Source organism: Ochlerotatus camptorhynchus, unplaced genomic scaffold (genome assembly GCF_037179485.1).
Source record: "Ochlerotatus camptorhynchus isolate MF236.1 unplaced genomic scaffold, CSIRO-AGI_Acam_v1.1 ptg000382l, whole genome shotgun sequence".
Classification (NCBI taxonomy): Eukaryota; Metazoa; Arthropoda; class Insecta; order Diptera; family Culicidae; genus Ochlerotatus; species Ochlerotatus camptorhynchus.
In genome coordinates, this window is record NW_027040869.1 from 387,214 (window position 1) to 459,302 (window position 72,089).

General features: G+C 39.1%; 1 protein-coding gene across 1 annotated transcript; it reads left to right on the forward strand.

Moving 5' to 3' along the window:
- The first annotated feature begins 33,370 nt into the window (after window positions 1-33,370).
- LOC135710421 (uncharacterized) lies at window positions 33,371-36,459 on the forward strand. The gene is made up of 3 exons (XM_065232994.1): window positions 33,371-33,937; window positions 34,096-34,335; window positions 34,522-36,459. Exons 1-3 carry the CDS (start codon window positions 33,371-33,373, stop codon window positions 36,457-36,459), a joined length of 2,745 nt encoding a protein of 914 aa, XP_065089066.1.
- Window positions 36,460-72,089: the final 35,630 nt, after the last annotated feature.

Genomic DNA, 72,089 nt, shown 5'->3' on the forward strand with positions numbered 1-72,089 from the left:
CGTTGATGTGGTCAAATGAAAGATTTATTGAGATAAGAAACAGTATATATTTATTATTTTATTGTACAACTCATATTATTTGAATACATTGAATAATTTGGGTGTATCGTTTGAATTAGAGAATATTTTTACTGCAATTTGGTTGTTTGAAACTGGAATATAGCAATGATATTTTCGAGTTCCAGGAATTGGTTTCACTTTCTTAAAAATTGGATCAAATTCCGTGTCAGCCTTTCATCCGTAGAAACATAACAAAATGACATTTTTGTTTGAAGATCTTCTTTACGACTATTTGCCCAGTCGTACAGTTGTTAAGGGTTCGTTATAGGGTGCTCGTGTTGCCATTCTCTTAAGGGTACCGCCAATCGCATCACAAGAACCTTTGCCGTGTGAAGTTGCAAAAAATGCCATTCAATTTCTACATTATGCTTATCTTTAAATCCACAAAGGCTAGCAAAACTTTTTATGTTTTTGTATTGTGATGCTGCTCCATCTGACATAAAAATACACTTTTGGACTGTTATTTGCAACTTTAAAAATTCTAATAATTTTGAGATAAACAACTGAACTGCTACTGTGTCATGCTTTGAAATTGATTTAGGTGGAGGTTTACAACACTTGAAATTGTTATCCATCGTAAAAAACTACTTGCTTTTTAACTTGAAACGCTAAGAGAGATGAACTGAATGGAACAGGTGAAGATCGTCCCAATATATATATACATATATATACATATGTATGTAGCAGAATAATTACAATGTTGACATTATACCTATCTTCATTAGGTACAATTGATTATAGCAAACTTTTTTAAGTGTGAGTGTAAGAAGCCTCCACGGGGTGCCTTTTTATGTAGTTGTGATATCGCGGGATGAGCTCTTAAGGCACAATATGGTATACGTCAGAGAATTTATCTCAATTACAGGTTTAATAACATATTTCGACAGTGAGCATGCATAAGGGCGTATACGCGATGATCGATTCTCTTCATCGTTTTTCTCTTTGCTCCAGCTAAGCGAAACAATTTTTTAGAATTTGTTCAATGCAGAGTTGTAAGAGGTTGTACTGGCTATCAAAAGCAACAACAAACGTACCGATAAACGTTAAATCTAGCGAGTTAATAACAAAAGAGAAAATCGATGAAGAGAATCGATCATCGCTTGTACGCCCTTATGAATGCTCACTGTCGATTTGTTTACCTGTTTATGTTTTGAGCCTCTGTTATGACATACACAATTCTATCCAGGTATACAACTAATAGAGGACAGAAAAAAGTCACATGAGTTTGTTTGTTGATTATTTGGGTATATTTGAGAGTATTAGTAGTTGAGTAGTACTTATAAACTTGTTTCTTTTCCGCTGCGTCTAAATAGAAACGGGTAAGTCTGACAGCTACCATACTTGAGAATGAATTGTCTGTTTTTTAATATATATTCATGGAAAAACATCTCGTTGCTGGACATCACGACTAACATTTGAAAATGGCCCAAAATGTAGAAAATTATTATAATTATTTTTTTTAAATTGCATTAACTTGAGAACGGCTGGACTTAGGAAAAAAGTTTTTATATGCAATGTTTTTGAAAATTATGCGTAAAATCCAAATAAATTACTATTTTACTAAAAAATATGCAATTTCACTAACTTGTAAAAACCAACAAAAATTTCAAAAATTATAAAAAAAATTTTAAGAAAGTTACCAGTATACACTCTTCACCAAATATTAGGGCATTTTTTCAGTTTTCTTGAAAAAAAAAATTATAAAGATCGAAGGGGGGGTGTTTTGAGATAATCATCGTTTTACGTTTTTTAAATACTAATTTACTAAGTTTTTCTTTCAGTGTATTTTTTTCCGCAAAGATAATTTAACTACCTAAAACTTTTTCTCATATGCCATTTTGATCAGATCAATAGTTTTCATGTTATGATTTTTTGAAAAAAAAAATAATCCATTTTTTATACGCCCTTTTCAAAAGTTACTCTGGAGGAAAAAATCATATTTAAATGAAAAATGCAACCATTAGTAGCAGCGAACACGTGAGAAATGTTTCATTCAAATCGGAAACACTCATGACCAACCGGTTTGCGTTTTGGGCTGGAAATGCTCGATAGCATTATTTAGTATTGACCGTTAATGATTCTCTCGTGCTGAGGTGTACGGATTTCGGTCCCGCACGGTATTCGTTGAAAAATTACAGGAAAACTGTGAAAATGACCGAACTGTTTATCGAACGTTCAGCTGTTGAGATTTCAGTAAAATTTCGCAGATTTCGGTTAAATAATCTTAATGTGTAGGTAAGCCGGTTCTCAATACCCCTAGTTGTTGCGCAGTAATTTTTCCCAACAGGGACTGTTGTCCCTTTTCAATTACGTAAAAAGATGTCTCAGTTTTCGATATTCTGCCATTATCCAAAACTTCCAAAACTGCATCAAAAGCCGTCACAAGCTTTAATGGAATTTTTCCATAGGCCATAAACTGTTTATTACTATCAGATCTTTGATTAGTCACTTTCACGTCTCTTAGTTTAGTCAGGTCGTCTAGGTTAGTGGTGTCGTCTATCAAATTGTGTTTGGAACCAGAGTCAATTAACATGACCACATCTACACCACCTAAGCAGCTCACCCACATTGTTAACAGGCAGATTTTCATGTTTTGTTGGCTCATGTTCATGTTCTGCGACATTGAAAACATTTCGAGGTCGTTTACTGGAGTACGAAAACCTTGGAAATTAACGAAAGGTGATTTTCGCTTTCTAAAAGCAACCTAGATAAATTAATTGTATTTATTATACTTTTCAAGCAGTTACAACCATTTTTTTTCATACCTGACTGGTCATCGGTTTTGAATTCGACCTACAAATTGACTAAAAGTGACCTGTCTTTTGACTTTTTAAACAGATTTTATTTATAGCTGGGCATTGATCTTTATTGTTGTGTAGTCTATAACCACATCGTTTACATCGTCCATTTGATCTTTGTTCACCCCGTGTGGTATCGTAAACTCGGTTCAAGTTACTACTGGAGGGTTTTACCGTCATTGTTGGACAATTTTTATCGTATCGTCCGTGTCAACACTTCCTTCTCCGACAGTTTTTGTCTCAATTCGTCCGATGAAAAGTGAATAATTTTGTCAACAATTGCAAAGTGACGACTTTAAACCTCTGTTTTACCGAATGAGCACTTGTCAGCCCTCTGTTGATCTTTCAAAGTATTTTTGTTATCGGTTCATCCTCTTCAGGCTTCATGGTCCAAAACATAAACCGCTCAAAGCTATCATGCTGCTTTGGGGAGAAATGTTGGGTCAATTTCTCTTTCGCTACCAGATACGGGTTAGCGTTTGGGGGACCCATCTACAGGGTCCCTGGTAACCCATATAAAGCGCTCTGTAACTCTACACAGAAAATTTTTTTGAATTATAACTATAGCGTAAAATCTCCCTTCGTTTAATGTTGAGCTATACTTGGCATAAACAGCGAAATAGTTTACAAGCTTGCATACAAAATTGCTAATTTATTTAATTTATGCGATATTGCGCTTAAATTTACTCGAAATATCGCGTAGATTTATGCCAAATCTAGCGTTAATTTTAGGTCGTAGAAATTTTCATGAATTTTTCGATAGGTGTATGCCTCCCATTGCTACACACGGTGTTTCGTGAAAACCCATTAATGGGTAAAAAATACCCATTTTCAAACCATATGATAAAATATTATAAAATGGGTGAAAAAATAGCCAGTTAAAGAATCAGTTCACGGTTGAATAATGGGTATATTTTTTACCCACTAGTGGGTGGAAAAAAACTTCGAAATTTCATCGTTTCATTTCCGTCCCCGATTCATTGGGAATGCAAACAGTTACTGTTCGCAGCATATTTAGCGAAAATAGACGATCTCCGGAAAATGTTAGAATCCGGAACGGATCAGTCAATACAAATTATCCAATATTTTTTTTCGTTGATTTGTATTCCGTCGATCTTGTTTTCCGTGCTGAGCACCAATGCTACCGACGCCAGGAAGGCAGCTCCCACACCTGGACCCTACCCATCGACCCATCAACTCATGAACCGGGGACCAACGACTTTACTTCCCTTCCGAAGGAAGGCGTGATCAGAGATGTTATGCCTCAGAACATCCCGGCCGCACCGACTGGGATTGAACCTAGGCCTGCTGGGGTGAGAGGTAATCACGCTTACCACTACACCTCCGGTGCCGTTAAATTATCCAATATGGTATTATAATATTCGTGTAGTAAAATTTGAGCGGAACACCTGCATTTATTTTTTCACTCATTTTAAGGTTAACACAATTTAAGAAAATGGGTAAAAAACACCCATCTAATGACAGACCACCCATTTACCCATTAATGAATAAACCATAGTTTACCCATTAAATTAGGAGGGGCACTTTTAGCGGAAATGCGTATATTTATACCCATTAATGGGTGTTCGCAAAACACCGTGTAGGAGCTGTATTTTTTTTTTTTTTTTGACCGTCGGTAATATTGGCCGCAGCCTTAAGGGAAAGTCCATTAATTATCTCACTCATCTCTAATAGAAGCATCTACCACATCACTTACTTCTCTTATCACCACACACTGGGGATAAAACACGCATATGTCTGAAACATAATTAACGCAGAAGAAAATTCATCAAATTAGGGTAACTGACCAATTGTTGCACAGTTAACCATACGCTTTTTGAAGTTTGGGAGTTGAAAACGTTTTCTTACTAGTAAATCCTCAATATAACTTCGATTGCGTTTCATGAAACATATCCATAGCTCATTTGCAATTTATATTCGTTAAAATTTTCTTTATAATAAATCTTTTGAATGTGTCTCAGAGCCCAACTGTTGCTTTTAAATTCAATAATTGGACACTTTGTATCTAATTACCACACACCCAGACACACCATGCTAAATGTATCTTAGAATGCAATTTTTCAACAAGAATTATACTGATAGATGATTGAACGAAACTTTCAGGTATATTGTACTCACGGTAGTTATTTTATTTATTTTATTGAACCCGTCATCCATGGGAGGAAAAATTCCGCACCAGCTGTTTTATTTGATATAGGGGAAATGTATGTAATGTCGGCCTAAGTGTCCCTAATTTGGGCCCAAACATAAATTCAGCAATCGACTAAATTTTCAATAGCAACCAAAAATATACATTAGTACCGTCCCAATGACGCGTTCATCTAGATACAATTGATAAATAGCAGATTTTTAGCGATATGCCCAATGTTAGATCCAGAGGCCAACATTAGAGCCATTTCCCCTATTGCATACCATTAGGCGTTATCCCCATAGGCAATAATGCATAGCCAAGCGTCTAAATACGATTTAAATATTTTTACCAATGCTGCCAACATCCAGAATGAATCTGTTGGCGTTTATCATTATTAAAGGTACCCAGGATACTTTAGCTTGGGACCTCTCTTAGATCAGTTGGTAAAGGTACAGCTACAAAACAAGACCATGCTGGAGGTGGCTGGGCTAGATTCACGGTCCGGTCTACGAATTTTTCGGGTTGGAACATTTCTCGACTCCCCTGGGCATAGAGTATAATTGTACTTGCCAAACAATGATACTAATGCAAAAATGGTACAGGCTTCGAAAGTTCTCAACTAATAACTGTGAAATTGTATCTTAGAACACTAAAAACCAAACCGCATCCTAGAACACCACACAAATAAATTGTTAAGGATATGTAATATATTAATTACTATTATCGGTTTGAAAAAAAAGTTCAATAGTCAGCTTAACAAAAGTTCATGAAGATACTATTCAACCAGTTACAGTTACGAGCATGATGTTAATTAAATTTAATATATAAAAGTATTTTGAACCTGAAGTACGGTCAAATAACATTTTCATTCAAACGATTATGAATATTAAAGCCCATAAACGCATGACAGTCAAATCTTTGCTAAATTTTCTATTCAAATCGAACTGTTATGCGTTTAGTCAAATCAACAAATATCAAACTTTATAAATGGTACGAAGTGGATGACAACTAAAACTGATTTTGTGAACTTAATAGTTATTTGACGACTCTACTATCAATGTTGAGCATGAGCATAAGCATGACTGACCGCCGGCGGATGCTACTCTGTTATTACCAGATCAGCTGTAATTTTGATGGATCTGCTATACATGTTAATTCCAAAGAAGAAATGCATGTAATAAGACATAGCAAATCTATCAAGTAGGGATAAGAGGGGCATGTTGAACAGGGGCAAAATGAGCATCCCGGATTCCAGTACCAAACCTCTAATTGTTCGAATCAAATTAATTGGTTGTTATGTTCAATATCACAATTTCAATTATTGTTTATCAATTAATTTGATTCTAACCATAAAAAATCCAAGGAAAAAGCACAGGAAGTTCACGATTTTTCCCTATTATATAATATTTACAAATTATTTTCATAGGTCAACTAATTAAATCTTAATTTTTTCATGCACAGAAAAAAATTCTAAATTTTAACTATAGCGTAAAATCTCCCTTCGTTTAATAGCTATACTTGACATAAACAGCGAAATCGTTTACAAGCTTTCATACAATATTGCTAATTTATGCGATATTGCGCTTAAATTTACACGAAATATCGCGTAGATTTATGCCAAATCTAGTGTTAATTTTATGTGCGCTATATGTCGTAGAAATTTACATGAATTTTTCGAAAGGTGTGCATTTTCACCTACACAGCAAAAAAATAATTTTGATATCACATCAAAGTGGATGCACTACAATCATGTCGAAAATTTCATGTAATTTTTATGACCACATAAATAAATAAATGCAGTAAAAGCAGCGTAATGTCAGTTCATGCATTGTATTAATGATAATTTTGTCCTTTTTAGCAAGTAATATTACACCATATTTTCGACATGATTGTAGTGCATCCACTTTGACGTGATATCAAAATTATTTTATTGCTGTTTACATGATACTGCACAGCAAAAAAATAATTTTGATATCACGTCAAAGTGGATGCACTATAATCATGTCGAAAATATGGTGTAATATTACTTGCTAAAAAGGACAAAATTATCATTAATACAATGCATGAACTGACATTACGCTGCTTTTACTGCATTTGTTTATTTATGTGGTCATAAAAATTACATGAAATTTTCGACATGATTGTAGTGCATCCACTTTGATGTGATATCAAAATTATTTTTTTGCTGTGTGGTCAAAAGAGCCATTCTATGTTATTTCTACATTTCATTGTTATTTTGAATAAAACATCCTGGAAAATTCCCGAACTGACCGTGACTCTAAGTATGGTTACAACGGAGTTTACAGAATGGTTATTTTGACTACTTTCATGGTAATTTTTTCTCACCTTATGGTTCATTTATTTATTTGTCGTCAATCAGTGTACACCGTTTTACAATTGTTGTCTTGAGTGATATTTTTACAATTTTGTCTTTGTTTATAGTTTTTTATAATATGTCTTAAGAACAAGTTAAAACATTACTTCTAGTTGACGTTATGCAAGGAATTAAAATATTGCTTTAATTTGGTTTTTGTAATTGTAAAGTCAATGTTATCGCAGTGCTTATTATATGTATCCATCATTTGGTTCAAGGGTCCAAATTTGGCATAATTCGTACGATGACGATTTGTAGCAAATATATTTCTATTTCGTAAATGCCTAGATGGTGTATATAAATTTAAGGATAACAATTGTTCTATTGAATCAATGCGATGTGATACGATATCGTTTACGAATGAAATCATAGCAAATTCACGACGCTCTTTTAATACTTGAATATTTATGAGCATACACCGAACTGTGTAAGATGGCAGTGGAAATACAGTCCAACCTAACTTGCGGAGTGCATACAATAGAAACTGCTTTTGAACGGACTCTATTCTTGCTTCGTGTGTGATTGAAAAAGGAGACCAAACTATGCTGCAATATTCTAATATCGACCTTACATAAGCTATGTACAATGTTTTTATCGTATACGGATCGTGAAAGTTATAGCAGAAACGTTTTATGAAACCAAGCATGTTGTTAGCTTTGTTAATAATTGTGTTATAATGATCGGTGAAAGTAAGATTTGAGTCCAAAATAACACCTAGATCCCTGACTCTATTACACTTACACTTACATCGGGTAGGATTTGTGAGTTACATTTTTTTATATTTTATTGTAGCAGGCTTTTTTGACACCAAGTATGGAATATCTGTATTTCCTCTTTGAATATGATGATGTCTTTGGCATCTTTTATTTTCAAAAAAAGTTTAATGTCGTCAGCATAGATTAAAACTTTCAATATGAAAGATATGTCATTGACGAAAAGAATAAATAAAAGTGGTCCTAAATGGGAGCCTTGAGGAGCTCCTGAAGTGACATCAACGGGATTTGATGTCTTTCCTTTGTATTTTGCTATTTGATGGCGGTCAGTTAAATATGATTCAAGCCACTTGAGGAGTGCGTAATGAATTCCCATTTTTGAAGTTTAAAAAGAAGTATGGGTATGTCAATTCGATCAAACGCTTTGCTGAAATCTGTATACAACACTTCTGCATGGTTTCAGTTATCCATTGCATTCAAAGAATAATTAATTCGAGCAAATTCGTAGTTGTAGAACGGCCTTTAAAGAAGCCATGTTGCATAGTAGTTATTCTGTTTTTAATTTGAAGAAAGAGTTTTTCATTTACAATCGCCTCGAAAAGTTTCGGAATGCAAGACATAATAGCTATACCACGATAATTACGTGTTTACGAGTAGAATCATTCTCACCCCATCGAACTACAACCATGGCATCAGCTGTGAGCCCGCAACCGCAACAATAGGCTGCAGATATATATATATATATTTATCACCATTGTCCCACGCGCTCAGCAACAACAGCAGTTGACCAACAGAACCACCGAGAGGAGAAACTAAAGCAGGGTCTTGCTTCGGTGGTAATGACGTCACCCGTATGATACTGCAGTGGGAATAATAATGCGGAAGATAACGGTTGATAAGAGAGCGGGAGCAAACTCTCATTTGGACCCGAGAGGACATCGCATAGGTAGCGATCGCGGTCAGACGATGACCTTTGTTTATTATATACGGTAGAAACCTATCGACCACCGACCGTGTGTGGAGTCCGCGCGGGCAATTTTAATCTGTTTTTGTGAGTTAGAATTTAAGCCAATGTTTAGTTTTAAGGAATAAAAATCGTTGTTATTGTTAAAATAAATGTAGTGATGTAACTGTGGTTTCCGTAATTCGTCGCGTGTGTAATTTATGTGAAGAAAAAGGCCCTGTATGCAACTATAGGATAGCTGCTACATTCTTTGCATCTCCATCCACCGGCGAGTGTTGGGGAGCTTTCCAACAACCCACATCGAAGGCAGAGGTAATTTGGTTCCCCAACATTTATGGTCCTTCGAACCGGATCGGTTGGAATACGGAGATTTGGAACGGACAGTATCAGTTGGGCTGATTCAGACCCGTACGGTAGCCTGAGGCAAGCTTGGATTGGCGCCATCGCGGACGGCGTTGAATAGGAAATCGCCATATCTCCCGTGAACAACAGTTTTATGGCCATCACACAGGAAGATAATTAACACCGCGCCATCACTACATTACGGCACAAAGGACATCCAAGGATAAGGGATCCATTCTTACCTCACTATTCAATAGGACAGCGTGGCTTCGTTTTGGGCATCCATCGGTTGGATTGTTCCCACAGGTGAGTTGGAACAAAAAAACTATATGTCCATTCGATGCTAGGGAATTGCGCCATCCTAACACACGTTTTTTCTGCAATCTATTTGATTATTCGGTTGGACTGCCCGGCTTTGAGGATTTGCATGCGTATGCCAGGAGTGTTGGACATCGGTAATCGATCTCGACGTATGGAATTACATAGGATCATTGGATCGTTCGTAGGTTTGGACAACTGATCCAGCACCGGATTTACTTCTCCAGGTAAATATATTTAGATCAGTATATGTCCAGCCTTTGCAAGTGTTTACGCGATACTAACGCCCACATTTCGACGTATTTCTTTGCATCCATCCTATAATATCCACCGAGACGGAAAGACGCTGTTCGAAAACGAGTTGTTGGTTTGTCATCTCGACCTACATTCCTGGAACTGGAACTGGTGGAACCACGAAGACAGACGCCATCCTAATTCCATTTGATTGAGGAACATCACGGCCATCTTCGAGGAGACGATTTGGAGCGTGGCAAGAAGAGGCGGCATCGATTCATTTTCTCTGTGGTGAGTGACAAGAATGTATATGTCTCCGAAGCGGGACCTCAGATAATATACGCTTTTTAAATGAATTTCGAATCCTCTTCAAATCATTTACAACGCAATCCCTGAGCAAAAACTGTTCGTTATCAGAACAATTGACTCATTCTGCTGTGAATTTTGGACGCTTTTGGACGTTTTTTCTGGTCGTTTTTGGATTGGATTGGTGCCGTTACTGGTTCCACGGGTTAGTTTGAACAGTATATGTTCTGCCGAAGCTTTACTTTGGATACTACATGCATTCCTTCCTCTTCTTTGGATCCCAATCTGAACTGTTTTGCTGACAAGTTGAACGAGTGGACTTTCGCTGTGTAAATCGGACACAGCGAGCTGTTTGGAATCGAGTTAGCAGTTGCTGTTTGTTCTCATAGGTGAGCTACAACAGTATATGTCCGCCGAAGCCAGGTTTTGGATACTACAGTTGGTTCTTTCCTACTCTTTCCTCATCAATCGAACGATTACGAGCTAAGCTGCAACAATCGGTGTGACGTCACTGTAATCAGCGACTCTACAATTTATTGGATTAGGTGTAGCAGGTCGTAGTATATCGTTCTGTTTTCTCAGGTAGGCTTCAACAGTGTATGCCAGCCGAAGCCTTGGACTATCGGATCTCTACACCACCCAATTCTTCTATTTACCGGTTTGAGTGACGCATATCAACAATGCCGACCCGCGACAAGAAGCCGCCAGCGTACAAGCTGTTGATGGTCCAGCTTAAGAACATCCAGACATCTTTGGACGACATCTGGAGATTCGTGGACGGTTACCCGTCGACAACTACAGCAAGTCAGGTCAACGTTCGCTTGAATAGGATCGATGAGTTGTGGGAAAGGTATGGAGAGATTCTAATCGATGTTCAAGCTCATGATGACTTTGAGGATGAGGATCAGGAGTTCGATAAGGCTAGGTTAGCGTATAGTGATAAGTACTACTATTGTAAGGCGTTCTTGATGGATAGGGCCAAGGAACTGCAAGATCCGGAGGAAGTCGAACAATCCATACGAGCAAATGAGTCGTTGACACATGGCCATGGTACCCTTGATCATGTGCGTTTGCCTCAAATTAAGCTACAAGTTTTCAACGGGGACATCGATGAGTGGATCAGCTTCCGTGATCTGTTCACTTCACTTATACATCGGAAGACGGACATGCCCGAAGTGGAAAAGTTCCACTATCTCAAGGGATGCATTCAGGGAAAACCAAAGAGCCTGATTGATTCATTGAAGATTACGAAGAACAATTACCAAATTGCGTGGGATATGCTGTTGAAGCGTTATGACAACAGCAAGCAATTGAAAAAGCGACAGGTACAAGTAATCATACTCTGACTGATGGTTTCGAGAGAGTGGTGCAGAATTTGGACCAGGTGATCAAGCCTGAGGATTACAAGGACCTGTTGCTCGTAAATCTGCTCACAAACCGGCTGGATCCGGTAACGCGCCGAGGTTGGGAGGAACATTCCTCGACCAAGGATCAAGACACGTTAGAAGATCTCTCGGATTTCTTACATCGTAGGATCCGGATTCTGGAGTCATTACCAACGAAGGCTTCGGATTCCAAGACTTCTTATCAAGTACAACAACTGTTGAGACAGAAATCGTCTGTTGTGAAGGCCAGCTACGGTTCTGTGCAATCGTCTGGGGGACGATGTGTGGTATGCAAGGAGAACCATCCACTCTACCAGTGTTCATCCTTCCAACGGTTGTCGGTGCGAGAAAGAGATGCAGTGCTGAGGGCGAACTCCCTATGCAGGAACTGCTTCAGATCGGGCCATCTGGCAAAGGATTGTCCGTCAAAATACTTCTGTCGTAGTTGCAAGGGTCGTCATCATACATTGGTATGCTTCAAACCGCAGAAGGATGGGTTGGCGAAGGTCGCTGCTGTTGCTGGAAACAACAATCCTCCTCCTCAAATGGAATCTGGTGAACCATCCACTTCTACATCCTCCCAGGTGGTCAACATAGCAGCCACCGAAATAACAGTCTCTGGGTCCACTCAACAGTTCTCCTCCAAGGTTTTGCTGGCTACTGCGGTCGTTATCGTGGAAGATGATGAGGGTAGTCAGTTCCCGGTTCGTGCTCTATTGGATTCCGGCTCCGAGAGTAATTTCATCGCTGAACGGTTGAGTCAACGGCTCAGGACACATCGAGAGAAAGTAGATATTTCTGTGCACGGTATTGGTCACGCGGCTACAAAGGTTAAGTACCAGATTACCGCGATGGTTCGTTCGCGAGCTACGGCTTTCTCGCAGAACATGAATTTCCTCGTGCTCCCAAAGGTTACGGTAAATATACCTACGGCGAAGGTGAATACACAAGGCTGGACGGTGCCTAACGGGATCATCCTGGCGGATCCCACTTTTTTCAATCCAAGCTCAGTGGACATGGTGTTGGGCATCGAATCCTTTTTTGATTTCTTCGAAACTGGTCGAAGAATTCCCCTCGGAGATCAATTGCCGACACTTAACGAATCAGTGTTCGGTTGGGTGGTCTGCGGAGGTCTGACAAATGCAAGTCAAGGCTTAAGCATCAATTGTAGTACGGCAACTACACAAGGATTAGAGGAGCTAGTCGCACGGTTTTGGGCTAGTGAAGAGATTGGCAGTTCCAAGGTTCTTTCGTTGGAGGAAAGTAAATGTGAGGACATTTTCCGGAAGTCGGTTCGCAGGGAATCCGACGGTCGATACTCCGTTTCGTTGCCGAAAGATGAAGACGCAATTTCCAGGTTGGGCGAGTCACGGGACATCGCATTCCGGCGGCTTCAAGGCACAGAACGTAGATTGGCGAGGGATGTTGGTCTGCGAGAACAGTACCATCAGTTCATGGAGGAATACATCCGATTAGGGCATATGACGAAGATAGAGGAAACGGCTGATCTCGAAAAACGATGCTATCTGCCACATCATCCGGTAATTAAGGAGGCCAGCACCACAACTAAGGTCCGTGTGGTATTCGACGCGTCATGCAAGACGTCGTCCGGCGTTTCGCTCAATGACGCTCTGCTGGTGGGACCGATTGTACAGGAGGACTTACGATCTATCATGCTCCGGAGCCGCGTCAAGATAATCATGCTGGTAGCCGATGTAGAGAAGATGTTCCGGCAAATCTTTGTTCTACAGGTGGATAGGCCACTCCAATGCATTCTATGGCGTTTCGATCCGTCGGAGCCCGTCTGCGTGTTCGAGCTCAACACCGTCACATATGGGACAAAATCAGCGCCATTTCTCGCAACCCGTACATTGAATCAGCTGGCAGTGCACGAGGAAACCAATTACCTGTTGGCTGCAAGGGCAACCACCGAGGATACCTATATGGATGACGTCATCACGGGAGCAGATACCATAGAAAAGGCACGGGAGCTTCGGAAACAGCTCGATGAAATGATGTCAAGGGGAGGATTTCGGCTACGGAAATGGGCATCCAACCGTCCGGAGGTTTTGGAGGGAGTCCCAGAGGAAAATCTGGCGATCCCAAGCTCAGATGGGATAAACCTGGATCCAGACCCAATAGTCAAAACGCTAGGTTTGACCTGGATACCGAACACCGACCAACTGAAGTTCCAGTTCGATATTCCACCTTGGTCATCAGAACAATATCCATCCAAACAACAAGTCCTTTCAGTGATTGCCACACTCTTTGATCCTTTAGGACTTCTCGGCGCTGCTATCACCACAGCCAAGGTCATAATGCAGCTTCTGTGGAAGATAAGGAACGAGCAAGATCAGACATTGGATTGGGACCAGCCATTGCCTTCAACGGTGGGTGAGATGTGGAGAAAATACTACGACCAACCAACAACTACTGAACGAGGTTCGAATCGATCGTTGTGTGGTCATTCCAGATGCAGAATTGATCGAGATTCATTGCTTTTCTGATGCTTCGAACAAGGCATTTGGTGCCTGTGTTTACGTACGGAGTCAAGATACAGAAGGCAGGATTAAGGTTCAGCTGTTATCCTCAAAATCCAAAGTGGCACCATTGAAGACGCAGTCCATACCAAGGTTGGAGCTGTGTGGTGCGCTTCTGTCGGCGCAGTTGTATGAAAAGGTTCGTGACGCAATCAGGATTCCCGCTCGGACGTTCTTCTGGGTCGATTCAACCTGTGTTCTGCGATGGATTCAAGCATCTCCAAACGTCTGGAGTACTTACGTCGGTAATAGAGTAGCAAAAATCCAGACTATCACCGAACCATCACAATGGCAACACGTTCCTGGCAAGGAGAATCCGGCGGATTTGATCTCCAGAGGAATTTCACCGAAGGACATCGTCGAAAATATCTTCTGGTGGGAGGGACCAGGTTGGTTGAAAGGGAATCCGGAGGAATGGCCTCATCCACCGAGTGAACGTTCTTTGGAGGAAGTAGAGCAGGAAAGACGACGAACAACGATCGCTTGTGCAGTTACGGGGTATGCGGAGTTTAACGAATGGTTTTTGGGGACGTATGAATCCTATACGAACCTCATTCGCCGAACTGCATACTGGCTGCGGCTAATGCGGCTACTGCAGAAAGAACCGAAAAACAGAGTTTCAACGGGCTTTTTGTCAACTAACGAGCTTAAGGAGGCAGAGTTCGTTCTACTTCGTCGCGTTCAGAAAGAAGTTTTCGCCGATGAATGGAAGGCACTTTCCAAGGTAGAAGCTATACTCAGGAAGTCTCCACTTAGATGGTTCAATCCGTATATTGCCGAGGATCAAGTCATCAGAGTTGGTGGACGGCTTGGGCACTCTGCTGAACAACATGATACGAAGCATTCGATAGTTCTTCCTGCACGGCATAAACTTACCCGGATGATCCTCCAGCATTATCATCTGCAACTTCTTCACGCTGGTGCTCAATTGCTACTTGGTGCTGTTCGCTTACGGTTCTGGCCACTAGGTGGAAGAAACGTCGCTAGGAACATCGTCCACCAATGTATGAAGTGTTTTCGTGCCAAACCTTCACCAGTTCAACAGTTCATGGGGGAGCTGCCAGCACCACGAGTCACCGTGTCAAGGCCATTCTCGCAGACCGGTTTGGATTATTTTGGACCATTGTACGTAAGACCTGCATCCCGACGACCGGTAGTCAAGGTTTACGTAGCAATTTTCGTGTGTCTCTGCACGAAGGCAGTTCATTTAGAGCTGGTGACTGACCTGAGCACTGATCGGTTCCTGCAAGCTTTACGTCGTTTCATCGGCAGACGAGGAAAATGCCAGGATATGTATTCCGACAATGGGACCAACTTCGTTGGAGCGAAAAGCAAGATGCAGGAGTTCTTAAAGCTGATTAGGAGTTCGGACCATTGCGAGAAGATTGTGAAGGAATGTGCTGAGGAAGGAATCCAATGGCATTTCAATCCACCCAGTGCTCCACATCTTGGAGGACTGTGGGAGGCGGCTGTTCGATCTGCCAAAATTCACCTTCTCAAGGTCGTTGGAGAAACTACGGCATCGGCAGAGGATCTCAATACGCTGCTTGTCCAAGTTGAAGCAAGCCTCAACTCGAGACCACTCACAGCAATGTCCGATGATCCCAATGACTTGGAACCTCTTACACCAGCTCATTTTCTGATTGGTTCCTCATTACAAGCCCTGCCTGAACCGAACCTGGAGGATGTACCTATGAATCGTCTGAAACACTGGCAGTTGATGCAGCGGCTGCTGCAAGACTTCTGGAAACGATGGCGAAGGGAGTATTTACAAGGAAGAATCAAGCGCTGGAAGCCACCGGTTAAGGTCGAGGTAGGAAGACTGGTAGTAGTACGCGATGAAAATCTACCTCCAATGAAATGGAAGATGGGGCGGATTCAACAGCTTCATCCAGGTGACGATGGAGTAGTACGTGTAGTCACACTCAAAACGGCGACTGGAATGTTGAAACGTCCGGTGGAAAAGTTGTGTTTCTTGCCGGTTTCTGATACAATCACGAATCAGCAGTCGTCAGTTTATATCAGCATCCTTTCCCTTCCTTTCCTTCCGAAGAGGATTTTGTTTCTTTTCAGAAATTAGGAGAATTTCAGGGTGGGTGAGGATGTTTACGAGTAGAATCATTCTCACCCCATCGAACTACAACCATGGCATCAGCTGTGAGCCCGCAACCGCAACAATAGGCTGCAGATATATATATATATATTTATCACCATTTTCCCACGCGCTCAGCAACAACAGCAGTTGACCAACAGAACCACCGAGAGGAGAAACTAAAGCAGGGTCTTGCTTCGGTGGTAATGACGTCACCCGTATGATACTGCAGTGGGAATAATAATGCGGAAGATAACGGTTGATAAGAGAGCGGGAGCAAACTCTCATTTGGACCCGAGAGAAGACATCGCATAGGTAGCGATCGCGGTCAGACGATGACCTTTGTTTATTATATACGGTAGAAACCTATCGACCACCGACCGTGTTTGGAGTCCGCGCGGGCAATTTTAATCTGTTTTTGTGTGTTAGAATTTAAGCCAATGTTTAGTTTTAAGGAATAAAAATCGTTGTTATTGTTAAAATAAATGTAGTGATGTAACTGTGGTTTCCGTAATTCGTCGCGTGTGTAATTTATGTGAAGAAAAAGGCCCTGTATGCAACTATAGGATAGCTGCTACATTCTTTGCATCTCCATCCACCGGCGAGTGTTGGGGAGCTTTCCAACAACCCACATCGAAGGCAGAGGTAATTTGGTTCCCCAACATTTATGGTTTTTTTGCCCGATTTAAAGATAGGCACTAAAAACGAGTTTTTCCATATTTTAGGGAAGTTTCCGGATTCCAGTGACATATTGAAAATCCAAAATATTCACGGTTACGGTCCTCTTCTGAAAACGTAGTATAGATTTCTTGGAAGAAATTTGCAAACAAATTGCATATATCATCCGAGTTCTCACATACCCTATCGTCCAAATGCATCTTTGAGCGAAAATTATCAGATTTTAATTTGGTTTTCACATAATTGAAGAAGTTCCTAGTCTACCATATCATGTTGTAAATAAATTCACTAGATATGCTTAAGTGTGTTGATAAAAATGAATAAATGGCCAAGTAAATGATAACACCGACTTATCCGTACTAAACATCGAAAGCAACGAGAATTACAGTCTCGCACTTTGCGAGTGCGTCTACTTTCGGAGCGAAATATGCATATGATGTGTTCAGCCCGGTTTACATTAGAGGGAATGTTATATAGAGGTTAGACAGAGATAACAAATCAGGATCAATCGCCGATTAGGGTTTCGCGTCGGGCATGAGAACAAACGAAAATCATTCTGTTGACGATTGTTACGAAGTTAGCACGTACATAGGACTTGTTCACTACAAGCAGCAATAGCAGCAATAGCAGCAATAGCAGCAATAGCAGCAATAGCATCAATAGCAGCAATAGCAGCAATAGCAGCAATAGCAGCAATAGCAGCAATAGCAGCAACATCAGCAACATCAGCAACATCTACCATATCCACTGTGTATGGTAGTGGATATGGTAGATGTTGTAAATAAATTCACTAGATATGCTTAAGTGTGTTGATAAAAATGAATAAATGGCCAAGTAAATGATAACACCGACTTATCCGTACTAAGGCTGTGAACCATTTGCCGAGTTAAATTTAACTCGTAGTTAAAAGTGACATTTCGAAAGTTATTTCTTATGTTCGAAAATCCCCGTGCTGTCGATCGACCGGTTTTCGAGCCACGGTCGTCAAAATTTAACTTCTTGTCTGTCAGAAATAACCACGCTCGGATAGCAGGGTTAATCGATAACTTTCCATCTGTCAAATTTTAACCAAAAGTTAAAATAATCCACCAAATGGTTCAGAGCCTAAACATCGAAAGCAACGAGAATGACAGTCTCGCGCTTTGCGAGTGCGTCTACTTTCGGAGCGAAATATGCATATGATGTGTTCAGCCCGGTTTACATTAGAGGGAATGTTATATAGAGGCTAGACAGAGATAACAAATCAGGATCAATCGCCGATTAGGGTTTCGCGTCGGGCATGAGAACAAACGAAAATCATTCTGTTGACGATTGTTACGAAGTTAGCACGTACACAGGACTTGTTCACTACAATGGCGCAGTTTTCGCTCCAGAATACAAGTAAGTATATTAAAAAGCGTAAATTTCGATGATGAAAAAAGTGAAATAGTGGTTATTCTATATTAAAAAAAAAAAGAATGAGAGTTGTGAATAGTGAAAACAAAAATGAAATGGTCACGTGTTGATGGCAAAATATGATGGAACTAATAGCGAAAAAAAAAATGATGAAAGGTGTTTGAAATTATTGTGAAGAGTGTAGAAGCCGTAACAAGATAGAAAGTTTGAAGAGAAAGATAGAGAGCAAAAGAAAGAGTGGATGACTCCCAGTGAATGGCTTACATGAAAGAAAAAGAAGGAGTGGAAGACTCCCACTATGTAATTGAAGTTAAAAGAAAAGCAAAAGAAGGAGAAGAAACTCTCAGCAGAAGGCTTGCTACAGAAAGAAAAACAATTTTAAGTTCGTATTTCTTAAATGAATGGCAAAAGAAGGAGCGGTGAACTCCCAGCAGAAGGCTAGCAAGAAAATAAAAATATGGAAGACCCCAAATGCAAAAAAAAAAAATTGTAATAAGGGTGAGCAAAAGAAGGAGCGGAAGACTCCCAGCAAAAGGCTTGCACGAAAAAAAGAGTTGAAGATGGTGAATATAAGAAAAAGAAGAAGTAGATTACTTCCAAAATATGGTTTTAAAAAAGGAAAGAAGCGAAGAATTTTCAGAAGAAATAATAAGAAAAAGAAATAATAAGGCAGTGAAAATCCCGTATAATGTATTGTGGCATTAGTACTAAATTGAAGTTGTTGGTATTGAAGTTATGATAACTTTGATGTTGACGCAAATAATGGAATTGAGAAAGGTGTCGACAATATTCAAATTTGTAACATTGAAGCGTATTGAAGTAGTAATTATTGTTGAAGTTGATAAGACTTCGGAAGTTGTTGACTAAGTAGTGATTCTGTTGAAAATTACGTCAATATTAAAGTTCATGGCGAAATCCAATGGATGGTTCGTTGTTAAGGTTATGGCAATATTGAACGAGTATTAAATTTTGGGGCTTCAGATAGGTTAGCCAGTGGCACGTTATTATCAAGCTGGACTTGGTGGGTTCGGTTCCCGGTCCGGTTAAGGAAATTATTCCGGATGGAAATTTTTTCGACTTTCCTGGTCTTAGAGTATGATTATGCTTGCCACACAATACACAAATTCATGCATTGGTTGGCATAGAAAGCTCTCAATTAATAACTGTGGAAGTACATGTTGAAAACTAAGTTGAGAGCCGGCAAAACGCTACAGAAACGTAAAAACATCCTAGAAGAAGATGATTAAATGTTGATGCTGTTCGTTGTATTGCTATTATTAAAGTCAATGGTAATATTGAACATTACATAGATGTCTACGTGGATGGTTATGCTAAAGCTGATGTTAATGATGTAATGGATTGCATTACTGTTTTGTTGAAGTGAATTCGACTGTTCAAATTGATTTTGATGTTAAAGTAGAAGTTAATTCATTTTTGTATTGTAGTAATTTTGATGTTAAAGTAGAAGTTAAAGTCAAGTTGAACATTAACTACGTAATCATAAAAACTAGTGGGTAAGTCAACAATATTCTGGAAATTAAATCAAAGAGCTGATTTGCATATAAAAGTAGACATGAAAAAACCTGAATAGAGGAAAACGCATGAGGTGTGAGGAAACTCAATTATTTAAGGGAGAAAAAGCACAGTAAAGCCTCATACAAATTTTATGGTTATTTTCCTCAACCCGAACACGCTGAGGTATAATCCAAACCATGTGTGAAATAATTATATTTTTTGCATTATCGTTTGTCTATGGAAGTTTTTTTTTATCGCCTGGAAGGCTTTGCTGCACCATGTGGAATTATATAAAAGAACGACATTTTGAATTGTTAAACTTTTAGTAAACAAAGTGATAATTTTCAAAAGTAATAAATTTCGGCTCTGATGAGCTTTTATTTACTAAAGTGGAAAGTTTTCGATTGTCTGAATTAGTATCATTCTCTTCTGATTACTTAAAGAATATAGATCTACACTCTCTTAGCTAACATGCTTCATATGAAATTTACCTACTGGTGTTTCGATGGAATAATTTAATAATATAATATAATATATAATAATATAATAAGTTACTACTGCTGATCGGCTTAGTTTCATTGTCCGCTTTATGTTTTAATTAAGAGCCTATAAAGTTACTCCATTGATTTTTAATCAATTGACGGGTAAATCATTCAAAAAGTTCTAAATTTAATTTAGATTATTAGGAGAGAAGTAACTGAATAATAAGGAGAATTATAAAACAAAGATAGAAACAATAGATGAATAAAAATTAAAATGTTATTAGCTTATATTCGAAATAAATTAATATTTCACTAAAGGAGTTTTTTTTTTCTAATTTTGAGTAGAGGAAGGGAATAATGTAGTGGATATGGTAGATGTTGTAAATAAATTCACTAGATATGCTTAAGTGTGTTGATAAACATCGAAAGCAACGAGAATGACAGTCTCGCGCTTTGCGAGTGCGTCTACTTTCGGAGCGAAATATGCATATGATGTGTTCAGCCCGGTTTACATTAGAGGGAATGTTATATAGAGGCTAGACAGAGATAACAAATCAGGATCAATCGCCGATTAGGGTTTCGCGTCGGGCATGAGAACAAACGAAAATCATTCTGTTGACGATTGTTACGAAGTTAGCACGTACACAGGACTTGTTCACTACACCTAGGACAACATTTTATTCCAAGTTCAGTTTTTTAAATTATACTCCTCAAATTCCATATCCACGGCCAAATTTAACTGATCGCAAATGTCTAAATAGTATGCCAAACTGTCTTCACTATTATATTTTCCGCTTTTTGCTTTCGATTTTTTAAATTTTTCAGTTCCCTGTTGTACCAAACCGGATGTTTTGCATGACTCTGACGTCTTCTTCTTTTAGTTGGCACTTCTTCAAGTATTATTTCAAGCAACACATTCTAGAATACGTCAACTGCACATTCAACATTTCCTGCAGTTCTTAATATTGCTTGCCAATCGACAATGTCAATCTATTTCTAATGTTATCATAATTTGCTAAATTGTAATCAAAGATTTCATCAAATTCGCAATCGTTGGTTCTTTCATTTATGTGAACGAATAAAGAATATTCTATTGCTGTGTGAAACATTTCATTTCTCCATATTGGACTTAACGATTCAGTCACACAGAAATCTTCATAAATATTTATTTATTGATTTTTCACATGGTTAATTTGATTGAGTCCTAAATTTTCAAGTTTATCAAAAATGAAATGGAGTGTTTCATTTTCCCCAACGACTGGAAGTAAGATGCTTTCATTGTCCATATCAGAAATAAAGTCAACATTGCGTTACTTCAGGGGGTAAACTAGACAAAATTTCTTCCGCTTTTCCAAAAAACTTATCATACGTGTCCTTATGAGCATTGTTCGGAGGAAAGTATACCGAAGCAAAGACATATGTTTCGTCTGCTGCTTGCGCTTTTACCCATACATGTTCGAATTCTTTAAATTTAGTAGCCATAATGATTTCTGAATTCAATTGGGAAATCGCTATTAATACTCCACTTCCCGATTTTTTCCTGATCAGTGAAAATTGCGGTCGTCTATATAAACGTTATAATTGTTACCAAAAACTTCTTCACTTCTCACACTATCATCCCAACTTGTTTCATTAGCCATTATGACAGAGTAAGTAGAACTTAATATATTTTTGTTAATTTCATTCATTTTATCGGCGCTTCTCATGCGGTTAACATTTTGGCAATATACCAAAGTTCCTGTAGTGGTCTGAAGATTAGGTGAAGAAGTTGATGGTAACCTGTCATTCATAAAACTATTATCAAAATTATTTACTTCTGATCCATGTTCCGAATTTGTTTCGTTCTGTAAAGTGTCGTGATCTTCGTTATTTTCTTCCTCTATGGAGCGTGTCAGTTTTGTAGAAAACACGAGTGCCTCTCCTTGATGTAGAGAAGTCGTCAAGTCAAAATGATTCATGTGAAAAAAAAGAACGGATGCAAAAATGAAAAAAAAATACCCGAAGAAAAAAAAGAGAAGAACAAATTAAGCAAAAAACAAATAAATAAACAAACAACCAATGAAGCAAAAAAAAAGTTTGTTTGACGATGGTCTTGAAAAATATGGTCTATAGAAGTAAAAAAAAAAGTAGCTAGCCGTGTGAAAATAAATAGAAAATGGTCCTAGATGGAAAAAATCTAATCTGATGCAACAGTTGAAAAAAAAATATAATATAATAAATAGCTGTCCGCAGAAAAAGGTGATAAAATTTTTGTCCTATTCTCTATCGTAATTTCAGAAAAACAAAAAAGAAAAATACAAAGTTGGAAGCCGTGTTGAAAGAGCTGGCTGAGGTGAAATCAATGAATGTACAGTTGAATGATAAGTTGGGAAAAGCTAACGAGACAATTATGTCGCTACAAACCAGTTTGAAAACTCCAAGGCGGGAACCGAGCGATGTTAACAGTGAGGAATTTATTGTTGACGTAGGACCGTCCAGTACTCGTAGACATGAACATCCGGGAAATGATACAAGCCAGGAGATGACCCGGTTCATGTCATCTGTCAACCAGATATCAGTTTCGTCGATCAGCCTACCGGAATGTAAACCAAATATGGATGGTGAAGAGATTGGTAGGCACGATTTTGAAGCATGGATGGACTTGCTGTCGAATTCTCTGAAGCTTGCTGGTGTAGTTGATGAAGCTACACAGTTCATCATCTTTAAGGTGAAGGCAGGGCAGAAACTGTTGGACGTTTACAAAAACACAAAATCGGGTGACGATACTCCGGAGGAGGAAAGCTTCCCGTTTTCAAATGCGATGCATCGTTTGAAAGCACACTTCGCGTCTGGGTCAGATGTGATGCTTCAAAGGCGAAAACTTGCGCTGATGATGCAAAAACCCGAGGAATCGGATCTCTCATTCCTCGTTCGGGTGGGAGTGACAGCCCGAATGTGCGAGTTTGGTGACAATAAGGAGTTCGAGGAAATAGTTAGTACGGTAGCAGAGCATGCTAAAAATCGTGAAGTGCGTACAACAGCTCTAAAGTTGCTCAGCCGCAAAGGTACGTTTACCGACCTCGTCGATAAGGTTCGCGAAATCGAGGCGATTCGTTTGAACGAGGAATTCTTTCGTATGAAGCATGGTGATCCGGAACAAGTGACCGTCGCACGCGTTGTCATTAAACATCCGACTACTGGAGGTATTGTACATCAGTGGCAAGATGGTAGGCCCGCCAACCGAGGAAGGTACGGTAATCAGCAAACTCGTCGTGGAGGAGAACATCAAGATCACCGCCCTGTGGGTACAGGTTGGAGAGGAGCAACGGGACAAATACCGATGCGCTGTTATAGATGCCACAGCTTATTCCATAAGTCGTACGAATGTTGTGCAGTTAGTAAAACCTGCCGGGTTGGACATCTACAGCGAGCATGTCGGTCATTATCACGCGCGGAGAGCAGTCAGGTTAAGGACGAAAGATCATCGGGAATGAGACCAAGGGATATCGCGGCTGTTAGCACAAAGGAGGAGGATAAACCAAATGAAGACATTACTGAGGAGATAGTAAGTGACATTCCATAAACGTTTATGCCATACTCATACCTGGAATCTGGAACTGGAAATTGGAATGATTTTTTCGACAAGTCTTTGTTTTCTTTAGACGTACGGATTTAATCTAAATAAAATTAAATCAAAAAAACTGGTATCGAAACTGTATTCTTTTTCCTGGCCATATTTCAAGGTTTTGAATCACTAGATGAAGAAAGAGTGGGCAGTATTATCCAATTATGGTTATTTTTTGCTACAGGTCATTGATTCGCAGGAGAAAAGCAGCGCTTCGTATGATATCACTCGCGTAACGGAGGGTAAAGATGATGGAATGATTACAGCAAGAATTGCGGGGCTGGCCTGTGAATTTCTTATAGACTCCGGGTACAAGTCAATACATTGACAGAGCAAGTGTTCAAAAAGCTCAATGATTGTGAGGAATATAGGAACGGCCTTTACAATATCCAATCTAGATCAGATCGGCCTCTCAAGGCCTACGCGACAGCAGGTGAGATAATAGTATTGGGAACGTTTGAAACTTTTTTGTTAGTTTCGGAATACCGTCCGGTGCTACTAGAGAAATCTTACGTAGTCTGAGAGAAGCGATCTCTTCTAGAAAGACCCACTGCAACGCGATACAGTGTGATTTTGTTAGGCCTTTAAGTACCTGTAAACACGGATCGTTCAACAAGGTATCTGCACCTGCAGAGTAATGAAATTGCTGCGGTACAGTGGGGTGAGGCGTTTCCCAAGTTCAACATTCCACCGGTCGAAATTAAATACGACACAACGAAGCCTCCTTGCCGTAACATATTCTTCAACATACCACTAGCGGTGAAGCCACTCGTGGAGCAACGATTGAAACAGCTAGTGTCGTCGAATATTATGGAAAGAGTGGAAGATGAAATGGACGTGTCTTTTTGTTCGTCCATGCTAGTCATTCCAAAAGGGAAGGAAGACTTTCGCCTGGTAATAGATCTCCGAGGTCCAAACCAATATATTCTGAGAACGCCGTGTGATATGCCGACGCTCGAAAAGATTATCGCAGAGTTGGAAGGTTCTAATTGGTTTCCCACTATAGACCTAACAAACGCCTTCTTCCACATTGAACTTCATGAAAATAGTCGCCACCTGAAAAAATTCCTAACGGAGTTTGGTATGTTCCGTTGCATTTGCTTGCCATTTGGGTTGTGCAAGGCCCCAGACATTTTTCAAGAAGTGTTGCAACGGAAAATTTTGGAAAGATGCAAAGGCGTTAAAAATTATCTCGATGATATCTTGGTGCATGGTAGGACCAAAGAGGAACATGATTTGAACTTGGCTGCAGTGCAGGAACGCCTCACGGAACACGGTGTTAAAATCAACGAAGCGAAATGTGTGTTCGGAAGCCAATCGGTCCGGTTTTTGGGGTTCGTTTTGACACCTGATGGTTGGCAAATTGAGCAAGAAAAGTTGAGCGCTATTAAGAATTTTCGAAGACCCGTAAATTGTTCGGAGGTAAAGAGCTTTCTTGGGTTGATTACCTTTGTTGATCGATTTCTGCTTCACCGGGCAACCAAAACCAAATGTTTACGTGCGCTGGCTAGCGTGGAAAGATTCTATTGGACCGAGAAGGAGGAAAATGAATTCGTGATGCTGCAAAACGAGTCATTGGAGAGAATTAAAACTTTGGCGTTCCTCAGCCATATGGATCGTACGGAGTTATTTGTAGACGCGTCGGCAGTAGGGCTTGGGGCGATGCTTGTTCAGTTCAGCAACGAGGGTGTTCCCCGGATTATCACTTGCGCTTCTAAGGCACTTACAACAACAGAGCAAAAATACCCTCAGACGCACAGGGAAGCCTTAGCTGTTGTATGGGGTGTAGAGCGCTTCTCTTTCTACCTTACGGGTAGATCTTTCGTAGTCAGGACAGATACAGCAGCGAATGAGTTTATATTCAACAACAATCACCGAATCGAAAAAGGGCAGTATCGAGAGCCGAAGCGTGGGCACTAAGACTACAGCCCTACGATTTCACGATTCAGACAGTGTCAAGTGAGGACAATGTTGCTGATGCTTTGTCGTGGTTGATTTGTTGTTCTCAAGCAGCGGAGCCATTTGAGGATGACCAAGGTAATCATTTGCTATTTGCTTTGGATGCGGGCTTGGAGATAACGTTAAGTGAGGTTTAAGTTCAATCGGAAATCGACGAAGAGATCCAACAACTTTGTACAGCGTTGAAGCTCGACAAGTGGTCTCGAAGCTTACGGGGATTTGAATCTCAAAAGAGAGAGCTTCACTACCTCGGTTCTCTCGTATTTAAAGCCGATAAGATAGTACTTCCGAAATCGTTACGCAAGAAAGCTTTGTGGGCTGCACATAGTGGTCACGTCGGGAGAGTAGCCATGAAAAGAGTCATGCGGGAGTTTATCTGGTGGCCAGGTATGGCTAAACAGACCGAGAACTTCGTGAAAAATTGTGAAACTTGCGTGATGCTCTCAAGGAAAAATCCTCCAGTGCCATTATCATCAAGAGAACTTCCAGATGGTCCTTGGGAAATTGTGCAGATAGATTTCCTTTCTGTATCTGGATTTGGTTCAGGAGGGTTCCTAGTTGCGGTGGATACCTATTCTCGATTTCTTTTCGTAATTGAAATGCATAGATTGACGGGGCTGCCCGAAGATCTTGCAAAGCGATAACGGTCCGCCATTCCAGAGTATTCATTTCTGTAACTTCTGGGAAGATAAGAGCTTAAAGGTACGAAAAGCAGTCCCACTAAGTCCGCAATCAAGCGGAATGGTTGAACGTCAAAGCCAAGGTATCATCGAGGCCTTGGCAGCCTCAAGAATCGATGGAGTCAATTGGCGCACAGCTCAGCAACGGTTTGTACATAGCCACAATACCTTGGTACCCCACTCTAGATTGAAGGTTACACCATTTGAACTAATGGTAGGGTGGAAGTACCGCGGCACATTTTCTAGTCTATGGAATGATATTAGGGAAGAAAAGTTAGATCGCATATACCTCAGGGAGACAGACTCGGGATCTAAGTTAGCTAGCAAAAAGCATGCTGATATCGTTAGAGGTGCTAGGGATTCGGACATCCATATTGGAGATGAAGTATTGTTGGCACAACAGCGCAAATCAAAAACCGATCCAACATTCTCCTTGGACCGTTACACAGTGATTGCAGGACAAGGTGGAAAAGTGGTTGTTATGAGTGGTAACGGAATTCAATACGCGCGAAACGTTCGCGATATTAAGAAGGCACCTCCTAGCTTTGAAGATAACCTAGGCAGAGCGAAATATTTCAGCACTTTAGATCTGATGTCCGGTTTTCATCAAGTCAAACTTGATGAACATTCAAAACAATTTACCGCCTTCTCCACAACCTCCGGTCATTTCGAATTCAACAGATTACCGTTTGGTTTGAACATATCACCAAACAGTTTTCAAAGAATGATGACTATTGCCCTCAGTGGATTGCCTCCAGAGAGTGCATTTCTTTATATAGATGATATAATTGTAGTCGGATGCTCAATTAATCATCACCTCACTAACCTTGAAAAAGTATTTGAAAAATTACGAGAATACAATCTTAAATTGAATCCTTTAAAATGTAACTTTTTCTGCGTTGATGTCACTTTTTTAGGACATCACATTTCTGAACATGGAATTCAACCCGACAAAAGTAAATATTCTTCAATTCTAAATTATCCTGAGCCAAAATCAGCAGACGAAGTAAGAAGATTTGTAGCATTCTGTAATTATTACAGACGCTTCATCCCTTATTTCGCAGACATAGCAGCTCCATTGAATTCATTGTTACGTAAAAATGCTAAATTTGATTGGACAGAAAATTGTAAACAAGCCTTCGAAACCCTCAAAAATAAACTTTTATCTCTCCAAATTTTAAAATTTCCCGATTTTAACAAAATGTTTATACTCAGCACAGATGCATCCAAATTAGCATGCGGTGCTGTCTTGGCCCAAAGGCATGGTGATATAGAATTACCGGTAGCTTACGCTAGCCGCACGTTCACAAAGGGCGAAAGTAACAAGTCCACTATTGAGCAGGAGCTAACTGCTATTCACTGGGCTATTACATACTTTAAACCATATCTATATGGTAGAAAATTCGTGGTCAGAACTGACCATCGCCCACTAGTACACCTATTTTCAATGACGAATCCCTCTTCAAGACTTACTCAAATGAGAGTAGATTTAGAAGATTTCCATTTTGAAGTTGAATACGTGAAAGGAAAAGAGAACGTCGGGCCCGACGCACTATCACGTATCACCATAAATTCGGAAGAACTCAAAAATCTGCAAATATTACCAGTACAAACAAGAGCCATGACTCAAAAATCACAACCAATACCAAATAGAAATCAAACTTGTAACGTTCTCCGTTAGTTCGTAATATATTTTTATATTATTTTGTAAATAAAGCATTTCTTTTGTTTATAACTTTTCCCAATTTAAGATAAACATTCAAAAATCCCTTTTCGATTCTAAAAATCCAATCCATCGCATGCTATAATGTTATAGCATTTTTAAAATTTGAATATAATTACCGTTTCCAATGCAATAGGTTTTTTTTTAGTTCATGGTTGAATCAATAGGGGTAGTTTCATTCCGTTCCATAGTGGTTGCGTAACGGAATCAGAGTACGTGAAGGCCACTAGGAGCACGTTGGCTACCTTGAACGGATGATCTGGTAGAGTACCGACATCCACCGACAACCTCCCCCGCACCTTTAGTTCGGCCCTCGTTTTCGTGAGCATCCACCGTCGACGCTACATCCCTGCTGCATGGCATCCCTTTCGTTACGAACGAAACCATCGCTACACCGTTAAATCATCGCACAGTATCCGTGCGCCCCCCGCTTGCCGCACTGTCAGCTGCCAGCCCATCAGTAAAACCCTGCGCAGGTATGTTCCATTCATGGCCATGAACACTCAATACAACACACACACTCACACACAATGATTAAGAAAAGAAGGACAATATACATAAAATGAGTTCAACATAGCTTACCTTTTTACATTCATTTACGTTCAAGATCCCTGTGGTAAATCAGTCCACCGGGTGACTTCAGCGTTACGTTCCGCTTTGCATTCGTTTTCGGTTGCAATCATTTTTAGTTCACTTTGCGTTTGAATTCACCTCGAAACCGTTCGGAAAACCCTAGAGATTTGCTCTCCTGCAACAATAGCTAAGTCGGGCAACCTTAAATAAACACGACCAGTGGTCTCTCAAACTCGAGAGTGGCGCATAAGCCACTGCGTTTGAAGCATTCTCAGAGAACAGTGGAAGAACGGTTACAAACTGCCAGCGAGATTGATCACCTCAAAGCATATGATTCTATAAACAATATCGATGCATTTAACATGCCAAAACTTAACTTTACAATTCAACAAAATGACATATATGTAACAATTTACAACAAAAATGCGAAAAGGGTTATTGCTCAAGCGCAATTTCCCTATGCAGTTAAAACAAGAAATCTCAAAAGGTACCTCAATGCTATAAATGATATGGCCAAGAAAATCAAAGTTAAAAAGCTAGCAATTGCAAGAAGAGACATGATATTCACAATGTTTACACCTGAAACTTTTAAACAGGAATGTAATAAAGATTTGAAAAAATGTACAATTGGTACTGTATCATCCAGCGCAAATTATAAAAAATGAAAATGAAATCATGAAAATCATCGAAGAAAACCACGTGACACCCTTAGGAGGACATGTAGGTATAAATAAACTTATACAAAAATTACGACGGAATTACTACTGGACTAATATGAAGTCAATAATTACTAAATATGTCAAATCGTGTCTTATCTGTAAGCAGAATAAGCACACAATTAAAACAAAAGAAACCTTCATTCACACAACAACACCCAATGGAACTTTTCAAATAATATCGATGGATACAATTGGTCCACTTACGAGATCCACTAAAGGAAATCGATATGCATTGACCATTCAATGCGAGTTATCAAAATACGTTATAGTTAGTCGAATAGTCGATAAACAGGCGAATACTTTAGCCAAAGCTTTCGTCGAAAATTTAATATTAAAATATGGATGCCCATCCATTATTAAAACAGATATGGGAACGGAATACAGAAACGAAGTGTTTCACCATATGTGTAACTTACTTCAGATCAATCAGAAATTTTCCACTGCCTACAATCCTGAAACAATAGCAAGTTTAGTGCGAAACCATAGATGTCTAAATGAATATTTAAGACATTTCATAAATGAGCAGCATGATGACTGGGATTCATGGTTGCCTTATTACACTTTTCATTACAACACCACACCGCACACTGAGCACAACTATTCACCATTTGAATTAGTATTCGGAAGACAATTTCAATTTCCAAACAGCCTAACTAATAAAATCGATTCAGTATACAACACAGATTCATACGTTACAGAAATGAAATATAGAATTCAAACAGCATGTGCTAAAGCAAAAGCGTTATTCGATAAATCAAAAATAATAAGAATTAAAAATCAATCACAAACATCAAATCCATTAGAAACAAAAGTTGGAGACATAGTCTGGCTTAAAGTAGAAAATCGTAGAAAACTTGATTCTGTTTATTCAGGCCCATTTAAAATTATAAACATAGATCACCCAAATGTAACGATAGAAAACTTGGTCGCTAAGGAACTCCAAAAGGTACATAAAAATAGAATAATTAAGTGAATCAAACAAATGTCAAATAAAACGTAAATCCAAAATCATAACTTAACATTGTATCAACGAATGGGGGTAGATGTGCTGTGCCTACATCATTACCTAAAACGGACCACCCTTGTTTTCCAACATTCCTAAAACTGCAACTCAAACAACTCAACATGTACTGAAATCTGAAACCACTCGAGGTGACAGACCCGAACCATACTCAGGTCAATTTACATTTCACAGCCCAACATGTGGCGTGAGAACACAAATGCGAACGAACTGCAAAGTAACAGCCAGCATTATGCATTGTACTTTACTGAACCCATCTGGTTCCTATTAACTAACTGACTGGCACAGCGCAACTCTATCCATCCCTTTCTATTTACTTGTAAGTGTGTAAGTAAGGATCGATATGCATTCGATCAATATCAAGAACTATGTAACTTAGCTAGTAAGTTTTTATGCAATAAAACATTCATTCAAGATCGAACCATTGAGTTATTCACAAAAGCATACTTGGTGAATAAAGCCATCAACAAAACAGGATGGAAACTGAGACGCAAAATGGAATGATCGAATTACCTGATGAAGAAGAAGCAGAGATAGAGGTGACTCCAAGGTTTTAAACAGATGTTGTGCAAGGACAGACGAGTCGTAGCCTTCGTTCAAGAAGTTGTTTGAACAAACCACATCTAGTATGATATTGAAGAAAGGAAAACCCCGAAGTGTAAGAGTAGACAAGAAGAATAATGTAGTGGTTAGAGTGTATATCAGAATTATATGAATACAATGAGACAAGTGTGCAACTCTTCGAATGCAAAATATTCAAACATATCGCACAGATCTTAGTTCGAAATCGAGAGTCGAGCACTTGCTCGAACAGAAAGGACTACTGGAAATCCGGCACGAAGCACGAACAGTAACAAGCTCGTGGAGCATGGAGCCATGATTCAGAAACTTCGGTCTCAATAATGGAATTGGGAGAATAGGTTGGGAGTGAGAAAGAAAGCCGGAGAGAATTAATTGTCGATACCGTGTTAAAGTGAACAGGAGATTCTTGTGCTGCAGAGGGAGATAGCGAGAGAATCACGAAAAGAGAAATGAGTAATGTCGCGTGGATGGCTGTATCATCAAGGTAGAACTGTTCATGTGAGATCATTCAGTTGGTTATTTTCGAAAACTACGGACGTTTGAAGATGGCGAGCAAGCGACGCGAGCACGACAATTAGTAAGAATAAATGTAGTGTCTAGTAAATAAAATCAATGTTGTGCCTTTGTAAAATAAACGGTATTTTGTGAAAAAGGGTGTAGTGTTCTGTATGCAGTGAAGGAAGGTCTACGGATGACAGAAGGATTTGTTCGAGGAAAGGATACGGATTCTACAAGGAAGGAAGGAAAGGGTACGTTCACCGGGCAAGTAGAAGTCAACAACAATCGGTCGGGATGGTCCCCGACATAAATTGGTCCTTCGAACCGGTTTTCTACTGCCGGTGGACTTTGGATCGGCCAAATCTCTATGATTTGACCAAGGTACGATCGAAGTGCGCCATCGTACGAGCACCAAACCGCCAGCCTCGTAAGCCACAAAAGACCAATCGCCATCTTTTAAATGGATCAAAGGATTCGATCGCCATTGTCAATTACGTGAAAGGATCTATTGCAACCAAACAACATCACCTATTATCCTACATCGGGAAACCCACCATCGCTGAAAATCATCGATTAGCTGTGGAACAGAGAGGAAGGTCGCCATCGTTCTTCAACAGAATCGTCTCCAGCTAGTGCAACCAGTTTCCATAAGTGGATATTGGCTCTACTCGGTCACTTTCGACAATCATCAGGATTGTAGGACAACCAGAGCGTTGTTCTGCTACCACTCAGGTATGTAAGAACTGGTATATGTCCGCCGAAGTGACAAAATTTCCAAACTAACACCCACATTTCGACTTGTGTTATTGTTGGCAAATCGATGAGTGCTTACAGACGTCGAAGTGGTGAATCAGTTCTCGAAGAACTTGGTTTTGGGCACCATTTGAGGAATTCGGTGGCGATTGAGGACGGTCGATGACGATTCTGGTGCTACTTCCTTATGACCAGACAATAGACACACACACATCACGCTTTCAGGATCGGGCATCGTGCAACGGTCATCTTGGCCAGGTTAATACATAAATACAGTATATGCCCGGCTGAAGCTGAAATTTATTGATCCTACACCTAATAAATATTCAACCTTTCGATGCTATTTGGACTATTGGAGTCAATTCATTCACGATCGCAAGCCCTGAGGTTTTGTTTTGTTTTCGGACTGCTACTTTACATACTGCGTGATGTTCAGCACCATCTGTAGTTCTCCAGGTGAGAATAAGCTTTACAACTTCGTGGTTCGAAAGGATAGTTATCGTGATTTTGAGGCAATTTGGATTCGGCTGTCGTTTGCACAGGTAAGCCGAACGGTATATGTTCAGCCGAAGCTCAAATATTTATTACCACATTCGCTTTTCCACTTCTTCGCTCTTCACTGGCTCGAATTGAAATCCGAGATTCCCGATCAAACGTTTTGAGGTGTACAGTTTTGGAATTTACTGCTATCTGCCTTCGGTAGCACCACTGGTTCTTCTCACAGGTGAGTTGAACAGTATATGTCCAGCCGAAGCAGACAATTTGCAAACTACATCGCCGATTCCTATCGATTCTCGGATCTTTCAACATTTCGCCAAACATCTCGTGGAGCAACGCATCACTAGTACCTACCAACCTACGACTGGCTCTTGGTTCTTCGTTTCCGTACCGTGATTCTCCAAAAACAACCATGTCAACGAAGATTACCGGGTCAACCTTCAAGGAGGTGTTGAAGTCAAAACTCAAGGGTCTTCGAGCGTCGTTAAACAACATTAGTCAGTTCGTTAGGTATTATAAAGAGGGTACAACAGCTAGTCAGGTCAATGTCCGCCTCGAACGTATAGATTTGTTGTGGGAGCAAATTAGTGAGACTTCTTGGGAAATCGAATTGCATGAGGACTACGAAGAGCAAGAAAGTGTCGAAAAGGAGCAACTGGAGTTCGAGAATCGCTACTACGATGCGAAATCGTTCTTGATGGAGAAGGCCAAGAAGTTCCAGGAAGAATCAGCACTATACCAGCCAACACGGAGTGCGGACGCCGCCAGTACATATGGTACAATGGACCGTGTACGCCTGCCGCAAATCAAGCTGCAGACTTTCGACGGAGACATCGATGACTGGCTGAGTTTCAGGGATCTCTACACGTCCTTGATCCATGAGAAGGAAAAACTTCCGGATGTGGAGAAATTTCACTATTTGAAAGGTTGCTTAGCAGGCGAAGCTAAGGCGCTAGTCGATCCGCTAAAGATAACTAGCGTAAATTATAAAATAGCTTGGGAGTCATTGCTAAAACGTTTCAACAACAGTAAGCTACCAAAGAGGAAACAGGTACAAGTGCTGGTCAAACTACCTTCACTCGCCAAGGAATCGGTCACGGATCTCCACAGATTGGCTGATGGATTCGACCGATTCAGATATTGGATCAAGTCATCGAACCAGCCGAATATAAGGATTTGTTGCTGGTAGAACTGCTGAGTTCTCGTCCAGTCACTCGACGTGGCTGGGAGGAACACACGTCCACTAAGGAGCAAGACACTCTACAGGACTTGCAGGAGTTCCTACAACGGAGAATTCAAATCCTCGAGTCTCTGCCAGCGAAGGCGGAACTCAAAAACGAGCCGCAACAACCCAAACGGAAGTCGTTTTCACCGAAGGTCAGCCACAACGCCGTACAATGGAATACCGCTAAGTGCCCATCGTGTACGGAGGTTCATGGACTTCATACGTGTTCAGCCTTCCTGAAAATGTCGCTGTCCAGCAGGGAGTCGTTTCTACGAGCACAGTCACTCTGCCGAAACTGTCTCAAGTGAGGACATCTAGCTCGAGATTGCTCGTCAAAGTTCTCGTGTTGCAACTGCAAGGCTCGACACCACACACTGCTGTGCTTCAAGGGCGAAGGAAGAAGCAGTAGGAATGGATCACCCGAGAAGGCCAATTCGGGTAATAGTGGCAACCGGAACGACTCGAGTTCTGATCTCAAGGCAGTGAATGCAGCATCGGTCGAGACAGCATCGTCAAACACGGCGCAGCTTCCGACATCGCAGGTACTTCTGGCTACAGCAGTTGTTGTGATAGAGGACAGCCAGGGTTCTCGTTATCCGGCACGTGCGCTATTAAATTCCGGGTCGGAATGCAACTTCATTTCTAAAAGTCTGAGTCAGTTGATGAAGGTTCCTAGCCAGAAGGTCGATATTTCAATATTGGGCATCGGACAATCCGGAACGAGGGTCAAGCGAAAGATTCAAGCCGTCGTCAAGTCTCGAGTCTCGTCGTACTCTAGACCGATGGATTTTCTCGTCTTGCCGAAGGTCACAGCTTGTCTGCCTACTTCTGCCGTTCAGGAAAATGGATGGGACACACCGGCAGACGACGAACTGGCAGATCCAGAATTCTTCCGCTCAAGAAAGGTCGACTTGGTCATGGGCATCCAAGCTTTCTTCAGCTTCTTCCCATCCGGAAGGGAGGTTCCACTGGGAACCGGTCTGCTAGTACTCACCAAATCAGTTTTCGGATGGATAGTGACAGGTGAGGTCGCTACATCAAATCATGGTGCGAGATATTCATGCAACATGTCGGTATCGAGCAATCTGGAGGAGCTAATGGCACGGTTTTGGTCCTGCGAGGAAGTGGGAGCCGTCAGCAAGTTATCTCCGGACGAGACGCGCTGCGAAGAGCAATTCGAGCGCACAGTCGAACGGAATTCGGATGGCCGATACAGCGTTACTCTCCCTAAGAACGACAATGTTTTAGCGGAACTAGGCGAATCGAGAGACATCGCGCTACGACGTCTTCGAGCTGTGGAACAGCAACTGAAAAAGGATCCAAACCTTCAGAAGCAATACTTAAACTTCATGACCGAATATTTCAAGCTCGGTCACATTAGAAGAGTGGACAATAATGAGGAGGGGACAGTCAAACGATGTTTCCTGCCACATCATCCTGTAATCAAGAAGTCAAGCACCACGACCAAGGTAAGGGTGGTCGTCGATGCTTTGTGTAAGACGTCTTCTGGGATTTCGCTGAACGATGCCCTCTATGCTGGACCTGTGGTACAACAGGACTTACGGTCAATTGTTCTCCGCAGTCGTACACGTCAGGTGATGGTTGTAGCCGACGTTGAGAAGATGTTCCGACAGATTTGGACGAACTTGATCGACACTCCTTTTCAATGCGTTCTTTGGTTGGGAACCGATGGAAGCATTGTAGCGTATGAACTGCTGACGGTGAAATATGGCACCAAATCAGCACCGTATCTGGCGACTCGTACGTTGAAGCAGCTGGCAAGTGATGAACGAGAGCAGTTTCCCTTGGCTGCACCAGCAGTAGAAGAGGACGTATATATGGACGACGTTATTTCTGGAGCAGACGACGTCGAATCTCCGGTTGAATTGAGGCGACAAATCGACGCAATTATGAACAGTGGAGGATTCAAGTTGCGAAAATGGGCCTCAAACTGTCCCGCTGTTCTTGAAGACATTCCGAAGGAGAATTTGGCGCTACCGGATTCTAATGGGATCGACTGGGACCAGGATGCAGAGGTAAAAACATTGGGTTTGACCTGGCTTCCCAACGTGGACTGTTTCAAGTTCTCATTCACGATACTACCACTAACGGATGACCAGATCCTAACGAAGCGACAAGTGCTCTGCTTCATTGCGAGATTGTTTGATCCACTGGGACTACTCGGTGCGACGATCACAGCAGCGAAAATATTCATACAAAGGCACTGGTGTTTGAAGAGCGAACACGGGCAATGTCTGCAATCGTACTACCTGTAACGGTGGGTGAGGAATGGCGAGCATTTCACAAGCAAATTTCTGCACTGAACATGCTTCGCATAAAACGGTGTGTCATAGCACCAAGAGCGGTGTCCGTGCAAAACCACTGCTTCTCAGATGCATCAATTCTCGCTTACGGTGCGACAATCTACGTTCGGAGTGAACGACAAGATGGTTCGGTTTCGGTGCACCTTCTGACCTCGAAATCAAAGGTAGCACCTCTCAAGGTACAATAACTACCACGGTTGGAGCTATGTGGTGCTCTTCTAGCGGCTCAGCTTTGGGAAAAGGTAGCGGGATCTCTGAAGGCAGACGGCAGCGTTCACTTCTGGTCGAACTCAACCTGTGTTCTCCACTGGATTCATTCTTCTCCAGGAACGTAGACCCCTTTCGTGGCGAACAGGGTCGCCAAAATTCAAGCGCTGACAGAGGAAAACAATTGGAGACATGTTTCGGAAAGCACCAAGCCCGCTGACCTAATTTCACGCAGAATCGCTCCGAAAGATATTCTCGAGAACGACTTATGGTGGCATGGGCCCACCTGGTTAGAGGACCCTCCCGAAGAATGGCTGAAAGGAGCTGGAAACCCACCAGAAGAAGAGAACGATGACGCAATGTGGTGGTTTGCGCTTCGTCGATGGAAAGAGAATTCGTTTCGGATTACTTAGTGAAGTTCTCATCGTTTACTAGGCTAATTCGCACAACAGCTTACTGGCTACGTTTCATGGACAACTTACGGTGTCCAGAAGAACAAAGACGGACAGGTTTTATATCCACTAGCGAGCTGAACCTAGCCGAATGTGCGATCATCCGGAAGGTGCAAGTGAAATCATTCTCGGAGGAGATCAAGCATCTGTCATCAGGCTCTCCCGTTCGTCGAAATTCGCCCTTGCGATGGTTTAACCCTCAAATCGATTAAAACGGTATCCTGCGAGTTGGTGGTAGACTAGCGCATTCCGAGGAATCGCAACAGACGAAACACCCAATGGTTTTACCGGCTAGACATCCATTCACGGAATTAGTGTTACGCCTTTATCACCATAAACATCTTCACGCTGGGCCCCGACTACTTTTAGGTACGGTTCGGCAACGGTATTGCCCACTAGGTGGTAGAAATCTTGCGCGGAAGGTTGTTCGTCAGTGCCAACGATGTTTCTGAGCGAGACCGTCGATCATCCAGCAGCAAATGGGCGAGTTACCGGCTGCTAGAGTTACAGTTTCGAGACCGTTTTTCAAGACTGGAGTCGATTTCTTCGGACCAGTATACACCCGAGCAGGACGTGGCGACAACCAACCAAAGGCTACGTTGCAATCTTCGTGTGCATGGCAACGAAAGCAGTTCATATGGAGTTCGTCTCTGATTTTTCGACAGAACGGTTTCTTCAAGCGTTACGAAGATTCTTCGCGCGCCGAGGACGGAGTAAGGATATCTACTCGGACAATGGTACAAATTTTGTTGGTGCCAGGAATCAAATTCAGGAGCTGATCGCGTTACTGAAAGGCAAAGAACATCGTGAGACAGTGTCAAAAGAATGTGCGAATGAAGGTATTTTTTGGCATTTCAATCCTTCGAGCGCCCCACATTTCGGTGGATTATGGGAGGCAGCGGTACGTTCTGCGAAGTACCACCTTTTGCGAGTTCTCGGTGGCAATCCAGTGTCGCAAGAAGATTTCGTCACTCTCTTAGCACAGGTGGAGGGATGTATGAATTCGAGACCATTGACATCATTATCGGAAGATAGAATTAGAAGCGCTAACACCAGCACACTTCTTGACTAGAGGTTCACTGCATACCATGCCAGATCCAGATTTACGTAATGTCCAAATGAATCACCTCACTCGATGGCAATTGGTCCAGCGGCAGCTCCAAGATTTCTGGATACGTTGGCGTCGCGAATATTTAACACAGCTTCAATCACGATCAAAACATTGGCAACCAGCATGCAAATGAAGAAATGCAAATCGACTTGTTGTTATTGTCGACACAAATCAACCACCCACACAATGGAAGATGGCCCGTATACAAGAACTTTACCCAGGTGACGATGGAGTCACTCGCGTCGTTACAGTACGGACATCAACCGGTTCGATGAAACGTCCGGTAGCAAAATTGTGTTTACTACCGTCACCAAATCAAAACCAATCCTCAGATCAAAATTGAGTCGGTGGTCCAGTGCGTCGAGAAGAGTTCTTTTCTTTCTTTATTTTCAGAAGTTTCCCCGGTAACTTCAGGGTGGGTGAGAATGTTTGCGAGCAACAAAAAAAACAGCGGATGCAGCCAATTGAAAATGCACTGACTGGGATTTAGCTACTCCACGGTGCTACCAATCGGTTGAGTGTAGTGGCTAGTGGTAGTGAACCGATTCGCCGCGGTCACTCACTACTACGGACGAACTGCACGGAGAAGGAGAGAGTTTCTCGTCGAAGAATGTGGGAAGTAGGATTAGGAGATAGAAATGTAAAATAGGAAATAAGCTATGTCGTTTTCGTTTTTGCGGTGTAGCTACACCGGTGCTACACTGCCGTACACCGAAATATTTTAGGGTGTAGATATAGGATGCTCCTTTGTTTACAAACAAATGATGTTGAGCTGTCAAAGGCTCGCGCTTATTTCTGCTTACACTACACCAGTGCTACACCGCAAAAACGAAAACGACATTAGTCTAAAAAGTACACCGTCGCGAGTAGTCGATCGGGGGCGAACCCCGTACGAAATCATTTTGTTTAGTTATTAGTAAGAATAAATGTAGTGTCTAGTAAATAAAATCAATGTTGTGCCGTTGTAAAATAAACGGTATTTTGTGAAAAAGGGTGTAGTGTTCTGTATGCGGTGAAGGAAGGTCTACGGATGACAAAAGGATTTGGTCGAGGAAAGGATACGGATTCTACAAGGAAGGAAGGAAAGAGTACGTTTACCGGGCAAGTAGAAGTCAACAACAATCGGTCGGGACGGTCCCCAACAAATAAGGGGCTGTTCATAAACTACGTAGACAGATTTTTGGGATTCTTGACCCCCGTAGATAATTGTCCATACAAAAATTTTCAAATTTTTATGGGCCTTGGATAATTGTCAATCCCCCCCCCCTCCTAAACTGTCTACGTAGCTTATGAACAGCCCCAAACCTGCAATCAAATCACGGTAAAATACGCGCTATCGCTGACAATAATTAGATTTGCTAAGTAATCAATTACTCACGAAATTAGTCGGTGATCCATTGATCGTGGTCAAGAATTTTTATCCTTACCTGCACGATCGTAATTTTTTTAAACTTAATTTGCACTTTATTCCGGATGCACTATTTACCATTCACTACACACTTAGAATGTTTTACAGATTTCTGTAAAATTTTACCGAAATCTCAACAGCTGAACGTTCGGTTAACAATGTTACAGTTTTCCTGTAATTTTTACAAATATCTGTGAATTTTTCACAGATATATGTAAATAATTAAAGGAAAACTGTAAAATTGATTACCGAACGTTCAGTTCTCTGCTTGTTGTCTTCTTCAAACGCACTACTGATTGATCATACATCCTCAGATCGCATCCTTTTTTATACTAAAGCATGGGTAGAAAAAGCTAAGGTAGAAAAGTTTACGTAGAAATAAGTACTTGAGACCGTTGCTTGCCTGTAGGAGAACACTGTTAGTGTGTGTTTTTTTAATTAATACCCAAAAGGAAGCCAGATAAACAATATGCTTTATGCGGGTACTTTTTTGGCACCTCTATAGGGTAGGAATTTAAAAGAAACACATATAAAGGGTTGTCCCGTCTTAGGTGGATATGTTAAAAAGTCATTGTACTTTCGTCAGATTGTACTGTAAACTAAACAGCACTAACGGTTGTCCTGTACAATTTTCGGAATTATTCTACGATTTATGTCTGTCTATGCTTCTATTTTACGTGATCTCAGATACTAAAAAGTAATATCGTCAAATGTTTTGAAGTTTGGATTCTTAATCCAAAACACAACATGATGATATTTTCAGATACATGCGTTTGGTAAAAAGTAATGGTTTTTACATACCTATTTTGAGTTTTGGACCACCCTAATGAAGAATAATTGGACCACCCTAGTGAATTATTTCGTATTAGATCCTAAATGGTGGTTTAATTCGATATATAAGCAGGTTGGAGACAACTGTGAACAGTTTTAGAAGCCGACTCATCAATCTTCTATTTCCATATAGAACTCATGACAAAAACTCAAAGACCCAGAAAGTCGATTTTTGAAAAAAAAATTTTTTTCGAGATAATACCAAATCTTAGACGTTTCATGCATTTTTAAGACATTTGGCATCAAATTTTTTTTTTGATTTCCGAAATTTCATTTCCCCTCTTGGGAGATTTTCTAGAGTGAAAAAAGTCAAACTTTGACGCGTTTGCGCCACCCCTAAATCATGTCCGATTGAGCTCAAATTTTGCATAGGGTCATTTTTCGAGGCAATAAACATTGTGTATATGGTTTGTTAGCGAAATTAAAAATTACCATTTTCGCTGGCAGTCTACTCTCCATCCGGGTCGTCGCTGGCAAGCTCAATGTCTCTCATACTACTGTGCAGTGGGTAAAGAAACGAGCCGGGTTGTCGACGTTTAAGAAGTTGAAGGTGGCGAACCGAGATTACAAACAAAACACGTCGGCAAAGCTGCGGTCCCGAATACGAATCTGCTCACAAAGTTCGACTGTGTCGTCATGGACGACGAAACTTATGTGAAGGCGGATTTCAAGCAGCTTCCGGGACAGGAATTTTATACCGCATCAGGAAAATGGAAGTTGGCTGAAATTTTCAAAACCATCAAACTATCGAAGTTCCCGAAAAAATATCTCGTCTGGCAGGCCATATGCACGTGTGGTCTAAAAAGCGGCATTTTCATTACTACGGGAACCATCAATCAAGAGATCTACATCCAGGAGTGCATGGAAAACCGGCTGCTACCATTTCTAAAGCAACAGAATAGACCTGTGTTGTTGAAAAACTGATTTTCATTTCACTTTGTCAATATTCTTCCCCTACCCAAGAGGAGGGAGAACTTACGTCATTTAGATCGACTGACTCACAAAGCACCTTCGCGCATGCAGCGGGTCATGCATCGAGGCATGCAGTGTTGCCATTTGTTTAAATCTTCGATTGTGATATAAAATCGACTTCAAACTCAATAAAAAATGTATCTTTTTACAGTCACCGATCACCCATTCTTCGTTTATATAGATGTACATTCTCTACAAAATCACAAGCATAATCATATTTTTTTTTTACTTTAAAATAAAATAAATACTATCAGCATTCAACATACCTACACGTAACGAAAATTAATTATTATATGCATGATTTTCATTTGTGATTGTTAACCGAAACATCAGCATGATAGTTTTTATTTGGGACACTGCGTACCGTGAACTTTGGTTATTCAACACGTGTAGTTATTCCACGCACTCAACAATCGATTTGATTAAATTCGAACAATTTGGAAGTACATGTCATGTGATCTGTTGCCCTGTGCATTTTCTGTGTCGTGTCAAACACTTACAACATTTGGTATATCAATTTGGTATATCAATTTGGTATTTGAATGAAAAGTCCGCGGAATTACAGCTCACGCAGAATAACCCACGTTCATGGTACTTTCTATATGAATTACTAACATTAACTTTCTTGCACGTCTTCTGGTCATTAGTTAACTTTAATAATCATCACTAGTTATTTGCCAGAACGGATTTGCATCATGATAAAACAAGTGTATCATTATGATAAAACTAAGCATTATATGTATGGATAACATTAGGTAAACATTATTGTTTTAACAAAACAGGAGAGTTCAGGGATATCAAAATACAATTGGATGCTATACCCGAGCAAAGTCCAGCATCAAAATGACAGCAAATTGAAATCAAGTTTTGATATCAACATCAAACTGAACTCATTATTTGATTTCAGTTTACGCAATGGACAAATTTGATACCAAATTTTGTTTTCATTTTGCTGTACATATGCTCTTCAAAAATATGTTGTTGCGGGTTTGTTTTCATTGCCTTAGCATAACATCAAATTGAATACTTGTTTTGTTATCAACCGGAAAAATTGATAACAAATTTAATTTTCAGTTTGCTTTCACTGATAGCAGAAATAGTTTTCAATGTGATGTCACAGGAATATTTGTTTGCTCTCAATTTTGATATTTTAACCGTTAAAACGGTCAAAACGACAGCAACTTGAGCAATCATTATCAGCGAAATCACAACATCAAATTTAGATTTCGATTTGATCTCAGACTTTTCACGGGTAATTAATCACCTAGTTCATACATCATTCTGTAAACAAATTCCTTTAAATTTATATGAGAACTTAAGAATAGACCTGAAATAGATCATTATTTAACACTAAAACTCCTGAAAATTAATTAATTAATGTGCAAGTTTATGTATATTTATGGGTAAAAATTGGCTTCTATATATATCCACTAAACCAGGACTCCACTGCTTGGTAATTTTTGAACTACGGAACTGTTCGGTAAAAGTTTACAAATCAGCGAAAATTTAAAAATTTGGAAATTTATTCCGAAAATGTACGGTCCATTTAATGATTTGTCGATTTTATTGATTTCCTTCGAGTAACGGTCATTTGAAATTTTACCAAATTTTACAGCTATTCAAAAACCCGGCTAAATTTACCGGTTTTGGTGATCCGAATTAAGTGTGTGGATAATATTTTCAATAGATACAGGTCCAGCAATTGTTTCTGTTTGGACCCGAATGCAAACATTAACTCTAAACCTCGCTCTAAAAACACTTTCTCTCGCTAATACATGTTTCTTGTGTGGGGAAATTGAGACAAGTAATATTGACTTTAATACATTGAGGTAAAAAAGCTTCTAACGTATTGCCATTAATGTTGTGAGTCGAGTTTCAAACGCCTTTGGATACGGTTGTGTCTAAAGTTTGCTCTCTGTTTTGTGCGTGCTTCGCTTTCATAGTTTTCGGCTGCATTTGCCGGATTAGACTGGCACTCTGCCTCCCGGACGGTTATATGTGTGTGAGTGGTGGTTTTCTCGCTTTCCGAGAAGTTTTAGAATCGGGAAAGAAAACATGATTCATCATGTTTGCAAAATTGCAAGCATCAGAAGATTTGGCGCTATCTGTGTGGTTCGATTTTTTCTCCCGGACCAGAAATTTGTGGCATCGCGAGTGAAAAATTTTAATTTCAGTTTATTTACGCGGTGATGAGAACGGCGCTGATCTATTGTTAGGGTTTTGCAATGTGCATTGCTTCTGTGCACGGAGTGACTCGAAAAAGAAAAGCGAAGAAAAGTGATAGGTTGTTGTGTGGTTGGAGTCGCTGGAGGAGGAATTGTTTAGGGAAGACTAGAAAAAAATATGCGTGAAAGCATCGGGAATGCGCTCCCGGGTGAAGTGATTTGGTGAGTACGTTCCAGTTGAAGATTGTTGACAAGTGTATTTGTGGTGATGAAAATTATGGTTTAGATGACGCATGGTTTCAAACATTTTGTGTATCCAAATAAAACATATTACATACTAAATACGCACAGGGCATTGTCTGCTGACCATTGCCGCGGGTATATCGTGGGAGTCCCAGGTACCCGGTTCAAGCTTTAGTTGGCGGCGGTGGCTCTTCTTGACCTTCTACCCCCTGAGTAGTTAGTATGAATAAGGGCGTCTATGTGATGTTTTGCTGTACCTGTTGTGGACATCTAGTGCATCCTGTTCCCTTAACTTGTTGAGGACACCCTGTCTTGCCTCAAAAGTTACCCTTTTTGAAGTACTAGTTTTCACTACATAAAGGGCACCATTACGGAGCATGAGATTTGATCAAATTATTCGCAGTTCTACTTGTCCAACGCCCCCGGCTAGGTGAGGGATAGAAGATGACACACTCACACACACTAACGTATTGTCATTAATGTTGTCAATATTCGTATATTGATGATATTGATGGCGAAAATGACGGTTTTTGTCAATACATTCTGAGTATTGACAAAGTGAAATTAGAATCAGCTTTTCGTCAATACTTGTCATCAATCATCGTCTTCACTATCACCTTTTCAATAATATTGTTAGTATGTCAATTTATTGTCAATATATTGATATGTGTAATGGGCGCTTTACTTCTCTAGCTCCGCTTTTCATCACTGCCGTCGTATACCAGATCCCGCATTCCCGCCTCAGAAAAATCCCACCGACCTCGGCTGGGATTGAACCCAGACACATTGGGGTGAGAAATCAGTCACGCTTACCACTACACCACCGGCGCCGGCCGAGACTATTCAAAACGCGTAAAGTTGAAGCCTCGATTGAAGCTGAGAGTTTAATCGACGCAAAAATGATTCCGTTGCTCCTCGTTTTCTTGGAAAGTGAAGGTATAATAATGCTATATCTTTTTTTTATCTTCACCGATAGCAGACACGAAGCGACTGCTGCTAGCCGTATGTACTCAGACGAATCTGCATTGGATCCAGCTACGCTGTTCACTCCGAATCTAGAAGAGTAGCCGTTATTCCCATGCTATCCTCGCCCACTTGAAATTTTACCGGTATGATTTGCTTTTAATTATCAAAACATTTGAACTCACCAGATTGCGTAGCTGAAATTATCAACATACCATCAACAAACTGTCGGGAATTCAAACACATTTAAAAAAAATCAACTTGGAGTGGTCTATCCAAACTAATTTATGGCACATAAAATTTGGAATAAATTTATACTCCAAATTCTCTTCGTTTTTCCTTTGCCTAATGCATTACTTATCACATAAACATATGACCAATCTCTGTCGTTTAGAGCGCGGCATAATAAATGGATCCACCCTTATGGGTAAGTTTAAGTCATATTTGCACAAATTTACCCAAGATTGATTAATTTTTCCTAAACAATTAAGTATTGTTCCCGAATAAAAGGTGCATTTGTTTATGTACGGCACTTATCACAAGATTGATTAATTTTTCCTAAACAATTAAGTGTTGTTCCCGAATAAAAAGTGCATTTGTTTATATACGGCACTTATCATCGGTAGGGGATTAATTCGGATTTATTTTATTAGAATTAACGTCTAGCAAACGGGGAGATTCAAATAAGTGTCTGACGTAAATCGGTTTAAATTATGTACTTTTATATTGCCAATTCAGAGAAAATTTTGCATTTGGGGTCAGATTGTCAGCTTTAATAGCTGCGGTTTTCTGTTGCGTTGAATTCTCTTCCCTGAAATGAAAATTGTTATATCATCAGAAAATATCTGCATGAATATAGGATGCATCAAAATATTTTGTTCATGAATTCAGTTGCATATGTTACATGTCTTGAGACAAGTCGACCTACATCACTTTTTATGTGATGATTCAAGTTTGTGGATGATCTTGACCTGCATGCATATCATTAATATTTTTTTTATTTACGCATTGCAATATTTGATTGTTTTGTAAACAAGACGTGTCCTATCTCGAAGAGGCGTCGTTTTCTTCTTCATGGCTTTTACGTCCCAGCTGGAAGTTTAGGCCTGCTCACAACTATGTATTTTTTAAGCGCTTTAAGCCTATGCCTCTTTGCTAATCACTTGCAAGCACTTGCTACTTTGCTAATTCTTTGACCAGATTTGAAGTTGAACCCGCTACCTTCAGTGTTTTTCTGCTTTGTAGTCACATCTTTACTGACTGAGCTAAGAGAGTATCCTTAGTATCGTTTAGTAGTACGTGTCATTGTTGCTGCAGGATTAATCATCATCGTCATTTATCATGATGCTTGTCGATTGTAATAAAATTATACACCACAAATTACCTTGAACAAGAACACTATAGAAAAGAAATATAAAATAATATTAACACAGTGCTGCGAGTGATTGGTTGAACTGGTACTGTAGTAGAGTAACCCAAATTTATATGGGCGACAATTTTTGGAACCCTTTATGAAATATTTTAACTTTCCCCTTCTTCCTGTGTGAATCGCTGTCTCCACGTGGTTTATGGGCAGCCCCTTGTTGTCTTCAAAGTATTATTAATCTAGTCTGTTTGCAAAAAATACATAATGTTGGGAATAGAGTGCTGGAACAGTGCTTTCATTAACGGGACCTCTTGAAATAGTTAAGTTTTCTGGAAGGGCCTGCCATAGTGGTTAGCATCCATACATATCACGCTTATGGTCACGTGTTCAATTATCATCTCTCCCGAGAGGAATTTTTAGAGATCCCCGAGCAGCATCCGTACATATTTTAAGGAAATTTTTAGCAGAATTTCGAGGAGAAACCCACATAGAAAGCAGAATTTTAACGGTGAATTGCTAGGAAATTTTGAATTGCAATATGGAAATAAACTTCAGCGATCTCTTATAAGAATTATGAAAAAATCGAAAATAATCTAAGGAAATTCTGGAGATTTGGTGCAGTAAAGATTGACTATAGAGGTTCAAACTACCTGTCTCTAATTTCAACTTAGAACGACATGTTTCAAATTCGACTTCGACCCAAAGTTCCAGTAGTAAAATAAGTAAAAAAAAAATTACATTTAAACATGTGGACCTCTTAATAAAAGCTCTGCTTAGTCGAACGACATGGTTGGAACCACTAGGTAGTATTGATATTGATTGATCTGCTGTGAAAAATAACTTTACAATCGTTTATCTTGTCAATCATCTCATATATACATACATATTCCGCAGTGAACACATCAGTTGGTACGGAATTCAGACTTAGTTTTTCAAAATCATATTTTTTTAAAGGAGTTTTGACGTACGACTACGTCTTTAATTTCTATACTTTGTGAAAACTAAAAATGGAACATGAAAGAAAATTATGTAAGATTTTGAACATTAAAAACTCAGCTGCCTCTGAACTAATTTCAATAATTTTATCACCAATCTATCCGAAATATTTCTACGCAATGCTGAATAATGCTTTTTAACGAGAAACTACTGGAAAAATGGTAAGTCAAGCATTGTCCAATGTACAAATAAAAAGTGATAATTTTATCACTGTTTTCATGAAATAAACGTTTTTCCCAAACCCAGTCATCATAATCGAGTACCACTTGGTTGCACAACATTCTGCTTTAAGCTGAAAAGATATAAAACAGCGCTGCTGTCTAGTATCAACTCATTTTCGCTTCGGACAGCTAGTTCATTCTTCTACACCCAACAAGCAACAATTGATTGGTCGTGGCAAAGGAGGAAATGGTCATGATAAAAGAGGCGCCAAGCGTCATCACAAAGTTCTTCGATATAACCACCATCCGTCGTCTGGCTCTCCGTGGTGGTGTCAAACGTATCTTCGGTCTGATCTACGAGGTGTGTGTAGTATATGCGATAAAGATTATAAGAACATGATTTATCGCAGTCCGCACCGTGCCCTCTTGAAGTGCGGATCTATTTACTTTTTGCTGAAGGAAGTGTTACTACTACATAAAGCTACAACAAATTTAAACAGCACTTTTCAGTGCTCAATATACCTGCAAATTGTCTACCTTCTTTGCCTCTTATTCCTTTTTGATCCTTGTTGGACCCTACCCGAGGTAATCCTTCTTGGATATCGATTTGGAAATTTATCTTCGATCCTTCAGATTCTTATATTAATCTGCTTCGAAGTCGATTTGGATAAAAAAAAATTAACTGCCGCCATGGCGTCTAAGCGCAAATGAAAAGGGCAACCTCTTGATCCCTCTTCTGATGAAATTAATTTGAGCAATCAATTTGATTTGCTCGCGGATGATGAGAATGATCCATCATCTAGGAAAAATTCTAGTAAACATGCTCTTTGCACGGAACTTTTGAACTTCGTGAAACTTAAGTTTACACTGCATATTGGACGAATTCAAATGTCTTCTCAAGTATCTTACTGAGAAGCAGCATACATTTTTTACTTACGACACCAAAACTGAACGTGTGTTCAAGGTTGTCATGAAAGTACTGCCAAGTAGTGAATCCCTGGATCAGACCAAAGATGAAGTGGCAAAATTACTTATAGTCGTCCCACTCCAAGTAATCAAAATGAAAATGAAATCCCGTCCTGGCGATTCGCGCAACGGGATTTCTAATGATTTTTATTTAGTTCACTTCAAGTCTAGTGAACTAAACAACCTTAAGGTATTGGAAAAAGCTAGCCTTATGGTCCATGTCCGAGTGAAGTGTTCCCACTTCAGGAAGACTGGAGGAAATTTCCAAAACCTCACCCAGTACCGGGTGATAGGGTCACGGAACAAAAAATTGCTACATGCCAGCTAAATGCATGAATTGTGGTGATTCCTTCCACGCAAATGTTGAGCGTGGAATGTTCAGCGAGTTAATGGAGCTGCCTTTGCTGATATTGCAGCGGGTTGAACTCAAAATACTAACCAACGTAATTCTAACGGAAATTTCAAAAATTTTGACTTAGGAAGCATTAGTGCTCCTTAAATGGAATTTTTACAGAAATCATTAATCAGAAATCATTAATTCGAACTGTCATGACTTTGAAATTCAGCAATGGATTTTAAATCATTAAATATTTTAAATTGGAATGCTCGATCTTTTAAAGATAATGAAGACGAGCTATTTAACTTTTTGAGAGTTCATGACGTGCATATTGCCGTTATAACTGAAACGTTCCTTTAACCTGACCATAAGGTTAAGAGGGACGCAAATTATTTTATTTATAGAAATGATCGTTTTGATGCAGCCTGTGGTGGCGTTGCCATCATTGTTCATAGACGAATCAAACATAAAATTATTTCTTCATTTGAAACCAACGTTTTTGAAACTTTGGGAGTTTCTGTTGAAACAAAATTTGGACAACTTACGTTTATAGCTGCTTATTTACCATTCTAATGCGTAGGCCAGCAAAAGAATTTTCTCAAGGGTAACCTTCAGAAACATACCCGTAATAGGTCTAAATTTTTAATTGTTGGTGATTTTAATGCAAAACAACGCTCATGGAATAATACTCAAAGCAATTCCAATGGTAATATTCTGTTTGATGATTGATCTGCAGGTTATTACACTATTCAATATCCAAACAGCCCAACATGCTTTTCTTAAGTAAGAAATCCCTCAATTATTTATTTGGTCTTAACTGATTCATGTCAACTTTCTAGCCAATTAGTTACCCATGCTGACTTCGGTTCTGATCACCTTCCAGTAACTTTTGAAATATCCCAAGAAATAATTTCTAATGCTAACAGGTATATTTTCAATTACCATAGAGCTGATTGGAAGCAATATCGAACATTTATGGAATATAGCTCCGATCCAAACATTCCTTTGCAAACCAAAGATGAAATTAATTACGCTCTTGAATCTCTGACTACTTCTATAGTCGAAGCAAGAGCTGCCTTTGTACCAAAATGTGAGGTTAAGTTCGATTCAATTATAATAGACGACGATCTTCAGCTCTTGATCCGTCTTTAAAATGTCCGTAGGAGACAATATCCAAGAACACGCGATATTGCAATGAAAGTTATCTGGCGGGATTTTCACCCTCTACCCTGAGGAACAAAACTTTTGAAAATAATGTTTATAAATTAGACCCGGGTTCCAAACCCTTCTGGAAACTCACAAATTTTTTGAAAAAACTCAAAAGCCTATTCCAGCGCTTAAAGAAGGTGGTAAAATTTTGATCACAAATTCGGAAAAAGCTCAGAAACTTGCTGTCAATTCGAGTTTCCATAATTTCAGTTTGGGTTTACTAGTCCTATTTAGAATCAGGTTTTTCGGGATTATCTGATTTTTTTTCTCTAGGGAAAATATTTTTTTTTTTTTGGACGAAATAGGATCTATAGCTAAAAAAATTCAAAATATGAAAGCTCCAGGTGATGATGGAATTTTCTATACCCTCATCAAAAAACTCGCATACTTTCCTGATAAATGGAAAAATGCAATAGTTCACACTTAGAAAAATTGATGTAAATTTAAGTCTCTGAGACTGACGTATACGAGCGTCAATTTAGAAAGAAAATTGAGTCATAATAAACCCGAATTTCAGCTCAATCAAACGTACCTTCGAACTTTTCAGTCTCGGAGCACTTAATTTTACATGACATGTTTGTTTACGTCTCATCCTTTATGTCAAAGATGAATTCCGTCACGTGTAAGATTTGGTATTTCTAAGTGTGTTGTTCCAATTTTGAAGCAGGAAAAAATCCAGCTGAAGCTTCTAGCTACCGTCCAATTAGTTTGCTTTCTCCAATAAGTAAACTTTTTGAAAAGATAATTTTAAATAGAATGATGCTTCTCATCAATACGAACTCAATTTTTGCAGAAGAACAGTTTGGATTTCGCCATGGGCATTGAACTACTCATCAACTCTTAAGAGTTACCAATTTAATTCGTTCAAATAAATCTGCAGGCTGCTCAACTGGAGTTGCTCTTCTAGACATAGAAAAACGCATTCGTGCCAATATGGACTAGTGGTTGCACTACCAGGAAAAAAGCACTTCAAAGGATTCAGAATAAAGTTCTGTAGATGATTTTGAAGTTGCAGCTGGTACAGCACTACCGAGGTACATAGAATTTCGAATGTTGAGACTTTAGAACAAATGTTCAACAAAATAATTAATAATTTCAGACAAAAATCGTTGCAATCCTCAATTGCAATGATTCATTTTTTTATACTTACATAAGATTTAGTGTAAGTTTTTAGTTATAAGATGTATATTGTTTGTTTGTATTGACATGCAGGTTTAAAAAAAAAACCTGTTTAAAATACAGAATTGCCAAGGCAGAAACAATGGTAAAACACTTAGATATAGATCATTACAATTAAAGCTGGTAAGTAACTGTAGTAACTGGAGCACCTAGATTAAAATGAAATGCAATTTATTTTAAATTTGGAACAAATAAAGTGTTAAAAAAGAACATAATTTATATTATTATTGGCATTGCATGACTTCAATAGTCATGGATGTGATATGGTAACAATAAAATTAATAAAATAATTATATTTAATTTCAGGGTTGGTTGGAAATGCTAACATGAAGCTTAAGTGTGATAATTTATTGGCTAGAGAATGATATTTAGAAAAGGGGAGGTGGATAGTTCCATTAGAGTATACTCATTCATTCTCTAGCAAATAAATTATCACAGTACGTTCAGACTAAAGAGTTATGACATGTTATAATGGTTGTCAAATAATTGCAACACGGAAACCACCATCAAGATTGCGCTATAACATGTTATAACCCTGTAGTCTGAAAAAGGCATGAAGCTTCATGTTAGCATTTCCAACCAACTCTGAAAATCGCAAACTTCGGTATGAAGTAACATAAAAACACTTTGAATGTATAGAATTAATTTGTTGTGAAGTCGACATAGTGCGCTTGCAGTAAATGACAACAATGCACGGAGATTGATTGAACCAGAACTTGTATTTTAAACAGATTTAGAAAGCTCCGAATGCACGAATATGTTTGGTTTTCAAACGAGCAATGCATAAAATGCTAAAGGGAGATAGAACAAAATCACTAATTTAATGATGTACTACAGTCGTTACTATTTTTCTCGCTAGAAGTCATTTGAAGTGGATGCAGAAGTCCTCTGTTGCCAAGTGAAAAGAAAGGGAATCTTTCGAAAACCGTGATGCGAGTTCAACTGTTTTTCTCTTGGCGTGACTCATTATACACCGACTCTAGTTTTGGTTGGCTCATCATTCTGTTGGCTATTGTTGAGACGCATGCACGCATATTTAAAATCGTGCTCGGTTACTACAATGGCGTAGCAGCGTAGGAAGTGTAGTTTATTTCAAATTAATTAATCAAAAACGATCAAAAAAAAATTTCAAATAATCAAAAAAAAAAATTCAAATTTCAAATAAAAAATTTCAAAGATAGAGTTGGTATGAACAAAACATTAACAAGCGAAGGAGAGAGAGGTCTTCCCAACAAAAAAGGAGCGAGAGGTCTCCGCAACAAAAAAAGAACGATTTGCCTCCAACTCAAAAAGTGAAGAGCGATGGGTATCATAACCTAAAAATAAAGAGCGAGTCGTCTCTTTATCTTGAAACTTAAAGAGCGAAAGGTCTCTTTTATTAAATTCAGAGGAGAGAAAGGCCTCCAATCAAAAGCAATTGATTGACGATGAGATATACTGAGACATTGTTTTTTTTTTATTATTATAGTCACTTTAACACTCTTGGGTCATTCGTGACTTGTCCGGGGGTGAGATTTGAACTCGTGACTTTGGCGTGAGAGGTATGGATGATAACCACTACGCCGGGGTCGCCCCCACTGAGGCATTGTTGATAATTATTTAATAAAATGGATTGATAATAATTACGGAAAAAGATTTGTGATGGAAACTAACGATGATGATGACGACACAATGTGAAGATTATGGAAATGTATTTTATAAGAAAAAGATTGATGTATTGTGTGTATTGATGGGGTAAAATCGATAAAGATGATTACCAATTATATGAAATTATTGTTATGAAAAATGATTGATAAATACTAAGGAAAATGTTTATCAATATAAAATTAATAAGATAAAGTTGAAGAAACTGATGACTTTGGACATGATTGGAGATTAAGATGAGAAAAAATAGTTGATACTAATAACGAAAGATAACTATACTTTAAAGACTGAAAATAATTGAGAATCGATGTTGAATATTGCATAGTACCGTCAGCACCGATCCGCGCTACTTTGGACGGTAAATTTTCCATAATGACATGGTGTCTCGTGCTACTAGCAAAGCGCCGGTCTTCGTTTAGTTCGATGCACAATAAATGAGATAATTTTATACAGCCAATTAGAAGCCAATTGGAAGATTATGTTAATAAAAGATGAAAATGGAAATGATAGATGAAAAATTAGCATGATATATCTGATGACGGAACTTGGTAAATAATTATCACGATAGATGATAATTTAAAAAAATATATTTTTGGATCATGTTCGTTAATTGAGAATATGAATGATAATGTTGTAAATAATGGTAATTATACTGATTGATTTCGATTACAAATATATCTCCTATCAAATGATTAAGGACTATGAAAAATAATGATTGCCTGATATTATAACCATGGAGAACTGATAGTGATTAAAATAAATAGTGTTGTATCTCTAATAAAATTGTTATGGTTATTTTGCTTAACGACGTGTTCGGGGTATCATCCAAACCATTTGTCGAATAGTTCTATATTTTGACTTATCGTTAGTTTATGGTCATTTTTTATTAGAGATAGATGAATAATAAATTGAGGGTTAAATACCAATGAAAATAAATAATAAACAGGTTGGATGAATTTGAGTAGACTATTGCAAAATGATGATATAGCTTAAAATGATACTAAAAAATATATAGGGTGGTGTACAAGTCACGACCGCATTGTTGACGTAGGACTACGAAATTTTTGTTCGATTTTCTAGTCTGTACTCTGTATTATTTAACGTTTTCGAAGATGTCGCGCAGCAGGAGTATGCATACGATGAGGGTTTCTCAATTTATGAAAGTGAAACGGAATAAATTTAACCAACCGATAAGCCTACAAATATAACATAATGTATTTAGTGACAAATTGAAAGGGTGCATCATGGGTACTCTATATAAATTATATTCTAACTCTTTTCTGAAATGAACTTGGTGGCCCTGAAAAGGGCCGTTTTGTTACGTTGGTGATAAGTTTTAACCTCCAAAACCGTACAGAGTGCGTCCCTGTCGCTTCAGAGCGTAGACGAAATCCATGGCCGTGATGGTTTTGCGCTTGGCGTGTTCAGTGCAGAGGTTGAAACTGTTGACGTTTTTTACGACACTCGCTTCGTTGTCATGCGCGACAGTCTGTTTTTATTCGTACTCTCATGCTCTACCGTCGTCTCTCTCACACAACACAACCGGTAGAATAACATTCGAACAAAAAGAAAATGATCAAATAACTATCATATGATATGAGTGATTTTGTTCTAATTCCTCAGTTTGGTGTAAATTAAACCATTTCTGATCAAAAATGTTATTCCTAGGACATAATAGATTGATTTTTTCAGAATTCACACAAGCACAACATCAGCAGCTCTTATTATGAGAGAAACTAAAATACATACATTCGTGACGGTCTTCGGTGACAGTGTCGTATGACAGAGCCTGTCAAATGACATTTGAGTTTGGTACTGTACTATGATAGCTTGTTTTGCAAGTGTCGGAGGCAAAGGCAGTCGATTATCACAGAAAATGTGTCGACTACCGTGATCGCTTACAAGACTGGTTCAGTGTAGGTGACGGCATCACGTATATTTTCTAGGAACACCTTCAGCACACCTCGGGTTTACTCGAAGATCAGACCGGAAACGCTTGACACAACCACGTCGAGTCAGACGACGGATGATTTCACGCAGAACCTTCCGATGACGCTTGGTGCCTCCTTTTCCCAGCCTTTGCTTCCCTTACCACTTGAAGCCAAGGTTGCAAAGACTCATTTCAGCTAAAATAATGTTTTTCGGAATAATAAAACCAAAAGATGGTATGATGGCATGTTTTACTTGTAACTTACAAGAAGAGGTTACAAAGTATGCGTTGGAAACATAAAACCTGTAAATTTTGCTTTCTATGAGTCACAATCAGCGATTTGCTGATCGCTGAGTGTGTGAGTGAGTTTGTGAAAAATCGCTGACTGTGACTCTCATGAAGTGAAATAAACAGGTTTAATATGTCAAACACATTCTTTGCAACCTCTTCTTGTATCCTACCAATTCAAAATTTGATCATGGCATCTAATTATTTCATAATTTAGAAAAACATTGTTTTAGCTGAAATGAGTCGTTGCAACCTTGCTTGAAGCTTGTTTGTCGTTGAACGGGTGAATCGACAATAAGCGAATATACCTGTTATATACTCGGAAAAAAATCCGTTCCCGAAAACGGGAACGGACCGTGAACTAAAAATCACGGCCAGCTATCCAGCAAAATTTTTTCAAATATACACCGTGAACTATGGTTCACGGCTGTCGTTCACGAATATGGGAACTCTTTTTTTCCCGTGTAGACAAGCAGCTCTGCCGGTACCATATTTTCTCGTTTCCTATTGGCTATACATAGTAGGCACAGCTGGTTGTCTATATAACAGGTAGCTAACTGCGCGTTTGCATTAGTTGCGATGCACCCGTTCAACGGCAAACAGCCAGGAGGCATGACTGGTCGTGGCAAGGGTGGCAAGGATTTGGTGAAGGAGTCACCATGTACAAGGACACCCGAGGTGTGCCGAGAAAATGTTATCCGTGATGCCGTCACTGAACATGCCAAGAGCAGACAGCCCAGTGGATGTCGTCTACGCATCATTATCACCAACAACCAAGTAACAAAACGGCCCTTTTCAGGGCCACCAAGTTCATTTAAGAAAAGAGTTAGAGTAGAAATTTTAAAGAACTACAAACATAGTTTTCACCATTAAGTCAAGGTTATGTTTTCTCATTGATGGCGCTGTTCCATTGCTAGTAAGTTCGAAATTTGGAAAAGTGGATGGAACGCTTTGCATGCATATTATGGTCAAAAAAAGTCAAAAGAAATCATTCATTATCGTTCAGTTTTTTCCTAGAAATTTTTGATAAATAGTATTTTCTTGCAGGCTTTCTTGTTAAAAGGTAGAGTGTCATCAAAATACATGGAATGTTGAGATATTGAGATCGTGAGAGTGAATTTTCTCTTTCAAATTTGAATGTTTTGGCTCTCTGGGGATTGGTAGAAAGTGGGGGAAAGCGGTTAAAAAATGTATGGGAAAAACCCTTTTTTATTTAATTCTAGCTTATTTAACAAAAATTTCAAGGAAAAAACTGAACGACAAAGTCCAAAAAAACGTCAACTTTTTTTTTGGAAAGCTATGTGAAATTTACATGGATTTCATGCATTACATATGTGTTATATTTTTTGAGTGTATCCCTTGTTCCCAAGTTTGGTTACAAGATTACAACTCTGGAGAGCATTTTGTGTGGTCGTTGGGAGCGTGTAGTTCTGAATATGGCGATGAGTGTGCAAAATATTACGCAATTCCATCCTCCCTATTCGCAGGCGCCCGAGGATCGGAGGCGAATGCCATTCTGACTTGTTTCGTCTATTTACTACTCTCTGACGACTGTGCTGGGGAAGCAGCATATGTATGTAGGTAATTTGTGGATTCGTTAGTTAATTCGACGCTTTTTAACAATGCTGGACATTTTCCAGTTTTTCAATAGTTTCTTGTTGAAAATAAACATTCGGAAGCATTGTTATCGATGCGTAGCCATATTTCTCATCGATTGGTGATAAAATTATTGAAATTGGACCAGGGGCAGCTGAGTTATTAACGTTCAAAATCTTTCTTAATTTGTTACATGTTCCATTTTCGGGTTTCACAAAGTGAACCCCCATATAGAAATCAAAGACGTTGTCCTATGTCAAAAATGTGTGATGAAGATGATTATGATAAATGGTTGATTCGGTAACAAACCATTGTTGATGATCAAACATGATGGAGAGTTGATATTGAATGGTAATAATGGTAATAATGGTAGAAAGATTGAAGTTGATTAAATATGTTTTTGATGAAATATTTAAAATATAACATGATTCGGTGGAAAAAAAAACCCTCCCCTTGACTAGTTTTTGCACCTTGCTGTTGGTGGGCGGGCTTAATTTCATGCTAGTGGAGTGTTGGAGACGCACAGTGGTCCAGATCTGTAAAAACCCGGTCAAAAGTGATTATCTCACGAACTATGCATTTTAGACATGTGGTGTCTTCAGGAAAGTTTCTGGATATAAAAAGTCCCTTCTTATGACGTTGACAGATCAATGATTAATCCCCCTAGAAGTGAGATCGAAAATTTATTTTTGTCAAAGTTTCATATTTTGGATCGGTTTCTTGGACAAAGTTTTAGAAAATATCACAACAAGAAACTTTGCTGAAGACACTAGGTGTCCATTTCTTTACCCCATTGAAATATGGAACGTTTTTTATAGAAACCCCCTTAATTTAAGTTTTTGCTCTATAACAATTTTCATTTAACTGCTACTGGTTTGAAATGTTCTACAAAATTTTTGAAAACATCAAAACACACAAAATTTCTCAACATTATAGGATACTTAATTGCATAATAGGTCAGTTATTATTGATTTTTCCGAAGAAATAATAATTTTTGGCCACTTAATTATGATTTACTATAATTCTCCACGAAATCCCACGATGAAATCAATTGCAAAATAATCGTTTAGGTGTGTTTTTATCAAAACATTCGACATTTCATGCAGAAACATGCAGAAACATGAGTTAGAGGTAACATAATGCGTAATATGCGATGTTTTCTATGGAAAACACCTTAATATTGAGTTTTTCGTACATATAATATTCTTTGAACCTCTACTGCTTCAAAGTAGGGCCACATATTTTCAAAATATTCCACCGTACTGTATTCTCAAATAGAAGTAATTCTTTATTTTTATTGAAAAATATATGTTTGCAGTTTGATGGCGATTTGCTGCCGCAAAACAAAATTAAGCTTTCTATATTTTTTCAAAGCCTAACTTCTTTTTCAGTATTGCTAATACTTTATTGTTAGCTTGGCACAATCATGGTTTGGTAAACGTACATATTAAGTAACAGATATTAATTTTATATAAAAACTTGGCTAATTTCAAACAGTCTTCTTTCATGCATTATAATTTCAACAAATTTTGCACAGCATCAGGTAATGTTTGGCATAACTTGGATTTCATTGGTCTGGTCATTGACAAAAGTATATCGCCTGTAATAAACCAAGAGATATGTTATTTCTTATTTTTCATGTTTTTAAAAGAATTTTCTTACCCGTTAAAATTAATCTTTGCAACAGATCCGTCATTGTGGCTTGGCGTTAGGTCTTTCGCGTCCGATGCTCTCGAAATGACCTTACATTTTTATTCCGAGCTTCTAACGCTTCTTCCGAGTAAAGACCCATCGGAAGCTCCATCGACTCCATTACATCAGCACCATGAATTAGTATAAAGTGCACTGATGATGGCATGTAGTACCAAGGATACTTTTTCTCAAATAAACGGGCTGTCTCCCGTGCGAATATTCTGAACTTCTCGGTATCAATTTCGCGACCACAGGCTAGAGTAGTTAAAATCACCGAGAATCGCTCCATAACTTCTCTGTCGAACCCAGTGATATCTGCCACAATGGAAATATTATCAAAAAAATTGCGAGCCGTATTGCCATCATTGGTAGTTCCGCTTCCTGGCTTGACAACATCGACGAGCAATCCCAGTTCTTCCTTCAATCGTTTCTGGAGCATCTCTTTCCTTTCTTTATACAATTGCTGGTTTACGCTCCATTTTTTAAGCTCCATTTTGTAGGAAACATGCAACTCTAGCTCCAGAAAGCGAATCCGTGCATGAAGAACTGCAATTCCGTATTTAAATTTTGAAGCGTTTACTGGTCGCAATAACACTTGATCCACAGCCATTGCGGATGGAGTTGCTCCACAGGCATAGCAGGTAGCCATCGATGACGTATCCGTCAGGATGGTTCGAGCTTTTCCGTCAATCATGGTCATACTGAGACGATGATATATTTTCAACTCATTTCCATTTTTCAGTTGTACCATGGATGGCTGCAGTGACGCAATTTGGTCAGATACATACTGTTCTTCACAATTCAAGGTTATTTTATTTTCTTTTATGAATTGTATGCGGATAGGCTTGCAAAACCTTGTTGACGAGGGCGCAGGATTTGTCCAAATGGTGATTGGAGGACCGGATTCATTGATAGTTCTCAACTGTAGTGGCACTATAGCTGTCAACAGTACAGAGCTATCATCTGAAGACTCGGAGGAAATCGACTGTTTATACTGTGAGTGCCCACTACTGCCATCACAGCCCCACTTGTGCAGCAACTCCAATCTCATCTCAATTGAATTTTCCAACAATCCTTCACTTTCCAAGTGTTCCGCGATCCTTTTAGCGTCCAAGTCTACCAAATCCTGGAGCTTAACTTCTGCACTTGTTTCAGATACTGTGATAGCTTCTGCTGGGGGGTACGCTTTTTTCTTGGCCTCTAGTACCACATTATATGCAGGGAAAATGTCAGCATGGTGCGCTTTTCCAACAGACCTAAGCAAATTATATTGATTTTTACTTAGATCAGCTTCAATGATCAATGAAACACCTTCCTCAGGAGTCAGTTTGACAGGCAATGAATGCATCTCTGTATTCTTGTACGCATCAAGAAAATCACTGGCTTTTTGAGGATTTTCAGCAACAAATTGAAGCAGCTTTGCTGCAGACTCATTCCCAACGGTTCTGAACTATACTTAGCTTCAAAAGCAGAAAATTTTCTGTGACATTTGTCCCATCGCTCATTAAGCTTGTCTATTTCAGATATATTGAATGGGTCTTAAGCTATTGGTAGTTAGTATTAATAATCAAAACATACCACAAAATGATGAAATTATGCTTCGAACATGTTGAATGATGAGATCCGTTGGATTTGTTGCATTCAATTAACAAACGCAATTCAACACATAAGAAGTGACGTGGTTTTTCTGCTCATCTCTACTAAAAGCTGATTTCTCACGGATAATTTCTAGCAGCTTCCGTCGCGTTGAAGAAAATGGCTTCATTCTATGAAAAACCTGCTAAATTTCGGCTTCAAGCACACGATTTGGATACTGGAATTTTAATCTCTCGAAAAACACGTGCGGACTCACAACCATGTGATTTTGAAAGACCGAATGGTACACAAAAAAGCAACGCATGCTATGTACGTTGCACCAAAAACGTTATGCAGATTTCGTGGAGAATGGTAGTAAATCATAATTAAGTGGCCAAAAATTATTATTTTTTCGGAAAAATCAATAATAACAATAATTTTGTGTGTTTTGATGTTTTGAAAAATTTTGTAGAACATTTTAAGCCTGTAGCAGTTGAATGAACATTGTTATAGAGCAAAAACTTAAATTAAGGGGGTTTCTATAAAAAAAACGTTCCATATTTCAATAGGGTAAAGAAATGGACACCTAGTGTCTTGAGCAAAGTTTCTTGTTATGATATTTTCTAAAACTTTGCCGAAGACACCGATCCAAAATATGAAACTTTGACAAAAATAAATTTTCGATCTCACTTCTAGGGGGATTAATCATTGATCTGTCAATGTCATAAGAAGGGGCTTTTCATATCCAGAGACTTTCCTGAAGACACCACATGTCTAAAATGCATCGTTCGTGAGATAATCACTTTTGACCGGGTTTTTACAGATCTGGACCACTGTGAGACGGTGGGTTTATGGTCGGCGTTGCTGGCTCATGCCGCGATAGAATGGCGTCATGGGCAGGCAATGGGGATTACTAGGCTTCCCCTCTCTGATAAACCACTGCATGAGAGAACCAAAGATCTAGTCTAGCAGTGATAGTATCACACTTGTTACTCCTTTAATTGAGAGCCGCGTCGTAGTACGCTTACGTATAGGCACTGACGTTGGGTGTGATACTGGCGGGTTTTGCCGCAAATCACTCTTATTTTATTTATTTTTACGCAGATAGATTTAGTTGGGTTTGCAAGGGAATTATACTATTGAAATATTTCAGAAAGTGCCCAAAGGTGCTCCTTCTATTTGCGTGACAAGCTTTCATTGTTGTTTTCATTGAAGTATTACTCAGGAAACAATGTTAAACATCATTTTTGTACAATCTCATATGTGCTTCATTTTGATTTGGGATAAGTGTTTGAACTATGGCTTGGGATTTCCACTGTGGTGTGCTTCTATTGTGACATACCCATATGTATTTTTGTGGTGCCACATAGTGGAAACGTGAGAGCGTAATTGGAACATTTACCCTATACAATATACAATTTAAAATTAGCTTGGAAACTAACTTCAACGTGAAGCATTTTAGTCATTTGAAGGTGTCACCTGGGACGAACAAAGATATAATTAATATATGTCAAAGCCAGCAGTACTTGAAACACGTTAAATTTTAGTTTAAAATCATGGGTTATGATTGTGTAGGTTGATTAGAGATTTCAGTTATTTATTAAATAAACTTCAACTAGAGAATTCAGAAAGTTAATTAACATAAGAGATAGGACGCGGGGGGTCCGCTTAGGGAGGCGACTAGCCTATGAAGTTGTATAATAAATCTTCCTATTTAGTGTATTTGTTAATTACAGACAATGTCAATAGCGAAAGTCATATCTTCAACCAGGCGCTTACGAACAAGTGAAGTTTTAGGAAAGATGTGTTAAATATGTTGATAGGTTTGAAATAAGAATTAGGATTGTTGTGCTTTAGTTTTCGGTAAGGTATGATGTGTCAACAAAACCCTTTTGAGCAAAGTTTCAAACATCAAATTAATTGAGTGATTTATTGAAAGACATTGCGTCATAGACATATAACATAGTAGTAGTAGCAGTGTCGCATAATCTTATCACAATTGCTGCAAATAGTGCTGGAGGGGCCGGCAGGGCTGAATACGGATCAAAACTAACATAACTACTAACACTAAAATGATCTTTCTATTGTTTGGATCAAGTACAAGTAATACTAATCTACCTTTATGTATGTTTTACTCCCTTTTAATCCATTATCTTTATGAATGGCGAATCATATGACGTGAGACACGTACAAGCTGGAACTCAAAGAATTACTTCGAACAGGATATCAAACAAATTCAGGACCAATCCAAATGAGACCAGAAACCAACAAGGCATCGGGGCGTTATATACTCGGAGAGGTATTTGATAAATAATCAAAAAGTGGTAAGTTAAAATCATAGTGGAGCCAATGATCATGAGAGGTAATTGTCAATAATTCATTAATTAGTAGAAATCTCGATAACTTTTTCAAGGGAGCGTATCGACTTTTGTAGGCGGTGCGTTTGGTCGTCGATTTGGCGTAACTGGTGGCTCGCCCACGCGTGCTGGCACTATCATCAGATAGGGGAAATTTCCCTCTACCTGCTGGTGGTGTTGATAAGCGTGTGCGAGCTGCCGGTTGCGCCTGGTCGACGATCGGATGCATTGTTTGCAGGAGCTGGTGCTTCCCTTTGAAAAAGTAATCGAGAAATAACCATATTATCCTGTAATTGATATTACTATTTTTATATGTTGCGTGGCCGGCGGTCATAAAAAAAAACTACCCGACACTGGTTTAGATACAACAAGACAACCCAGCTTTATTCACTAATTTTACTTATATAGCCCCTAGCATGCTTCTCTTGTACTAAAAAGAAGTTCATTCTACACGCTATTCTCTCGGAGCCACATGCTGGTGAGAGAAATAACAAAACAACCTGCTATGGCGCGCGTTGCGCTGTTGTGTGAACTTGAAAAAAACTGCTATCATTGGCAGAAGCCAAATTTAAAGGCCCGCGCTCGGGGTACCATTGGTATGCCCTAGCTTCTTTCTTAATTGTTTAACTCTAGGTCACTGTCTGTGACATAATGTGACGGCCCATGATAAAATGCAAAACATGGAACGGGGGCCGTCTCATCTACCCGTATTCGATTAGTTTGAACGTGATCTAGAAAGGATCGCGTTCAAAAGAAATGGGTTCAATAGGAACGGTTACATAAAAACAAACCTACAAACAAGCCTAATATTTGCTCCTCAGAGGTATCCATCCTTACACTGCTCGTGTCATCCGTCTGCTGCTGATCCTCACTCGTCTCTATGATTCTGGGCTAGTCATCGGATTGATTTCAGACTGCTAGCGCGGCAGTCCTCGTTCTCCATTCGGTTCTAGCATTTCTAATTCGTGGTCCCCGTGAGCTCTCCTTTTTCGGCCAGTGCTTCGAGTTTAGCTTGCTTATTAGCTCCCAATTTTTTTTTGGCTTCCCATTCTTGTCCGGCATGTGAAATTCCATCATCATCGTCCATCTTGACTCCATCATCGTGCATCTTCCATCACCATCAACATCATCACCGTGACTTGCTCTGTTGATGTAGCCGCAGCTTCTCGAACACGCTTACGTTGTGTTTGCATCTCTTCGCTTCCATTTGGTTTCATTAAAATTGATACGATCTGTTCCACAGATCTAGCTTCTTTTGTTAATGGTATTCCTTTTACTTAGCTTCAAAATGCTAACATTGCTTAGTTTTCTGATATATAATTTCGTTTTGATACCTTTTAAAACGCATTATTCACACTATCTCTTTCTTTGCTTCCGAGATTAAGTTGATCTCCCCCTATCAGAGTTGATAATTATTGAATCCATAATATTGTAGCTTATTCTTCAGAAACAGGATACGTGATTGTTTGTTGATGTCCTGAATCCGGAGATACGTTTATCTATTCGATCTGAACAGTACCGTAGTTGCCACTGTCAGAGTCCAAATACGCAAATGGTCTGCTTATCGTTGTCTTTGGTAGACCTTGTTTCGCCAACACTATCGTCTTCGATCGCTCCTCCGACTTGCCCTAAACACCATCCTTTCGTCCTTCAGGCCTGTCGTTGTGGTCTCGTTACCTCTGAGTGATTTTCTTTGTATTATTTTTACTTTTAAAACTCTCTGTTATTGTTCAATTCTACCTGTTTATCTCGATCCTTTTAAATACTGATTGATTTTTTTTTGTTTTTTGCTCAAAAAAATATAATTCTTCATGCGTAGTCGCCTTCCATCTTACCTATCCGTCTTCTGTTATTTTAAATATTCAATCTATTTTTTTCCTAATTTTGTTTCACACATTAACTTTAATTAACATTAACCCCATTTCGTTTAATTTACATTGATTTTTTTTTTTTGGTATTATCCAGTTTTTTTTTCATCCAGCTTAGTTTCAGCATGTAATCTATTTACATTAATAGAAAATCATAGATTATTTTTCATGTTTCTGCCTGTTTGATTGTGTCAAAATGTACATGTTGGTTTTTTTTTTTTTAATTATAAATTTTTACCAACAAGGTAATTTAATCTGTTGCTGTTTTTTTTTTTCGTTATTACAAATTTAGTTTTATTTTTTATTTTTTTTATTTGTTTTTGTTTGTTTTTGTTTGTTTTTTTTTGTTTTTTTTTTTTTTTTTTACTGATGACACTGCAAAGCAAGTTATTAATGTCAATCATTTCTTGCCTTCCTGTGCCATTATATGCATACATACCACACCTACCATTATTTATTTTGTACCCGGAGTCCTCATCATGGTTGGGAATTTTGCTGTTGTCATCCTACCCCTACTCGCTTTGATGGTTCTAGGAGAGAACTGTAAATATACTCAGATTTTTATATTATTAAATTGCAAATAATTTGTTATTATTGTTCCACAGTTTTTTAATGTTATTCGTTTGTTTTCCTTTTTTTTATCTTCAATTGTGCTTCTTGCTCAAACACACTGTTCAATTTCGGAGGGTTCGTTTTCCTCTCCATCTTTTTCTTTTACTTTTAACTGTGGACTATGGCCCTTACAGAAATAGTAAACTATTCTGGGATCTCCAGCTCTTCGGTACATTCAAAAGCTATAATAGCGATTGATGGACGCATTATTTGTTATAAAATAGCTGTAGGCTCATAACTCCACAGCATATTAAAAACTCTTCATTTCAAGGGTGGTATGCCTCTTGTCAATTCTTCATACGACATTTATCAGTCTAACAGTTTTTCATTTTCTCAGTTTCTTGGTTTCAAGGGTGGTATGCCTCTTGTTAAATTTACTGTTCACTTTATTGTCCCCATTATTGCAAAGTATTTTGTTTTTTGATTTAATAATTATTCTCAGGTTACCATTTTATTTTGATGGGCAACCCCCTATTATTTTTGGTAGCCGTTTCTATTGCAGTTCTTTTTACTGGCATTATAAAAGGTTCCATATAATCGTTTTCGATCTCCTCGATGATTGGCAAATTTCTTAATGCCAATTCATTCCCCATGATGATTTCCCCATGGCTTTCTAAATTTGGGTTTGCAAACGTGTTTTGTAATTTTGCAAACGATGTTTCCTCGTGAGCGTTAAATTCTTGAACAATAACTCCAGGTACATTATGAATTATTTTCTGACTCCGTAATGTGGGCCTTTGTTGATGAGGGGTATCTTCTTGTCCTCTTCGATAGCAGGAAATGTTACCTTTAAAACAACATATGAACGAAATTATTGTAATCACCAACATTATTGTTGCTCCGGTTATAAAGCCCGCAAATGACCATGGATACTCCAGTGTGTTACTGTTGAGATTATTTAACCTAGATTTTGTAACATATTAATTAAATGTTTGTTTGTTAGTAGGTTAGTAAAGTAAATAATTATAAATGTTAGTAAATGTTAATGCTAAAAATTGATAAATACTCCGGAGTAGCTAATAATAAGGACATAATTTGTTAACACACTTCACACCACAACACACACTACACAACAGTATGAAGTGAGCCAAAAAAGGGAAAACAAGAGTTGCCACAGATACCGGGACTGGACACGTCAAAAAGGGAACATGAACAAAGGGTATGGAAAAATGAGGATCAAGCTACCGGGTAATAACTATTTAGATAAGCGTCTTTCTTATCCAGAGCTTCGAAGCGCTAAGTTTGTTATCCTATAAAAATCAGAGATAAAGTTGAAGATAAAGAGCGAAGTTAATTTGAAATCACCGTTACCTAATTAGGTTAGAAAGTGAAATAAGAATCAGGTATGGAGTAAAAGGACATAGCACAAAACAGAATAAAGTTAAAAAAATACCCGGTAGCCCTCCTAATACCCACCCTGGGACGTTCTTTCCTTAGGACCCATTATTAATCGCCTGAATTGTCCAGCAAGTTATCCGCCATTGTGCTTTCAATTCCTTGATCGAACAATCCTACCTACAGCCGACCCTGAAGGTTCCTCTTTCATGCTCTAGCTAAAGCCAGTAAAAAAAGAGGTTGTTGTAGAACCCACCCTCAGTGATCCCCGTTGGCTAGACCAGGGATCGAGGGCTTAGCGAAGTGGTCCGTCTGACCGTTATTAACAATTGGCGCCCAACTAAAATCGTTTCGATCAAAGATTTAAAGAACTATTCTCCCCGGAGTATAAAGGAAAGCTAGGTTATCAAATAATTAATTTTCATTGAAAAGCACGTGATATTAAAGGTTATCCATTGATTAATTTTTGCTCAATATGCAATTTTGCTACAATTAGGTTATCAAATTTTCTACGTAGAGGTTGACCAATTGAATTCAGTAATACCATCGTCTTTCCACCAGTGAAGTGAAAAAATTCTAGGTAACATACTACTAGTGCGCTTACCCTCACAAAAGCTTATAATTTTGCTGTGCATTCATCGGATACCAGTGCGATAATTTTAAAACGATATAAGATTGATGTGATTTTTGTTAATGGGTCTTGATTCAACTAAGTGTCCCAGACAATAGATGTTTAGTTTTAATTCATTCAGCTTGCGATATTATTTTGATACAGAGATCTAATAAACGAATCTGGAAAATGGATTTGCAAACATTGTACCAATCTATGGATGTCTCTCATTTATCAATAGATGAAGTAGAACACGAATTGCTTATCAGAAATGAGGGATGTTTCACTTTGATGATCATGAAAGCAAAAAGAGAAGAAAACTAAAAGAAAAAATGAAGCAGGAAAGAGAAACGAATAAATTCGTTTTCTCACAAATTTGGCGAAAACCAGAAGAAGAAATATCCACTATAGGTTCAAAATTAAAAATCATTGCTGATCTGCTAGAAAAATCTAAACTTGATGCCCGTCAGCGGGAAAAGCTCAAAACGCGCGTAGTTCATTATCGAGTTCGAATTTATTTTCTCAGCAAAGCTTCAGGTGCTGAAAAGTTTAGGACTGAAATAATAAAAATTGGTAGACAGGCAAGTGAAATTTTCAGTAAACATTATGCAGAGTTAAGTGATGAGGAGTATCGTTCGGAAACGGAAATATTGGAAACAGATTTGAATAAGGTACTAAAAGAAGTCAGAACTGAAATCGAAGTTCTGAATGAAACAACAGTGTCGGGGAAAGAGATAGATGAGCAGTTAGAAAATGAAGGAGCAGTAGGGAATCTATCCTTAGCGGTGAAAAAGAAGGAAATGAATGATTCATTGAAGAGATCAGAAGAGTTACTGAGAGAGTTAAAGGAGATCGAAGAAGGGAAAAAGGAAAAATCTGTGGATCTTATTTCTCTTTTTAAAACGTTCGTTGTGCAGACTACAGAACAACAACGACTCATGAGAAAGAAACAAATTGAAGAGGAAGAGCGAAAAATTAAAGAAGCATACGATAACATGGAACGAAAGAAACGCTTGGAGAAACTATTGGTAAATTTAAACGATCATCTAAAAAAGGATCCAGAAGAAAAGCAATTGCCCCTAGAGAGAGAGAAAAAAACGTCACTGGGAGATTTAAAACTGGAGGATTTAAAAATCAAGAAGGAGGACATGAAGAAAAGTAGTAAAAAAGAAGGGAAGAGAAACGATGAACCGAAGTCAGAAGATTCATGTAGAAGCTCACAGGAGGAAAGTTCCGAAGATAGCAGAAAGAGAGAGAAGCCAACAACAAAATCAAGGAAGAACAAGCTTAGACATAAGGAAAGAGATAGATCGTTTAAACAGCAAAAGAGAAAACACCATCGTAGACACAGCTTTTCATCATTTTCCAATACAACCTCAGATTCCGAGAGCTCAGATTTGTCATATTCCGATATTAGTTCGGGATCACATAAGAGAAGAGAGAAACCTAAGAGGGATAATAGACGGTATAGAGAGTTGAAACGCATTCCTGTGGCAGAATGGAAACTAAAATATTAGGGAAGAGATCAGGGTCGAAAGCTGACTGAGTTTCTTAAAGAGGTGAAAATAAGATGCATCTCTGAAGATATTTCTGAAAAAAAATTATTCCGAGCTGCGATTCACCTGTCCTCAGGTCGCACGAAGGATTGGTTCATTGAGGGAGTTGAAAATAGAGATTTTCGGAATTGGTATGAATTAAAACGAGAACTAAAACGGGAATTTTTACCACCCGATTTAGATTTTCAACTTGAGGTCAAGGTTACAAAGACTCATTTCAGCTAAAATAATGTTTTTCGGAATAATAAAACCAAAAGATGGTATGATGGCATGTTTTACTTGTAACTTACAAGAAGAGGTTACAAAGTATGCGTTGGAAACATAAAACCTGTAAATTTTGCTTTCTATGAGTCACAATCAGCGATTTGCTGATCGCTAAGTGAGTGAGTGAGTTTGTGAAAAATCGCTGATTGTAACTCTCATGAAGTGAAATAAACAGGTTTAATATGTCAAACACATTCTTTGCAACCTCTTCTTGTATCCTACCAATTCAAAATTTGATCATGGCATCTAATTATTTCATAATTTAGAAAAAAAACATTGTTTTAGCTGAAATGAGTCTTTGCAACCTTGCTTGAGGTTCAAGCCACAGAACGACGGCAGGCTAGGGGTGAAAAATTTACTGATTATCTACATGACATGATGAGAATTTTTCATTCTATGACCAGGCCCATTTCAGAACGCAGAAAGTTCGACATCATTTGGCGTAATCTTCGCTTCGACTATAAGAACGCCATGACAGGTGCTAGAGTCAGATCTTTGTCCAAACTGAAAAGATACGGACGTATTATTGATGAAAATTTTTGGAGCATTTTCCATAAGTCTCACGAAAATACACATCGTCGTAGTCAGGCAATGAAATTGCTGCAACGGATTTGTCGAAGTCCAAAGGTTCAGTACAAAATTGGTTCTCGGGTGTTTACAAGAAGCAAACCTAAAAACGAAAATACAGAAAATAACAATAAATCAGCAGATGGGGAAGTTAAACAACTAAATGAGAACAAGAAATATGGTTCGACAGGACCCATGGAAAGATCGGCAAAGGGCACAATGAAGACGCTAGTTGACCAATACAGACGTCCTCCCATAGGAGTATGTTATAACTGTAGAGTGAGCGGTCATCATTACGCCGATTGTCCAGAGCGTAGAGGCAAATTTTGTAGATTATGTGGTTTTGCAGATGTTATTATTGCTTGCCCTGTGTGTCAAAAAAACTGGGTGAACTCAGCTTGAGAAGGCAACCTGAGGTAGAGCGTAAAAATCCTTCAAATGAACAGGTTATGGAAGATCTTTTGTTGAATGGGTTCGAACCTTTCTCGGAGAGCGAGTATTCTCCTGAAACGAACGTAGATGAACTTTTTATAACCATTGGAGAGGACTCGCGACCGTTCGCGAAAGTTAGTGTGCTTGGTAAGGAGATTATAGGGCTCTTAGATAGTGGAGCTCACCGGTCAGTATTGGGCACAGGTTGTAAAAAGCTAATAAAGATGCTGAATTTGAAAATATTCCCGGCAGATGTGTTTGTTCAGACTGCTTCGGGAATGAAAGTAGATGTCGAAGGGTTTGTATATCTACCCATAACGTTTAATAACGAAAATCGGATTATTAAAACCCTCGTGGCGCCCAAATTACAGAGGAGATTGATTTTAGGATACAATGATTTTTGGAAAGCTTTTAATATCCAACCTGCAATATCGACCAGTGACTCTCAAGAACTGGAGGGGGAAATTAATGAAAGTATAAGGATAGAGGAGTTAGAGTGGAATGAACAAAGAGAGGAAGAGGATAAATTGAGTGAGGTTCAAAACAAATTACTAGAAGAAGTAAAACGAAAATGTAAGATTGCGGTCGACGATCAAATTTTGGATGTCACACCGTTAGCAACTCACAAAATTGAATTTAAAGATGAATTCAAATCATCATCATCAATTAGGATAAATCCATATCCGACTTCTCCCGAGATGCAAAAGCGCATCAATCGCGAGATCGACCAAATGTTGAAGTTACAAGTTATCGAGCCTAGTAGAAGTGAATGGTCTCAAAGTACCGTTCCAGTAGTCAAACCTACGGGAGAAGTGAGGTTGTGTTTAGATGCGAGGCGTTTAAATGAAAGAACTAAACGCGATGCATATCCTCTCCCTCACCAAGACAGAATATTGAGCAGACTGGGTGCTAGCAAATACTTAACTACCATCGATCTAACGAAAGCTTTTTTGCAAATACCTCTGCACCCAGACTCTCGGAAATATACTGATTTTTCGGTGTTGGGGAAAGGATTATTTCAGTTTACGCGTTTATCATTTGGTCTGGTCAACAGTCCGGCTACACTTGCTCGACTGATGGATGAGGTCCTAGGCTACGGAGTACTTGAACCAAACGTATTCGTGTACCTCGATGACATTGTAGTCGTGAGTGATACATTTGAAGCGCACCTTCAAACATTATCAGAAGTAGCACATCGTTTGAAGAAGGCCAACCTCTCAATAAATTTGAATAAGTCTCGATTTTGTGTGAGAGAAGTGTCCGATATTATGCTACACGAAGATACTTGGTACTCCAACTTGTTTAAAAAGGTTGCAGATTCACCTGAAGAACTTATCGATTATAAAATTGAGAACCAGTGTCTTTTCAAATTGGTTCCCAATAAAACTGCAGTGCTAGATTACCAACATGAATGGAAACTTTGTGTTCCAGAGAACGATCGAAAGCAAATCCTTCATCGTGAACATGACGAGTCTATGCATGTAGGTTACCAAAAGCTACTCGATAAAATACGTACCCGATACTTTTGGCCAAAAATGGCAGGGTATGTCAAAAGGTACGTTTACAATTGCCAACTATGCAAAGAATGCAAACCCAGCACAGTATCCCAACATCCGATTATGGGCAATTCTCGTCTAGCAAATAAACCCTTTCAAATTTTAGCGGTAGACTTCATACAGTCCTTACCGAGATCCAAGGCTGGCAATATGCATTTGTTTGTCATACTTGACCTATTTTCAAAGTGGACAGTACTTGTCCCGGTCAAGAAAATTTCTACGGAGTTGATCGTAAAAATTCTCGAGGAACAGTGGTTCAGGCGATACTCAGTTCCCGAGATAATCATCACCGACAATGCCACCAGTTTTTTGAGTCACGGCTTTAAAGATTTCTTAGCCAAATATGGAGTGAAACATTGGGCTAATTCGAGGCACCACTCACAGGCAAATCCAGTCGAGCGCCTGAATCGTAGCATTAATGCCTGCATACGCACTTATGTTAGAAACGATCAACGCCTGTGGGATACGCAGATATCGACGATTGAATACACCATTAACAACACAATGCACTCTTCAACAAGTTTCACACCATATCGGGTTCTTTTTGGACATGAAATCGTAACCAGTGGGGAAATGCACCGAAGAGATATAGAAACATCCGAAGTTCCTGAAACAGAGCGAGATGGATTAAAATTAAAAGTCGATCAAGCTGTATACGACATAGTTCGCAAAAGTTTAAAAAAAGCATATGATAAAAGTTCTAGAGCTTACAACCTTCGTTTCAATAAACCAGGTGGGTCAAAAAGTATATAAGACACGCAAACCAAAAATCTATTACAATGAATGTTAGTTCCAGTTCCTATCATCCTCTGTTCATGAACATCGCAACGAATGTTAGGAATTGACCATGCAGGCGATGTAATGGTTTTTTGTCTTTTTTTATTTCGTGTTCCATCTACGCATTCGACTATACCAGTAAGCTTGTAGAACGACGCACATTGTAGAACATTGTGGAACGACGCACACACTTGTCTCGAATCTCTCCAGCAGAAAAAGCATACGAAGTCGAGCATTTTTATTTCGTGTTGCATCGACGCTTTCGACTATACCAGTAAACTTGTAGAACGACGCACATTGTAGAACATTGTGGAACGACGCACACACTTATCTCGAATCTCTCCAGCAGAAAAAGCA

Bases quoted from the DNA above. Each gene is read 5' to 3' on its own strand.
- LOC135710421 (XM_065232994.1), top strand. From the start codon at position 33,371: ATGTCAACGAAGATTACCGGGTCAACCTTCAAGGAGGTGTTGAAGTCA. The intron at 33,938-34,095 runs GTAAATTATAAA...CGACCGATTCAG, and splicing joins ATCCGCTAAAGATAACTAGC to ATATTGGATCAAGTCATCGA. The intron at 34,336-34,521 runs GTCAGCCACAAC...TGCTCGTCAAAG, and splicing joins GGAAGTCGTTTTCACCGAAG to TTCTCGTGTTGCAACTGCAA.